The 70,757-nt window shown below is 52.1% G+C and overlaps 6 non-coding genes across 6 annotated transcripts; 4 read left to right on the top strand and 2 right to left on the bottom strand.

The window, feature by feature from the left end:
* Positions 1–769: 769 nt before the first annotated feature.
* TRNAD-GUC lies at positions 770–841 on the bottom strand. The gene has a single exon. It is a non-coding gene; the product is annotated as a tRNA-Asp (tRNA).
* A 14,473-nt stretch (positions 842–15,314) lies between these two features.
* Positions 15,315–15,508, top strand: LOC123354981. Its single transcript, XR_006574985.1, has one exon. It is a non-coding gene; the product is annotated as a U2 spliceosomal RNA (small nuclear RNA).
* Positions 15,509–24,232: 8,724 nt separating this feature from the next.
* On the top strand, positions 24,233–24,306 carry TRNAN-GUU. The gene has a single exon. It is a non-coding gene; the product is annotated as a tRNA-Asn (tRNA).
* An 11,384-nt stretch (positions 24,307–35,690) lies between these two features.
* TRNAQ-CUG lies at positions 35,691–35,762 on the bottom strand. Its single transcript has one exon. It is a non-coding gene; the product is annotated as a tRNA-Gln (tRNA).
* An 8,774-nt stretch (positions 35,763–44,536) lies between these two features.
* On the top strand, positions 44,537–44,610 carry TRNAT-UGU. Its single transcript has one exon. It is a non-coding gene; the product is annotated as a tRNA-Thr (tRNA).
* Positions 44,611–57,509: 12,899 nt separating this feature from the next.
* On the top strand, positions 57,510–57,649 carry LOC123355007. The gene has a single exon (XR_006575002.1). It is a non-coding gene; the product is annotated as a U4 spliceosomal RNA (small nuclear RNA).
* Positions 57,650–70,757: the final 13,108 nt, after the last annotated feature.

Here is a 70,757-nt window from a genome sequence, read left to right as displayed (position 1 = left end):
ACAGCCCTTTCCAGGAGGTAATGCGCTGCTTTTGGACCCTGGCGCCCAGCAAGAAGTCCTGGGACTCTTTTTCTGACCAATGGACCCCACTGACTTGCCTTTACCAAGCAGAAACTAAGGACCGGCTGATGGCTCTCTTTGCAAACGGACGCCATCAGACTGAGCCACGAGGTGTGCTGCAGGATAGCCCCTCCCCACCAAAAAGCAATGCTGTGACCCAGATTCAAACCGAGGCTGCTGCGGCCAGAGCGCAGAGTACTAACCACTGTACGATCATGGCCAGGTGCTGGGGGTGTAGGCAGCAACCCAGTAGAAAATGCTCAGCTCTGTGCTCTCGGGGCAGCCACCTACCTCGCCGGCATCACAGGTATTTCTCAAGTCTCCCCATAACAGTCACAGGTAAAATGCTGAGCAAAGGAAAAAAGACAGGAAGCCAATCCCATGCCTGTCCCTTTTTCTGTCTTCCTCCACCCCTGGACCAAGTCCCTCCCCGTTGGTCTGGGCCATTGTCCTCATGCCCCTGGCCAGCCTATTTCCCTTTGCCACTCTGAAACGTGCCCCCACGTAGAGGCCCCGAAGCTGGGCCCGGGGGCGGAAGGCCAGGGAGAGGCTTTGGCTAGGGCCAGAGTGTCCTTGCAACGTAATTGTCTCTCTGGAGGTGAAAGTCATCAGTTTGGGGTGCGAAGGGAAGTGGCCGTAGAAGGAGAATGGAAGGCATGTGGTGGGCAAGCCAGGGATTTCTTTGTTCCCCCCTTGAAAAGGGGTCATCCTCCCCATCGGGGAATCGAACCCCGGTCTCCCGCGTGACAGGCGGGGATACTCACCACTATACTAACGAGGAAAGGGGCATGGGTAGGGGCCCCAGCTCCCACAGACCAGCTATGGTCAGCGTACACCTACACCGTCGCATGGACCCCAGCAGGCAACAGCACCCCTGGCCCTCTTCTGCTTCCCAAAGGCTTTGGCCGCAGCAACAGCCCTGGGAAAAGCCCTGGCCCTCCTCACCTGCCCTTGCCCAGCACCACGCCTTTTCGGGCCTACACAGCTCCTCACACAACACCCGCCTGGGACCTTGCCCTCACCTACCAGCTCAGCAGCACCTTTTTTCCTCTCAAAACCTCCTCTTGACACCCTCCCCCTTCCACACTTCAGACTCACCTCATCACAAACTCACCCACGGCCCCTTTGGCTTCAGCAAGAAGTCCTGGGACTCTTTTTCTGATGGATGGACCCCACTGACTTGCCTTTACCAAGCAGAAACTAAGGACCGGCCGATGGCTCTCTTTGCAAACGGACGCCATCAGACTGAGCCACGAGGCGTGCTGCAGGATAGTCCCTCCCCACCAAAAATTAATGCCGTGACCCGGTGTGACGTTATTGATATAAATTGGGACCATATAGAACATGGGTTGCAACCAAGGTCCTGTAGTGGCACCAAATCTTAAGTAAAGGAGGTCATATAAGGTGTCTAAGACCAGGTTCTGGGTTGCTGGTTATGATTATGCTGTCTGTATGTCTGTGTATCATTTTGTAGTTGAAGTTATAAGTATTGGCTCTGTACTGTCTGTATTTTGTATTATTCTCTGCTTCTGGGAAATATCCCAGACAAGCTGGTGTTAGCCGTGCCTAGCTGGCTTGATGGCCCATTAAGGACCATCAGCTACACAATTGACCCATGGAGAGAAGGCAGACACGCCTTTTGACTCAGCAAAGTATGCAGAGACTTGTCCATGTGACTGCAGACTCCATTTTGCTGTAATTTTCCACAGTGAGGACAAAGAGATTCTTACACCTGGAAAAGTCTATATAAGGCTGATGCATCATCTCCATCTTGTCTTCAATCCTGCTTCTGACCTCTGGAGGGACTTTGCTACAAACTGAAGCTCTACACAAGGGACTGAATGACCCATCCCAGCGGGGGATGTATTCTAGAGACTTGATTTGAACCTGCAGTTTACTCCATCACTGCTGCAAGCCTGAACTAAGAACTTTGCCATTACTGTATGTAATTGATTCCATTTAACCAATTCTACCTCTCATCTCTACCTTTTTCCCTTTGTCAATAAACCTTTAGATTTTAGATTCTAAAGGATTGGCAACAGCATGATTTGTGGGTAAGATCTGATGTGTATATTGACCTGGGTCTGGGGCTTGGTCCTTTGGGATCGAGAGAACCTTTTTCTTTTATTGGGGTGTTGGTTTTCATAACCATTCATCCCCAGGACGAGTGCACTGGTGGTGATGCTGGAAGACTGGAGTGTCTAAGGAAATTGCTTGTGTGACTTGTGGTTAGCCAGTGGGATGAGACCAAAGTCCTTTTTGTCTGGCTGGTTTGGTTTGCCTTAGAGGTGGAAAAACCCCAGCCTAGGGCTGTGACTGCCCAGTTTAAGCAATTGGTCCTGATTTGGCACTCTCAGTTGTGTCCCGCCAGAATCAGTCCGCCACAGTGGCGTAGTTGTGCTTGGATCCACAGAACCAGGTCAATTAAGCTTTGGGTCAGAACCCCACGGTATCCAAATTTTAACTTTGGGATTGAGAGTTTGGTTGGTTAAAGGTCACTGACCACGAGACAGAAAGCATCAGGAAAAGCAAGGAAACTGGAAGCCTTGAGAGACAGCCTGCAGTTTGATTATGAGCAAGAACTGGCAGAAATTTGAATGGAGAAAGAGTCTGATGAGAGAAAGAAAGAAGTTGCTAAGAGAGAAGAAAAAGCTCGTAAGAGGCGTCTGGAGTTGCTGGCTGCTGAGGAGAAAACAGGAGACGGCTAGACTCCAACTCCAAGTCAAAAAAGCAATGGAAGAACAGCAGAGACTGTATCCTCTTGAAAGTCCAGTTTGTAACAATGTTGGTATGTTGTATAACTCTGAGCAGTTGTCTGGGGGTAACCAAATGTACCCCAACAATGCCACCTTTTATGTCAATGCTGTTATTGTGGGTTCAGTAGAGGGTGGCCCCATACATTGTGCCAGTGCTATGTATGGGAGTGGGAATGGAAAATTCATAGAGAGTGTAAAAGTCAATGGTAAAAGCTGTTCAGGGCAAACTATGGCTTCTAACATCACTCTTGTTAAAGCAGATCTGGTCAAAGAGGAAGATTATTTACCAAATCAGGGTGTGAATGTTGTGATCCTCTGTGAGTTTACTGTCCGTGTGCCTTTAGCCAGAATCCACCTTGAGAGGAATGGGGCTCAGCATGAAGTGATAGCTGGCGTCAGGAAGTTATTGCCTAAAGATCTTTTAATTGGGGAAAATGTTAACGCTTTGTTCAGTCCAGGTAGCCAGTCACAGGAGAGGAATAATCTTAAACCTGTGTCTATTGTGAGCAATGATTTGCCTGAGGTGGGTTGCTCCAAAGGTTTGTCTGTGCAAAAAAGCAGCGTGTCTGTGAGTGGAGTTTCTGAATGTCTGTCTGATGTCTCAGAAGGAAGTCTGGAGTTAGATCAAGAGCAGAAAGATCTCATTGGTGAGGAAAATGTTTCTCAGGAGCAGATTAAAGTAAATGGTCAGGTTAAAGCCCTAACTGAGGAAGGAAAGGGTAAATTTGTGATAGGTGATGGATTGGTGGCTAGTGCAGCTTGTAGAAGTGAACCTGAAATGGGTAACTGTGATTTGCTAAAAGTAGCTCAGTGTAGTGAAAAAAGCAGCAGCTTATCTGTTGGGAGTGGCAATGTGCCTAGTAGGGAAAGTTTGGAGGGGCCTAGGCAGCTTTGTGAGCTGACGGCTTTGTCTAATCAGCAGTTTGGGAAGACAGGGATAGTGGAAGAGGAGTGTCCCTATCCCTTACCTGTGTCCTGTGTGGAGAAATGTGACAGTGGAGGGAATGTGCCTATGTGGGTCAGGGGTATTGACTTGCCTATGAAGGGAGCTACCTCGGTCTCCAAGCAGTTGTCTGTGAACAGCCCTGTGTGCTGGGACAAGGGAAGTGAAATCCCAAGCTGTGTTTCTGGTGAAGTAGAATGTGTCTCTGGCTCTTCTGTGTCTGTGGAGCAGACAGAAGGTGCCTTTCAGCCTGTGATGGTTGACGGTGATTCAGTTGTCTCGGAGTTGGTTGTAAATACAGCTAAAGCCCAGGAAGGGAATGGTCCTGAGTTTGTGTCTGCTGGGGAGAATGGCACTGTGACTAGGTTGCATCCAGTTAGTGTCTTAGCAAAATCCCAGAGAACAGACAATTCTGGTGCTTGTAGTTTGCCAGTTGCTAATGTGTGGTTGGAAAAGGGTGTAGCAACTCTGTCTGATCAGGGTGATACCCTATCCAGGGCACAAGGAGAGCATGAAGGTGATTTAATGGTGTTACCTACTGACAGTTTGACAACTTGTAGCAAGAAGGAAAAGATTCCTGAACTTGTTCATGGCCAAGGAAAGGAGACTGCTTCTTACCTGTTATCTAGAAAGTCTGTAGGTGTGCCTAAAAGGGGATTGTGTAGAAATCCGCCTGTTGGGCCTGAAGTGATTCTGAGTTGAGTCCTGCCAGAATCGCTTCATCACAGGGAGGGTGACCCCTTTTCAAGGGAGGAACAAAGAAATCCCTGGCCTGCCCACCACATGCCTTCCATTCTCCTTCTACGGCCACTTCCCTTCGCACCCCGAACTGATGACTTTCTCCTCCAGAGAGACAATTACCTCGCAAGGACATGCTGGCCCTAGCCAAAGCCTCTCCCTGGCCTTCCGCCCCCGGGCCCAGCTTCGGGGCCTGCACGTGGGGGCACGTTTCAGAGCGGCAAAGGGAAATAGGCTGGCCAGGGGCATGAGGACAATGACCCAGACAAACGGGGAGGGACTTGGTCCAGGGGTGGAGGAAGACAGAAAAAGGGACAGGCATGGGATTGGCTTCCTCTATTTTTTCCTTTGCTCAGCATTTTACCTGTGACTGTAATGGGCAGACTTGAGAAATACCTGTGGCTGCTGGCGAGGTAGGTGGCCGCCCCGAGACCGCAGACCTGAGCATTTTGCGCTGGGCTGCTGCCTGCTTGCCCAGCACCTGGCCGTGATCGTATCGTTGTTAGTATTCTGCGCCGTGGCCGCAGCAACCTCGGTTCGAATCCGGGTCATGGCATTAATTTTTGCTGGGGAGGGACTATCCTGCAGCACGCCTCGTGGCTCAGTCTGATGGCGTCCGTTTGCAAAGAGAGCCGTCGGCCGGTCCTTAGTTTCTGCTTGGTAAAGGCAAGTCGGTGGGGTCCATCCGTCAGAAAAAGAGTCCCAGGACTTCTTGCTGGGCGCCAGGGTCCAAAAGCGGCGCATTCCCTCCTGGAAAGGGCTGTGTTTGGAATGTCCGTCCAGTGCGCGTTGAAGGGAAAGATCTGCGTGCCTGGGAAGCTGCGTCCCTCCAGAGGCGCTTGAGAAGCCAAAGGGGCCGTGGGTGAGTTTGTGATGAGGTGAGTCTGAAGTGTGGAAGGGGGAGGGTGTCAAGAGGAGGTTTTGAGAGGAAAAAAGGTGCTGCTGAGCTGGTAGGGGAGGGCAAGGTCCCAGGCGGGTGTTGTGTGAGGAGCTGTGTAGGCCCGAAAAGGCGTGGTGCTGGGTAAGGGCAGGTGAGGAGGGCCAGGGATTTTCCCAGGGCTGTTGCTGCGGCCAAAGCCTTTGGGAAGCAGAAGAGGGCCAGGGGTGCTGTTGCCTGCTGGGGTCCATGCGACGGTGTAGGTGTACGCTGACCATAGCTGGTCTGTGGGAGCTGGGGCCCCTTCCTGTGCCCCTTTCCTCATTAGTATAGTGGTGAGTATCCCCGCCTGTCACGCGGGAGACCGGGGTTCGATTCCCTGACGGGGAGGGTGACCCCTTTTCAAGGGGGGAACAAAGAAATCCCTGGCCTGCCCACCACATGCCTTCCATTCTCCTTCTACGGCCACTTCCCTTCGCACCCCAAACTGATGACTTTCTCCTCCAGAGAGACAATTACCTCGCAAGGACACGCTGGCCCTAGCCAAAGCCTCTCCCTGGCCTTCCGCCCCCGGGCCCAGCTTCGGGGCCTGCACGTGGGGGCACGATTCAGAGCGGCAAAGGGAAATAGGCTGGCCAGGGGCATGAGGACAATGGCCCAGACAAACGGGGAGGGACTTGGTCCAGGGGTGGAGGAAGACAGAAAAAGGGACAGGCATGGGATTGGCTTCCTCTATTTTTTCCTTTGCTCAGCATTTTACCTGTGACTGTAATGGGCAGACTTGAGAAATACCTGTGCCCGCCGGAGACGTAGGTGGCCGCCCCGAGACCGCAGACCTGAGCATTTTGCACTGGGCTGCTACCTGTTCACTCAGCGCCTGGCCGTGATCGTATAGTGGTTAGTACTCTGCGCCGTGGCCGCAGCAACCTCGGTTCGAATCTGGGTCATGGCACTAATTTTTGGTGTGGAGGGACTATCCTGCAGCACGCCTCGTGGCTCAGTCTGATGGCGTCCGTTTGCAAAGAGAGCCATCGGCCGGTCCTTAGTTTCTGCTTGGTAAAGGCAAGTCAGTGGGGTCCATCCGTCAGAAAAAGAGTCCCAGGACTTCTTGCTGGGCGCCAGGGTCCAAAAGCAGCGCATTCCCTCCTGGAAAGGGCTGTGTTTCGAATGTGCGTCCAGTGCACGTTGAATGGAAGGATCCGCGTGCCTGGGAAGCTGCGTCCCTCCAGAGGCGCTTGAGAAGCCAAAGGGAAATAGGCTGGCCAGGGGCATGAGCAGTGATTTCCCAACACCCCCCACAGTTTTGTGAACTAGTTACATGCCAAACCTGGTGGCTGAACTTCGCGACTTTGTCCTCACCCACAACTATTTCACATTCGGGGACAATATATATCTTCAAGTCAGCGGCACTGCTATGGGTACCCACATGGCCCCACAGTATGCCAACATTTTTATGGCTGACTTAAAACAACGCTTCCTTAGCTCTCGTCTCCTAATGCCCCTACTGTACTTGCACTACACTGAAGACATCTTCATCATCTGGACTCATGGAAAAGAAGCCCTTGAGGAATTCCACCATGATTTTAACAATAACCATCCCACCATCAACCTCAGCCTAGATCAATTCACTCAAGTGGTCCATTTCCTTGACAGTACTCTGCTGATAAGCTATGGTCACATAAACACAACCCTATACTGGAACCCCACTGACCGCTATACTTATCTACATGCCTCCAGCTTCCATCCAGGACACACCACATGATCCATTGTCTAAAGCCAAGCTCTAAGATACAACCGTATTTGCTCCAATCCCTCAGATAGAGATACAAGATCTCTATCAAGCATTCTTAAAACTACAATACCCACCTGCTGAAGTGAAAAAACAGGTTGACAGAGCCAGAAGAGTACCCAGAAGTCACCTACTACAAGACAGGCCCAACATAGAAAGTAACAGAACACCACTGGCCTTTACGTTCATCCCCCAATTAAAACCTCTCTAGCGAATCATCAAATTTCTACAACCTATCCTGAAAGATGATCCCTCACTCTCCCAGATCTTGGGAGACAGGCCAGTCCTTGCTTACAGACAACCCCCAAACCTGAAGCAAATCCTCACCAGCAACCACAGAACAACAACACTAACCCAGGAATCTATCCTTGCAACAAAGCCCGATGCCAACTCTGTCCACATATCTATTCAAGTGACACCATAATACGACCTAATCACATCAGCCATGCCATCAGGGGCTCGTTCACCTCCACATCTACCAATGTGATATATGCCATTATGTGCCAGCAATGCCCCTCTGCCATGTACATTGGCCAAACCAGACAGTCTCTGTGCAAAAATAAATGGGATGCAAATCAGACGTCAAGAATTATAACATTCAAACACCAGTAGGAGAGCACTTCAACCTCTGGCCGTTCAGTAACAGATTTAAAGGTGGCAATTTTGCAACAGAAAGCTTCAAAAACAGACTCCAACGAGAAACTGCTGAACTTGAATTAATATGCAAACTAGATACAATCAATTTAGGCTTAAATAGAGACTGGAAATGGCTGAGCCATTACACACATTGAATCTATTTCCCCATGTTAAGTATCCTCACACCTTCTTGTCAAACTACCTTAAATGGGTCATCCTGATTATCACTATGAAAGTTTTTTTTTCTCCTGCTGAGAATAGCTCATCTTAATTAATTAGCCTCTTAGAGTTGGTTGGGCAACGCCCACCTTTTCATGTTCTCTGTGTGTATGTATGTGTATGTATGTGTGCTTATACATATATCCTCACTATATGTTCTATTCTGTGCATCCGATGAAGCCATTTATCAACATTGAATTTCAACTGCCATTTTGTTGCCCAATCACCCAGTTTTGTGAGATCCCTTTGTAACTCTTCGCAGTCTGCCTGGGACTTAACTATCTTGAACAGTTTTGTATCATCTGCAAATTTTGTCACCTCACTGTTTACCCATTTTTCCAGATCATTTATGAGTATGTTGAACAGTAATGGTCCCAGTACTGACCCCTCTGGGATACCATCTCTCTCCATTCTGAAAACTGATAATTTATTCCTACCCTTTGTTTCCAAGATTTTAACCAGTTACTGATCCATGAGAGGACTTCCCTCTTATCCCATGATGGCTTACTTTTCAAAAGTCAATTTAAATTAAATACATTTTTTTTAAATTATATATATTTTTAGAAATCTAGACCTGTTATGTATAACTTGCATTATCCTTATGTTAAATTTGCATTATCCTAACAAAACATTTACTTTATTCACATCTCTTTTATATATCTCATTGGCCCTGACACCCCCCCTGTGAATTCAAACACCCCCCCCTAATTTCAATTCCTGGGGAAACTACTGGGCGCTGCCTCCTGCCTGGCGAAAAGCCGCAGCACCAGGGGGGTCACAGGGCGCGAGGGGCTTCCGCGCGCGGCTGTTTTCTGCCGGTCGCGGGGTGACGGTTCCTGCCCGTGGCAGCCGGGGGCTGCGGGGTCCCGATGGCAGCTGGAGGCTTTGGCATCCACCTGCGGCGGCTGGGAGCTTCGGGGCCATCTGCAATGGCCGGGGGCTGCGGCTTCTCCTCACCCCCCCGGTGACTGGGAACGCCAGGCTCTGCCTGCAGTGTCTGAGTGCTGGGGGCTGCCTCTCTTGCCTCGGGCGGCTGAGGGCTGCCTGGGGCGGCTGGGAGCTCCAGGGTCTTCGGCGCTGCAGGGTCTGTTAGCAATGACGTGGGGCTGCAGGGTCCTCACGCCATCAATGCCCGTTGGGAAATCCTGGGTCCATCCGCAGCAGCTGGGAGCTCTGGGCTCCACTCGTAGGAGCTGCAGGGTCCATACGCAGTGGGGTGGGGCTGTGGGGGCTCCCCGGCCACCCATGGCTGCTGGGAGCCCCAGGGTCTGCCTGTGGGAGCTGTGGGGAGATGAGGGGTTTGGGGTGGAGGAGGGGGCTGCAGGCTGCAGGGTGGGGCCGAGGGATTCAGAGTGCAGGAGGGGGCTGTGGGTTGAGGCAGGGGGTTGGGGTCCAGGATGGGGTGATGGCTCTGGGGTGGGGGCAGGGATGAGGGGTTCCAGGTGTGGGAGGAAGCTCTGGGCTGGGGCAGGAAGTTGAAGTGCAGAGGGGTGAGGGCTCTGGGATGCAAGAGGGGGCTCTGGGTTGGGGGGGTTCAGGGCTGGGGCAGGGGGTTGGGGTGCAGACTTACCTCGGGCGGCTCCTGGTCAGCGGTGCAGCAGGGGGGACCTACTGGCCACTTCCAGGGCACAGTGCGGTGCCCTAGGACACGTAGGGACCAGCCTGCCTGAGCCCCGCAGCACCGCTGACCGGACTTTATAACCCAGTCACCCCACTGGGAGCTCCAGGGTCCTCCTGTCACATGTGGTACCTGGGAGCTCTGGGATCCACCCATGGCAGCTGGGAGCTCTGGGGGCATCTCGCTGCTCTCAGTAGCTGGGAGCTGTGGGGTCCATCTGTGGTGGCATGGGCCTGTGGGGGCCCCTTCCGCCACTGGTGGCTGATAGCTGTGGATCTCTGACAGTCACGAATTCTGTGATTCTGTGACCCCCTTTATATAATCTTAGCCTTAATCGTTGTTGACTGTCTCTCTCAATCTAGTGGTCTGCTCTAGCGCGGATGGGACAGGGAAGACAGACGCTCACCCCCCAGCACAGATTTGGGCAGCAATGGCTCTTGGGCTATTTGCTGTGCATGCAGAGGACTTGTCCAGGCCGGTGGAGCAGCCCAGCCAGATGAGGAGCTGGAAGAAGAAGACCTGAGGAGCCTGGACAGCCCTTTTCTCCACAGCCACTGCCTGTCAGCAGGATTCCTCCTCCTCCTCAGTGAGACTAAATCTCCCCACCTAGACAGCCGGCCTGTCTGCTGCACCCCAGTCCCCCATGCCTGAGCCTCCCTGCCAAAGCCCTGCACCTGGCTCCATAGAATTAAGTCTCACATCTCACTGGGAACTCGACTTCTTGTGCCCAGAGAGTCTCAGCCCCCCTCAGTAGATGACCCAAGAAACACAGAATGGCTTGGAGAGGCTTTTCCATTATAACTGTGTATAACGGATAAGGCGTCTGACCTCGGATCAGGCAGTTGTGTTTGTGCAAATTTAACTTTGTGCTGAAAGTCCTGCTCCCTTCAGGGCTGTAACTTCTTGGCCGCTCAGGCCAATGTTCTGGCTTCAGCTAGAGCCCCAGGAAGAAGTTGGGGGTTGGGTGTCACAAAGGCTGGGGCATGAGCCCCACATACTTCCAGTCTCGCTGTTGCCATTCCTGACTTGCCAAAGAAAATGGGCGGCTGCCCGGGCTAGCGTGTAGAGCAGTTTCCCTCGTCAAAATTTGCACCTGTCCCTGTGCTTGAGGGGGTTTGCTAAATAGTGCCTTGGGAGCCTGGTTGTTTCTCTGCTTCTCGCCAGCTGGGGAAAAGCCTCTTGGGGAAAAATCTCCTTCCCCACTGCCAAAGTGAGCACCTGGAGTACGAACGGTCAGAGGCCCCACCGGGGGGGTTGGCCCTGCTTTCCTACCATCTTCTGATGTTGGCCACAGAGCATCAGCAGCTGGCCTGTGGGTGGCTTTTAGTGGGTGTTTGGCATGACAGGGAGCAGGCTGTCTGGTGTCTCTGTGGCTGTCTGCTGGCCACACATAGGCATGGTTCTCCCCTCCTCTTGCCCTGCCCTCGGTTGCTCTGTGGCTTTTAAACCTTCCTTTGGCGCTGTCAGCACCAGCCGCCTCTGCTCCAGGTGCCCAGAGCAGGAAAGGTGTGCTGGGCTCCAGCCTGGGACTCTGCCTCCCTCCTGCCTAGCCCTGACTATGAAGCCTGGCCCTGGCACTCCTTCCTTCAAGTGCCATGTGGGCAAGAGGAAGAGGGTGGCAGCTGCAGGTACAGGGACCAAAGTTGTGGACATCAGGTGAAGCAGCGAGAAACCACCATCCGGTCAACCCGCAGGAATATCTAGCCAGACTGTTAAGTTCTGGGACCCCAACCTATAGTGGCCAGTCCACTGAACAAGCTGGACCAAAGACCTATCTCCAGTGGGCATCAGTCAGGGCTGCTGAATTAATTTTGCTGGGTGTAAGTTAATTAGGGGAGTGGGATATAATTGGTTAGAGAATTCTGTTACGATTGGTTAGTCACATTTCAGTAAAATGATTGGTTAAGGTCTAGCTGAGAATATTACTATATAAACGGGTCAAACAGGAAGTGGAAGGAGAAATTGGAATCATGCTAATGGAGGGGGGATGGGAATAGGGAACAGAGACACAGACAAGGCTCTGCGGTGTCAGAGCTGGGAAGGGGGACACTGGGGAGCAGACTCTGTCGGTCTATAGAGATAAGCCCGACTGGTGTGAAGGGCTTCGGAATCTGCTTGCTTGGAAACTAACCCCAGTAAACATCCCTTTGTCTGCGCTTCCGACTTCTGGTCTTTTGCTGCTTGCTGTTTGCGTGACAAGAGCCAGGGAAGTGGGCAGGGGAAGGGAAAGCCCTTTAACAATGGCTCCTTGCTCCTCTCCCTCCAGGCTCAGGGGTCAAGGAGGGGCAGGACTCCAGGCTCTGCTTGAGGGATCCTGGCACAGGGGCTGGAGGGGAGAGAAAGGATGGTAGATTCTCACCTGTGCTCTGGAGAGGAGGTAATAAGTGAAGGGGCCATTATTGACTTCTCCCCTCCTCAGTGTCCCAGGGCTGGAATTCTACATTCCACAGGCCAAATGATGGGGTGATGCCACATGGTTAATGAAAACCAGTGCTCTAGGTGAGGCTTGAACTCACAACCTCAGCATAGCTTCTCTCAGCACTGCTCTATCAGTACTGTGTGCGAACCAATTGTACCACTGGAGCACCAGTTAATTAACATTTTCTGACAACCACCCCACCCCCAGCACCTGTTGTTCCTCCCTGTTCAGGCACCCCTGCGTCCCTGCACTTCGCACGGCTCTCCCTGATTTCAGCTGTTAGTGAGGGAGCCTCACTGCTAGCGCAGACTGGGCAGTTTCTTGCATGAGAGACACTGTCCCAAAGCAGGACTAATGCTTAGAGCTGGTTCTCAGTGATTTCAGATCTGTTGGTCTGCAGCAAGACTCTCCATTGAGTCTTAACCAGCTCTGCTATTACACAGGGAAGAACAAAAGGGTCAAATGGGGCCTGGAACCCGTAAGAAGAATCCACCCCACCGAGTACAACACTTGTTGCTACCTGCTCTCAGCTCCACTGAGAATGTCTTGGGGTCACTCCTTGCCTTTATCAGCCTAGGGGGTCTCAAAGAATGATAGCTAACAGGTGCTGCAGTGGTGCAATTGGTTAGCGCACAGTACTTATAGGGCAGTGCTGAGAGGAGCTATGCTGAGGTTGTGAGTTCAAGTCTCACCTAGAGCACTGGTTTTCATTAACCAAGTGGTGTCACTCCCTCATTTAGCCATGTAGAATTCTGAGGAGGGGAGGAGTCAAAAATGGCCCCTTCACTTATTACCTCCTCTCTAGAGCGCAGGTCAGAATCTACAATCCTTTCTTCCCCCCCCAGCCCCTGTGCCAGAATCCCTCAAGCAGAGCCTGGAATCCTGCCCCTGGCGTCTGTACTATTGACAAACACTAAGTGATAGGGACAAAACACTCAAATCCCGCCTGGTGCGGGGAGCCAGGTTTGCTCTTCAAATTCTGTCGTTGGTACATTTCCAGGCCTGGGAATGTCCCACAACAGCATTGAATGGGAAGCTGCCTGCAGAACAGTTACACTGCACAGAGCTCCTGTGGAGGAGGGGTGGGAATTAGTAACATTTTGAGGATTGTTTGGGAAATGAGACTTTGCTGACAAGGTTTGTCTCTGTTCATATTTCACCTTCAGGTGTTATGTTGAGGGATCTTTAGTATATTTTTGTGAGGTTAATAACTATCTCCTCAACTTTATTTACTCAACTTGAAAATTGGTGTCACTTGTGTAGCGCCCCTCTCCACCTGATTACCTCCTTTAATAGCAATCCACTTACATGTTCTGATGGACAGGTCTGGGTTCTTTTGGATCCCGCCACCCACTCAGTAGGGTGAATCTTTTTTCTTTTTTTGGTTATGAAATTAGTTGGCGGTGCCTCCACCCCCCTCGCTCCTTCCTGGCAGGGTCACCAGGGCAGCTTGGGCGGAAAATCCTAACTACAGAGGAATCCCCACTTATTTGCCAGATAGTTGGAGACTTCCAAGAGATAACACAACACATAAAAATATATTCAACACAACAATTATATTAAACAGGCAACAAATACAACATAATAGGGGAAACACTATGTTTAGGGTCACCGGTGCCCACACTTAAAATACCCGTCTGGATGCAACAAATGTAAAACTAGTGTCCTGTTGGTACGCGTACCTTGCCGGGGCCCTTGATGACCTATACAATTCTCTGCAGAGGTGTAGCAGTGTGGCTGACTGGGTTCAGTACAGCCCAGAAGACCCACAAGTGGGAGGAGGTGGTGAATTCCTCCACAGGTGTAATAAGCGATAGATTATAAAATCCTCAAACCCTCACTCCCTGGCTTGAGGACACAGTTCAGGGAGTAGAGGGTCCCCAAAACAAATTCCTTGACTAACTAACTAAAGACAAGGCACTCACGAACTCCACAAATGATCTTCAGGGTTGAGGATGACGCTGGACGATTCCAGAGGCTTCTGTCCGCTGGCAGGGATCCTCCTGAGGCAGGAATCAGCCCTGGACTAGCAGCGCTGACCATGTGGGGACTGGTCTCACCAGGGGAGCTGGAGGCGAACCCAGCCTGGCTGGGGAAATTTCTCAGCAAATGTAACAATTGGGAATCATCCATGGGGGAGGAAAACCCAGCTGGGGAATCTGGTGTCAGGTCCCTAGAGGCCAGTTTGCAGGGGGAACCCTGCTTGCAGGCCTGGGACTCACCAGCTCCCCACACAGCCAGTTTGGCCTTTGCCCTGGCTGGCTCCAGCCTCTCCTCAAAATGGCTTCTCCCTCTCCTCAACTCCCTGGGAGGGGCATCTCCACTCCCTATTGGTTGCTGGGCAGACTCTGAGTTTGCCTTGGCTCCTCCTCCCTGAGCTGCCAGCAGACAGAGCTCCAGGAATTTATGTAATCTCTTTGGGGGTTACACTGGGGGCCCTGACGGGCTCCTTATTTTCTGATTTCTTTCGGAAGCATTGAACTTGCCAGGGCACAGTCAGATTCTGGATGCTCACGTAAATGTAACACCTCAGGCTCAGCTTTAGTTCTGTTTCTCAGCTCTTTTGGAAAATCGATCTTTAGTCTGACATGTAGCATCCTTGCATTAGGAGATGGCTAATTAATAAGACCATAAACCTTGGCAATCAAATGGAACCTGAAGTCCACAGAAGACCCTGAAAGGCCCTTGGGGAGTGGAGTGCAAGTTGAGGAAGACTTCCCTGCACAGTTTCTCTCTCAATACTCGTTTTCCTGGATTGAGCGCAAAAGTCGGGAATCAGCTCAGGGTAGGGTTATACCATGTGTGTGCAGTGGTTAGACAAGAAACTGGACTGGTATGGAGCAAAACTATCTTATGTGTGCCTGATGACTGTACGTTTGAGAAGGAGCAGAAAAGAGCATTGGGGCTGCGGTATAGCGCTTGCATAGGCTTTCTTTGGCCTGTTTTGCTGTAAGAGTTAAAACAGTGAGAGATTGTTAGTCACAGGTCAGTGGGTGCGTTTATGCAAATTAGGAGCATATAGGGAAACCAGCAAGAGGAAGGAGGCTGAAAGACTTCTCTGTCTTTGAACAGAATTGTGTGTTAAGGGCTCTTGCTTTGAATTCTTCCAGTGGAGTCATTTTGGGGAAGTGATCATCGCTTCGAGTTACCTAGTTATCAAAGCCCCGTGAATGGTGTTTGGTGCGTGTCTGGGAGCTCCTCGTGCTGAAGTAGAAATCAGTGGGGGAAGAGTGGCTGCCTACCATCTGAGACTCTCAGCATTGCTTCTCTGCTGCTTGGAGCTAAGATCAAAAGCGTAGTGTCTATTCTTATCAGTTTAATATCTGATAGGTCCTTTACTTGAGGACTGTATATTAAATTGATTTTTGAAACAAGGGGATGGAATGGAGCTTGCTCTGTCCACCCCATGCATTGACCTGGTATTGCAGTGTTTCCAGGACCAGTGCCTCTCTTTCTGGGGAGAATTGTCTGGTTAAAAAGCAGAAAAAATTTCACTTTAAAGATGCTGATTTGAGAAGTTTTTTTTAAAGTAGATGAAAAATCAAGTCTCTTTATCACTTTGGTTTCTTCATAACAACATATTGTTAAAATTTCTTGGGACTGTTTTCTGAGTCTACAGATGTGAGTTTCTTTGTCTTGCTAGAGGATTGTTTTAAAAGCTGGGATTCTTCTGTTTCCTTTGAATCTTTTAAACAATATGAGGGATGAATGCTTTCGGGACTGAGGGTCTGTTTGGGAGATGGTTGGTTGGGGGGGTTTGTGTGTGTGTGTGGGGGGGACACAGATTGGTAATATTTGAGTCACATGTATATCAATAACTGGATGAGTTACATAGACTTCTCTCCACCCAGCCTACGTTCCATGTATCTTGACTGAGCCTGTCGCCCACCATCCCAGAGCAGAAGCCTGAAGCCTGAGCCCCACCGCACTCCCTCAATTACAGCCCAGGAGGCTGTGGCCACAATAAAAGCCCCTGGTGGCCACACTTGAGAAATGCTGGAGCCTCACAGTAAACAAATCCCAGCAGGTTTGTCACACCCTGTCCCCCACCCTGGGGATTTCCTGCCCTCTCCCACCCAGACCAACCTTCCTGGAAGTTCCCACCCCCTGTGTATTTACTGCCCTTTCTCCCCACCAAGGGAACTCCCTGATAATCCCTCCCTCAACTGGCTCCACTGCAGCCATTTCCCTTCCCCGGCCCGTGGAAGGACGGAATGAGCTGGAGCAAAACATGGATGTTGCGCTGCAGCCTGTTAGGGCAAAAAGGGCAATTGGGGACATGTCAGAACAGGAAATCATTTCACAGCACAATTCCCCCCAGGCTCCTGCGACTGTGGGGCTTGTTTCCGATCCTTAGTCCATTCATGTATCCGGGCAGAGTTCCTCTGGGCGGCATCCGCTGGCTCCCTTGACGTCTTCGAGGAGCAGTGGGGGCTGTCCGGGGTTCTCTGCTCAGTGTCCCCGTCAGGCTCCCTTCTTATGACTCTTTGACCGCACTCCTGTCCCTGTTCTTTTATTAGTTGTCTCCCGCAATTAGTGGGTTTCTGAGGCCCTGTGGAACCTCCCCTTAGGCTGGGGGGGGGGATGCGTTAGCATGGGGCGGGCTTTGGGTTTCCCGGAAACCCAATAGACACAGATATTCCAGCTTGTCCTGCATGTGACAGAAAAATTCAAATCTAGGGCTGTCAATTACTCGCAGTTAACTTACACAATTAACTTTAAAAAAATCATGATTAATCTGTTTTAATCACATCGTTAAACAATAGAATACCAATTTAAATTTATTTTTGTTTTTCTATATTTTCAATATATTGATTTTAATTACAACACAGAATACGAAGTGTACAGTGCTCACTATATATAGTTTTATTACAAATATTTACACTGTAAAATATAAAGTACTGCAGTGCAATCTCTTTATCATTAAAGTGCAACTTGCATATGTAGATTCTTTTTGTTGCATAAGTGGACTCAAAAAGAAAACAATGTAAAACTTTAGAGTCCAGTCAGTCCTACTTCTTGTTCAGCCAATCGCTAAGACAAACAAGTTTGTTTACATTTACTAGAATAATGCTGCCCATGTCTTATATACGTCACCTAAAAGTGAGAACAGGCTCTCTCATGGCACTTTTGTAGCCAGCGTTGCAAGGTATTAACGTGCCAGATATGCTAACATCCATATGCCTTCATACTTCAACCACCATTCCAGAGGACATGCTTCCATGCTGATAACGCTCGTTAAAAAAATAATGCGTTAATTAGTGACTGAAGACCTTGATGAAGAACTGTATGTCTCCTGCTCCATAGTTTTATCCGCATTCTGCGATATATTTCGTTTTATGGCAGTCTTGGGTGATGCCCCAGCACATGTTGTTCACTTTAAGAACACTTTCAATGCAAATTTGACAATACACAAAGAAAGTATAACGTGAGATTTCTAGAGATAGCTACAGCGCACGACCCAAGGTTTAAGAATCTGAAGAGCCTTCCAAAATCCAAGAGGGATGAGGTGTGAAACATGTTGCACAAGTCCTCAAAGAGCAACACTCTGATGCGAACAGTACAGAACCTGAACCACTAGACAGGAAAATCAATCTTCGGTTGGTGGCAGGGCCGGCTCCAGAGCTCAGCGGGGCAAGCAGCTGCCTGGGGCGGCCCTTTCCCGGGGGGGGCGGCAGGCTGGGCCGGCGGACCTGCCGCAGTCATGCCTGCGGGATGTCCACCGGAGCCCCGGGAGCAGCGGACCTGCCGCAGGCATGACTGCGGAGGGGACGCTCGGCCGGCGGCTCCGGTGGACCTCCCGCAGGCATGACTGCGGACGGTTCGCTGGTCCCGCGGCTCGGCTGGACCTCCCGCAGGCATGCCTGCGGCAGCTCAACCGGAGCCGCCGGACCAGTGAACCGCCCGCAGCTGCGGGAGGTCCAGCCGAGCCGCGCGACCAGCGGACCCTCCGCAGTCATGCCCGCGGGAGGTCCGCTGCTCCCGCGGCTCGGGGGCACCTCCCGGGCATGACTGCTTGGGGCGGCCAAATTTGTAGAGCCGCCCCTGGTTGGTGGCATCTGACTCAGATGAGGAATATGAATGTAGTTTGGCAGGGGCGGCTCTAGCCATTTCGCCACCCCAAGCATGGTGGCACGCCACGGGGGGCGCTCTGCCGGTCGCCTGTCCCGCAGCTCCAGTGGACTTCCCGCAGATGTGCCTGCGGATGCTCCACCCCAGCCGCGGGACCAGCGGACCCTCCGCAGGCACGCCTGCGGGAGGTCCACCAGAGCCGCCTGCCGCCCTCCCGGGACCAGTAGAGCGCCCCCCGCAGCATGCCGCCCCAAGCACGTGCTTGGCGTGCTGGGGTCTGGAGCCGCCCCTGGCCGTTATTGAGCAGTACCTGTCATCAGCATGGAAGCATGTCCCTGGCCTCTGATTGCTAGAAGCTGGGAGGGGAGAACAGGGGCTGGAGCTCTCCATGGCCGCCTGGTCTGGTCACTCCCTCTGAAGCCCATAGCCAGGGCCAGCCTTAGGGGTGGGTGCCACCAGGGAATTGCCCAGGGGCACCGTGGTCAAGGGCGGTGCTGTACGGTGGCAGAGAGGTGTGTGCTGCTGGTGTAAAGTCAGAAACTGCTCCCGGCTGGCAGGGGAGAGCTGCTTGGGGTGGTGCCCAGATTTCTCCCTGCTCCCTCCCGGCACAGGAACATGGGGGGAGGGAGGGGAAGAGAAGGGGGAGAGAGCGGTGATGAGCGGATACTGCTCCCCCCCAATGTTCCTCCGTGCCCCCCTAGGGTGCTGTGAGGGGGGAGCAAGGAGTGACATCAGGGCTCCCTGCATCCACGTCACCTTCCCCACCTGGGCTGCATAAGGGGAGGACAGAGAGCAACAGCCCAGCCCCCCCCCGCTCCGGGACCGCCCCTGGCCGCGAGCGGGATTCGAATCCCAACGGCCGCAGCGCGCGCCCGGGGGGCGGGGGGGACAGCGAAGCTTCGGGGCGAGGGAACTGGGGCCTCCCGCCACACGCCAAGTCTCTGTCCCGCGCTCTCTCCGCCAATCAGGGAGCGGGGAGTGGCGCGGCGAAGTGACGCGTTACGGCCCCTCCTCCAATAGAAGGTCGCGTGTAAGAGAGAGAGAGAGAGAGAGGGAACTACGCTTCCCAGTGTGCACCGGGAGGGGGCGCGTTGCCGTCACTTCCGCTCTGAGACGAGCCAGGAACTACAACTCCCAGCCTGCCCCGGGGCGCCTCCGTCCTCCCCAGCCCAGGTAAGGGCGGGTCCCTGGGTCAATCTGACACCTCCCCCCCGCCCCAACGCAACTCCTCATCCCCGCCCCGCCCCCAGAGAGCCCCGGCCCCGCCCCTCCCCCCGGTGCAGGGTCTGATGCTGCCCCGCGCAGGAACGTGCTGCGCCGCTTCGCCCCTCCCTCCCCCGCACAAAGCGGCTGGTCGGGGCGGGGGGTGAGAACCGGGGGGGAGGGCGAAGCTCCCGCCACCGAAACGCCCCCCCCAACCCCTGGTGGGGGTGGGTCCGTGCGGGTCGGGTCCGGGCCGGGTCTGGCTCTGTCCGGGGACTGGATCCCCGTGTCCGCCCCGCGGGGATGTTCCCGGCGCCCCTTGTTCACTGGGGCTGTAACCCCCCGCCCGGCTGGGTGTGAGCGGGTCTGGGTGTGTCCGACGGCCCCAGGCACCGGCTGCGTGTCACCCCCCGACTCCCGCTGCCCCCGACCCCTCCCCCGGGTGACCCCGGCTCTAAACACCCACTGCAGGGACAGTGACACCCCCAGACAGACCTGCCCCCGGCCTGAATGAGTCCTGCTCCTTCCCCCCAGCCCCCCCCCTCGCTGTGCCCGCCCCTTCCTCAAAGCCCTGCCCCCCCACGCTGTGCCCACCCCCCAAAGCCCTGCCCTCACGCTGCCCCTACCCCCCGAGGTCCCCCCTCACATCGCCTGTTCCCCCTAATCCCCGCCCCTTTCCCTGAAGTCCTGCCCCGCCCCTTCCTGCAAGGCACCACCCTCCCATTGCCCCTTTTCCCCAATACCCCACCCTCACTCTGCCCCTTCCCCCGACTCCCCACTCGCGCATTGCCCCCCCAATACACCCCTCCCCTGCACCCTTTCCCCAAGGACCCACCCCCACATGGCCCCTTCCCCCGAGTTCCCGCCCTTCAGCTTCCCTTTTGTCCTCACCCACAACTATTTCACATTTGGGGACAATACATATCTTCAAGTCAGCGGCACTGCTATGGGTACCCGCATGGCCCCTCAGTATGCCAACATCTTTATGGCTGACTTAGAACAACGCTTCCTTAACTCTCGTTCCCTAACGCCCCTACTCTACTTGCGCTACATTGATGACATCTTCATCATCTGGACTCATGGAAAAGAAGCCCTCGAGGAATTCCACCGTGATTTTAACAATTTCCATCCCACCATCAACCTCAGCCTAGACCAATCCACACAAGCGGTCCATTTCCTAGACACTACTGTGCTAATAAACGATGGTCACATAAATACCACCCTATACTGGAAACCCACTGACCGCTATACTTACTTACATGCCTCCAGCTTCCATCCCGGACACACCACACGATCCATTGTCTACAGCCAAGCTCTAAGATACAACCGTATTTGCTCCAATCCCTCAGACAGAGATAAACACCTACAAGATCTCTATCAAGCATTCTTAAACCTACAATACCCACCTGCTGAAGTGAAAAAACAGATTGACAGAGCCAGAAGAGTACCCAGAAGCCACCTACTACAGGACAGGCCTAAAAAAGAAAATAACAGAACACCACTAGCCATCACCTACAGCCCCCAACTAAAACCTCTCCAGCGCATCATCAAAGATTTACAACCTATCCTTAAAGATGATCCCTCACTCTCACAGATCTTGGGAGACAGGCCAGTCCTCGCTTATAGACAGCCTCCCAACCTGAAGCAAATACTCACCAGCAACCGCACACCATACAACATAAACACTAACCCAGGAACCTATCCTTGCAACAAAGCCCGATGCCAGCTCTGTCCACATATCCATTCAAGTGACACCATCATAGGACCTAATCACATCAGACACGCCATCAGGGGCTCGTACACCTGCACATCTACCAACGTGATATATGCCATCATGTGCCAGCAATGCCCCTCTGCCATGTACATTGGCCAAACCGGACAGTCTCTACACAAAAGAATAAATGGACACAAATCTGACATCAGGAATCATAACATTCAAAAACCAGTGGGAGAACACTTCAACCTCTCTAACCACTCAGTGACAGACTTGAAGGTGGCAATTTTGCAACAAAAAAACTTCAAAAACAGACTCCAAAGAGAAACTGCTGAACTTGAATTAATATGCAAACTAGATACTATTAACTGTGGCCTAAACAAAGACTGGGAATGGTTGGGTCATTACACCAATTGAATCTATTTCCCTATGTTAAGTTCTCCTCACACCTTCTATGGGCTATCTTAATTATCACTTCAAAAAGTATTTTTTCCTCCTGCTAACGATAGCTCATCTCAATTGATTAGACTCTGCCTGTTGGTATGCATACTTCCACCTTTTCATGTTCTCTGTATGTATAAATATTCCCTGTCTGTGTGTTCCATTCTATGCATCCGAAGAAGTGAGCTTTAGCTCACAAAAGCTCATGCTAAAATAAATTTGTTAGTCTTTAAGGTGCCACAAGTACTCCTGTTCTTTTTGGGGATACAGACTAACACGGCTGCTACTCTGAAACCTGTTAGAATAGAGATATTCAGGCTGCCTGTTCAGGCCTAGACTTTAAGAACTTAGGTGCATTTTTATCACTTAGCTAGTGACAGGGGTATAAAACAAAGACCCAAAATCCCAGTCTGCCTGTGTCTGGGCCTTCTCTCCCTAGGAGAGTCTGAGCCCTTGTTCGTAGGCTAAGGCCTTTGGCTAAGCAGCAGGGGCAGCCATAAGCTGGGAAGCGAACGGTCCCATCCTCACCTCCCAAACCCGTCACACTGAACTAAGGTGGGGTTGGGCTGTTAGGAAGACAATCCTGTCCTGATAGCGACCATCACCACCAGATAACGAAACAGATCTTAAGAGAGCATCCGGTCTGGCACGAAATCCCTTCTCAATGGTTGTGGTTGTGAAACCCTCATTTCTGTAGGGTTTATCTTTCTGGCCCCCACTTTTCTATTGTCAATCTGTCTGGTTCTCTAATTGTTTCTGGCTGCCGCCGAATTAAATTTGCTGGGTGTAAGTTAATTAGGGGAGTGGGATGTAATTGGTTAGAGATTTCTGTTACAATAGGTTAGAATTGGTTAGTTACAATGATTGGTTAAGGTCTAGCTGAGACTATAACTGTGTAAACTGGGGTCAGACAGGAAGTGGGCGGGGAAATTGGAATCATGCTAACGGGGGGGGGATGGGACTAGGGAACGGGGAACAGGGACAGAGGCCAGGCTCTGCGGTGTCAGAGCTGGGAAGGGGGATGTGGGGTAAACACTCTGCAGTGTCAGAGCTCATAGACTCATCGACTTTAAGGTCAGAAGGGACCATTATGATTGTCCAGTCCGACCTCCTGCACAACGCAGGCCACAGACTCTCACCCACCCACTCCTGTAACAAACCCCTGGCCTATGTCTGAGCTATCGAAGTCCTCAACTCGTTGTTTAAAAACTTCAAGGTCAGAGAATCCTCCAGCAAGTGACCCGTGCCCCATGCTGCAGAGGAAGGTGAAACCCCCACAGGGTCTCTGCCAACCTGCCCTGGAGGAAAATTCCTTCCCGACTCCAAATATGGCGACCAGCTAAACCCTGAGCATGTGGGCAGGACTCACCCGCCAGCACCCAGGACAGAATTGTCTGTAGGGATGTGGGGTAAATGCTCTGCAGTGTCAGAGCTGGGAAGGGGGACACTGGAGAACAGACTCTGTCGGTCTATAGAGATAAGCCCGACTGGTGTGAAGGGCTTCGGAATCTGCTTGCTTGGAAACTAACCCCAGTAAACATCCCTTTGTCTGCGCTTCCCACTTCTGGTCTTTTGCTGCTTGCTGTCTGCGTGACAAGAGCCAGGGAAGTGGGCGGGGGAAGGGAAAGCCCTCTAACAATGGCTCCTTGCTCCTCTCCCTCCAGGCTCAGGGGTCAAGGATGGGCAGGACTCCATGCTCTGCTTGACGGATCCTGGCACAGGGGCTGCAGGAGGGATGGGGGAAAGGATTTCAGGTTCTGACCTGTGCTCTGGAGAGGAGGTAATAAGTGAAGGGGGTGTTTTTGACTCTTCCCCTCCTCAGTGTCCCCATGGCTAGAATTCTACATTCCACAGGGCCAAATAACTGTGTGAAGCCATTTGGCTAATGAAAACCAGTGCTCCAGGTGAAGCTTGAACTCACAACCTCAGCATAGCTCCTCTCAGTACTGCCCTATAAGTACTGCGCACTAACCAATTGCACCACTGAAGCACCTATTAGTTGTGGTTCTCCAAAATCCCTAGGTTGATACAGGCAAGGAGTGACCCCAAAACATTCTCAGGGGAGCTGAGAGCAGGTAGCGACAAGTGTTGTACTCGGTGGGGTGGATTCTTCTTAAGGGTTCCGGGCACCATTTGACCCTTTTGTTCTTCTCTGTGTAATAACAGAGCTGATTAAGACTCAATGTAGAGTCTTGCTGCAGACCAACAGATCTGAAATCACTGATAACCAGCTCTAAGCATTAGTCCTGCTTTGGGACAGTGTCTCTCATGGAAGAAACTGCCCAGTCTGTGCTAGCAGTGAGGCTCCCTCACTAACAGCTGAAATCAGGGAGAGCTGTGTGAAGTGCAAGGCCCCAGAAGGGCCTGAACAGGGGGGAACAACACCCCAGGACATTAAAAAATGGGAGGGCTCTGCCTTGCCACTTTGTAATGACTGTAAGGGCGAGTGAGGGTGGGGAGGGGACGGAGAGCAGTGAGCGGGAGGAAGGATCTTGGGGGATGAGGCAGTGTAGGAGTGGGGCATTGGGGAGGGGGTGGTGAAGGGGCGTGGCCTCAAGTAGAAGGGGTGGGGCTACTGCTTGGGCTCTGGTGGCCACCACATTTAGGCAGCGCCATCCTGGCGGGGGGGCAAGTGGGGCAAAAAAACCCTCCATAGCAGTCCAGTTCCTTTGCTGTTGCTTGGCTAACCACTGCATGCATGTGCTATACCGTATGCCCTGAGCTGATTCCCGGCTTTTGGGCTCTGTGTCTCTGTGGCGCAATGGATCAGCGCGTTTGGCTGTTAACTGAAAGGATGGTGGTTTGAGCCCACCCAGGGATGAGGCTAAGCCTGTGCTACTTCCTTGCTTCCCTGAGGCCTTTGGGGGGAGCCTCAAAGGTCCCATTTTGCTGCCTCAGTGCTTTCAGCTGGTGGTCCAAAGAGCGGGCTGGATGCCATTCAGAAACCCATCTGCCAGCAGCCGTACCGGAGGCTCAGGCTTAATCCTCAAAGCCGAGCACAAAAACTTTCAGCCGGGAACATTTCGCTCCCTTCCCGCCTCCGCCCAAGCGGCAAGGGAGAAGCGGAGGAGACAGGCCGGCTCAAAGACACCTCCCTCCCACTTCCCTGTACGCTGTGCAAAGCTCTTGGCCTGCCTCATGCCTCGTCAGGAAAGCGCGGCCATGCGGCCCAAGCCTGAGTCACGTCCGCGGCCTGGCCCGCCCCGCCCCGGCTGACAGCACGCAGAGCCACGCGAGTCAATGGCAGGTCGAGTCGGGAGCCTCGGCTCTTTCCCCTGACAGCCACACACACAGCGCTGCCTAGCGCCCCCAGAGCCTCCCTCGTGCTCTCCCGCAGCAGCCGCCTGCCGGTGTGGGTGGGAAAAGGGGACCAGGAAGCACTGCAGCCTCATTCCGGGACAGGAGGCCCTCGCCACGCCCAGGCCTGCCTCTTGCCTTCAGCCCAGGCAGCCAGAGGTGCCGGGGAGCTCCCTGGCAGGCCGCTGCTTTGCCTCAGCCACCTCTTGCCTCATGGCCTAGGCTCTTGGGGCTCTGCTGGTCACCGGCTCGCTTGAAGGCCCAGAGGGAAAAGAAACAAGCGCTCGCATAGCGGAGGATGGTTTCGATCCATTGACCTCGGGGTTATGGGCCCAGCACGCTCCTGCTGCGCCACTCTGCTGTTTCGTCACACCCTCCCCCTGCCACCTAGCCGCCACTATCCGGATTAGTGCCTTACATGCCCTCGTTCTGGCAGGCAGATGCGCAGGCTGCTAGGCAGCTGCCCTGGTCACAGGATTTTACAGCTTCTACAGGGTAAAAAGGATTTATTTGGGGTTTGGACCCCATTGGGAGCTGGGTAGCTGAGTGCCGGAGACGGAAGCACTTCTTAAACTGTTTTCAGTTACGCTTTCAAGCTTTTGGGGGACGAGGTTCAGCCTTGGATCCGTGTCTGCAGCAGGCAAGCACCTCTGGCTCAATCGCCCCCCGCCGTATTAGCAGACTAAAACACGGAGCGAACGCACACGCCTTGCAAAGGAACAGGAGCCGGGATCTCAAACAAAAGTCAACATTTTATTAAGATGAGGTTCAAAGAAAAAAAAAGTGTACGGTACAGAGTTTCGGCGTAGAAGTTTCTGGTGCTCAGGGAACAACATACAGCTTACCCAAGGGGTGCGAAGTTCGGTTTAAAATGGGGTGGCGTAAGAAATACATAATCTGCAATAGCCCTGACTGGGGGTAAAAGGTTAACGTACAGACACTGAGTTAGGAGGGTATGTTGTCCATATGAGGGCTACGTTCGGGTGTGGAGTATAACGAGCGGTTATGACGATGAGGATGGATTGACCCGCGTTTGGTGAATTTAACGTTCGGTGTTTTGGAATCTTTGCCACAATCTAGTTGAAGCAGGGTCAGTAATAATGAAGTCTACCCTGCCATCTGTTGGTGATCTGTTGTCAAGGCCTTTTGGGGTGATGTCATTTGCATGGTTACACCCACCCCGGATTGCATGATGGGAGTGCTTGTCCAAACGGTCATTTCAGCTGCTGTGGGATCCCCAGTCTCTTTGTTATTGGGGCAGGAGTAATCCAGTGTATTTTCCTGTTGATTTTGGATCAAGGACAGAGTAACTGTACCTGGCATTTGAGGCCTGGGAGCGTCACCTTGGCCTGGAAAGTCCTCACCATTAAGGGGTATGGGTTCCTAACAGCAGACTGTGGTGGGAGGTGGAAATGGATGTTGGTTGGCCCCTTGCAGGTGCTGGTGATGTCCTTCCTGCTGTTTCTGGTGTGGAAAGACAGAGGTGGTTTTGAAACTCTTAAAATTGTTGTTAGTGCTGTAGTTGCTCACCCTAAGCTTATGCCCTTAGATCTCTTTCTAGGTGTATTTTGGTCCTGAGAGGTAAAAGGTGTGTTGTTAGGGAGTGAGGTAGGAAATGTTAATTGCAGAGGTGGTGCATGTGCTGCAAGAGTCATGTGCCCCCCACCCAACCCTGGTCCCAGAGTCCAGAATTTGCATAAACCCACCCACTGACCCGTGACTGCAGCAAAGAATCCTGTGGCACCTTATAGACTAACAGACGTTTTGCAGCATGAGCTTTCGTGGGTGAATACCCACTTCTTTGGATGCAAGCAGTGGAAATTTCCAGGGGCAGGTGTATATATAAGCAAGCAAGAAGCAAGCTAGAGGTGCCACAGGATTCTTTGCTGCTTCTACAGAAACAGACTAACACGGCTACCCCTCTGATACTTGACCTGTGACTAACAATCTCGCTCTGCTAACTCTTCCAGCAACACTTTTCTGCCAGGCTCTCATTCAGCACTATATTCCTATGAACTTCAGTTTTTAAGTACCATGAGAGACCAGCTACTTATATGTAACTACAATTTCTATTTATACATCAAAGATTTTAGGTGTAGGCTATATAGATTATTTGTAATGGGATAATAAGTAATTCTATTTTTAAACTAAAGAGAGAAGAAAACCATAAAATGTGCATTTAAGGACTTAAAAAAAATCCCAATCTCTCTTAAATTGCTATTGTTTGGAATCCATATCCCTTGTCTAACGATTTTTTTGTAAGTTTGGGTGCATCCTGAAATCAAGAACTGCTAAGTACCGTTCTACTGTCCTTGATTCATATCACCAGGATAACTACACTTTATTACTCCTGCCCTAATAAGAAAGAGTTTGGGGATCCCACAGCAGCTGAAATCACCATTTGGACAAGCACCCCCATCATGCAATGCGGGGTGGGTGTGACTATGCACATCAGCAACAAAAGGCCTTTACAACACATCACCCACAGATGGCAGGGTAGAGTTCATTCTGACCCTGCTTACATCCTCCCCCATCCAAGAATTGGTGGTCCTGATTAATCACACTCCCTGTTATACCAACTCATTGGTATTGAATGCTGAAGTTATGGCTAGCAGAAGTAGCCACCCATCTCTGCCCTGTAGCATCCAGCTTAGCTCTTGTTCACACATAAGTCAGTGGATTGTTCTCTGTTCATACCTGAAACTGAGCACCGGACAAGTAGTCTTGAAATTTCTCAGTGATTGCCCATTTCAAGGCCAAGAACTGCAGCTGGTGGATGGGATAGAGAGTTTTGCTATCAGACAGTCCTCAGCTGGCAAAGGCCACAGATTTACATTTACCTTCCACTTCCTGGTAGGAGAGTGCTCCCAGACCCTCCAAACTGGCATCAGCATTCAGGATACATGGTTTGTTTGGGTCAGCAAGGACTAGGACTGGCACATGAATCAGGCAAATAATGATTTCCCGTAAAGCCCTGTCACATCTCTCATCCCGCCATGTCCCCAATGGAGAGGAGAGGAGCCCCTCCCCTGTCCCAGGCCAGGCACACCAGATTTGTGGGGGGAGGTTTCCATGGCCCAGCCCAGGGGTGCTGGAGCTGCTGGGGAGAGAAGTTCCTCCCTCAGCCCAAGCCCACCAGAGCTGATGTTGCAGTGGGGGAGAGGTATCGCTCACCTGGTTTTTAGATGCTCTGATGAGAGGAAGCAGGAGGAAGATTTTTCTTCTCCTTGCATTTCAAACCCTTCACCCCACCCCAATCTCTTTCTGCTCTAGCCTGATTTCTCTTTCATGTCTCCAGGGCCGTCCTTAGCCATAGGCAGCCGCCTAGGGCACCACTAGGTCTGGGGGCACTGCTCTGCTGGGAGCCTGGACAGATGGGAAGCAGTGGAGCATGTAAGAGCAGGGCTGCTGGGTCCTAGAGAGAGCCGAATGCAGCACAGGCTGAGGGAGGGGATTGGCTGCTGGGGTCTCTGGGAAGAGGAGGGGGGAGGGGTTGGGGAAGGAGCTCACCTGTGAGTGTGACTCTTTCCCCCCGGCTGAGGTGAGGTGAGGCAGGCTCTGCAGCTCTGGAACCAGTATCCTCTGTTGTCCCCCATAACATCCATTCTTCTCCCGCCCTGCCCCATGGAGCACCCCCTCCTTTCTCCCTCCTCCCCAGGAGCATCCCTCTCTCTCCCCTCCCTCCCCTCCATCAGGGCTGGGTTGGGTGAGGTGCTGGGAGGTAGGTGGGGGGAGGAGGCTGGCTCCCTGCCTGCTGAGGAATGAAAGTGAAAGTAACTCACTTCCTTGGCAGTGAGCCAGGATTGGAATGTCACACAGGGCTGGGCTGGGGTTAGCCAGATGTGTGAAAACTCAGGACAGGGGTTGGGGTAGGGTGAGCAGATATCCCTATTTTATAGGGCCAGGCCCAATTTTGGGGTCTTTTTCTTATATAGGCCCCTTTTACCCCCCACCCCCACCCCCGTCCTGATTTTTCACACTTGCTGTCTGGTCACTCTGGGTGGGGGTAATTGGTGCATATATAAGACAAAGCCCCAAATGTCGGGAATGGCCCTATAAAATCAGGACATCTGGATCTGGTCACCCTAGCTGGGGAGCGCCTCTCCCCCGGGCTGGCAGCTGCCAGTGATCCATCTCATCCTGGGGGAGCTGCACAGGGCAGGATGAGCTGCTGTGGCTCCATGGGTGACCTGTCCCTGAGATCAGATGTTGTGCTAACTTCACCATGGTCCGTAAGGCTGGTGGTGGTGCCCATTGGCGTGTGATTGGACCTGAGGGTTTGCTGCTGCTGTTGCCACTCTGCACCCCAAGAGGTGGATTTTGGGGTCTACTGCAGCTGTTGGACCAGCAGGCTGGGGGGTGAGCCAAGCATGAAAGCAGTACTGAGTTGCCATTTAGATTGTCATTTAACAACTTTGTTTGCCAAAAATTCTTGCTAACAATCCTGAATCCAATTTCAATATTTTTTTAAATCAATATCTTAGCCAAAAACAGAAAATTAAGTTGTTGACAATTATTAATGACAGGTTTGGTTTGAGGCAGGGAGTGGGCCAGTTTTCATCAGAGAAACAAAAAATGTTGACTGACTTTCCAATAGCCTGTTACTCCAGATAAGAGCCCTCCAACAACTGTAATATGCTCATCTCCTTACTAGTGTATAGAGGAGGGGTCAGCAACCTACGGCACACGTGCCAAAGGTGGCAGGTGAGCTGATTTTTGGTGGTACGCAGCAGCAGGCTGAGCGGCTCAGCCCATCACTGCTCTGGTGTTCCGGCTGCTGCCCTATTGACAGCTGGGATACCAGATGCCGGCCCCACTCAGCAGCTGCTGCTGGCCTGGGGACCCCCAAGGAAGCCCAGGCTGGCAGCGGGCTGAGTAGGCCGCTGAACCACTCAACCTGCTGTCAGCCTGGGGTTCCATTCACTCAGCCGGCAGCGGGCTGAGTGGGCTGGTGGCGGGCTGAGCAGGGCCGGTGGGGGGTTGAGTGGCTCAGTCTGCTGCCAGTCTGGGGTGCCGGCAGCACTCAGCCTACTGCTACTCCGGGGTTCCGGCTGCCGGCCCCTTGCCAGTCAGGAGCCCAGCCGCCGGCCCCACTCTGCCTCCTGCCAGCCTGGGTGAGCAGAACCCCAGGCTGGTAGCGGGCTGAGGGGGGTTGGCGGCCGGGATCCTGGCTGGCAGGAGTTGGTGGTCAGAACCCCAGACCAGCAGCGGGCTGAGCAGGGCCTGGTATCCTTGTCTAGGGTTCCAGCTACCAGCCCCGCTCAGCCTGCACCCAGTCTGGGGTTTCATTTACTCAGCTGGCAGTGGCCTGAGCAGGACCTCAGATAATAACAATAGTTTATTTATATAATATAGACATAGAGAGAGACCTTCTACAAACATTAAAATGTGTTACTGGCACGAGAAACCTTAAATTACAGTGAACTTGGCACACCCCTTCTGAAAGGTTGCCGACCCCCAGTATAGACTGACCATATGTTGTACTAAGATTCTCCTGCTTTTTTTTTTCCTGTGAGTCAGTATAGCTTTTGCCAGCCCAGAAGTTGGGCAGCCAATGTTTTACGTTTCCACAATGTTTTCTCCAACTGTCATAAAGTAAATACATAGTTAATAGGAGTTAAAAAGGCCAGGGACACTTCCTTGTGAAGAATCTGTACAGCAGATCATGCTAGAGCTGTGAAAATGTCAGTTTTTGATGGAACTTTAGAGGCAGTGATTTATCATGTATTTTATCATGTGAATGTGCTGCTATTGCTAATGTCTTTCCAAACAAAATAAGGCACAATAGGACTTCTGTAACATTTCTGTACTACCTTAATCTAGATGAGATGATTCTGTGCTGACTTCATTTTGGTCACTTTGTGCTTTACATAGCAGTAAAACTAGGGTTATATTTTCCCACTGTTTGGAAACCCAGCTTATTAAACTGATTTTGCAGCCAAAAACGCCAGAAAGATTGCTTTTAATTAAAAACAAATCTTTGTTTCAATACCTCTTCATATAAATTTCCAATAAAATTTTGACAAATTAAAAAAATTATATTATTTGCATCATTCTGTCAAATCAGAATTTTTTCTATAGTGCTACTTCTTTAGTGCCAGTGCATCAGCATTACAGTGTGCTTCATTAAGTTAAACTGGTTTTAATACCGTGAATGTGGCAAGTTTTCCAACAGTGTAAGATTATATTTGTGTTGCTAAGAGCAGATCAGGCACAGGGGCACCAGTTTAATAATCTCGCGTAGGGCACCATAAATCCTAAGGACGGCCCTGCATGCCTCAATTCTCTTTTTCCTGGCCTTGTTCCAGAGCCCTCACAGCCCATTTCTCTACCCTAACGTTGAGCCCTCTACTGCACCCTGAACCTCTCATTCCAACCCCACCCCAAAGCCTGCACCCCCTAGCCAGTGCTCTCATCCCCCTGCACTCCAACTCTCTGTCCCATGTAGCCTGATTTAGGGTGTACTAATAATATTAATTTGGCAAATAGGATGAAAATTTAATTTATTAGCTTACATTTTATTTAATTTAATTGAGTTATAAAGTTACAGTTGCATTACTGCTATTCAAAAGATACATATGGCATTATATGCAACAAAGTTTTGGTTAATGTACTCACACCCTTCCTTGATAACCTGGTGGTAAGAGACACAGGACCAGCCTTGCAGTTCAGGTTTCTCAATTCTTGAGTGAAAGATGCAGTGCTTAGAAAAAGCTAATGTTACTTTGGGTTTACTTGAATAAGTTAAACTTAAAATCAAATCCTAATAAACAAAGAATAAAAACTTAGGGAAACCGAGCTTAGCAGAGTTACTTTGAAACTTAAAGTTTAAGAACAAGTACAGCCTACTGATAGTAGATAGAGAGAGAGTGGAGGAAGTAAGTCAGAATGATAGAGCAACGTGCTCTAACGAGGTGGGTTACCTCTTTTATAGGGCACAAGCGCCGGAAATCCTTCCTCCTATGCCCAAATTTCATTCCTTACCCACAAAACATTAGGGTATGCTTACTTCATAGGCTAGCATGTTTGTGCATGTTGATGACATGTACATATGCACATAAGTTCCCTTGTGGTGTACCTGTTAATTCTGTGGGTACAACACTTAAAAACTCCTTATGCCATTCTCCATTGTCGATTGGTCTAGGTAAAGGTCTTGGACAGGCGTGGGTACTTCTCTATTTAAGTAACAAGATAAAGGTCAATTTTCCTTTCTGAGTAAAAGGTCACACTATAGAGATGCTCACTTTGCCTTAGCTTAAGATACAGGATATGGCCTGTAGGTCCTCGTAAGTCATGTGCCCCAACCCCCTAATCATTTTTATTGCCCACCGCTGGACTCTCTCCAGTTTGTCACATCCCTTCTCATGTGGGTCCCAACCCCAAAAGTACTCACATTTCACCCCAATGGCCCCAAAATGTACATAGGGTGCTGCCATGGTCAAGTCACTCTTGAGCCTGCTGGCAGAGAACAAGGTGAAAATTAGCCAGAACGTTGCTCAGTCAATTCCCTCTGCTCCCAGCAGGTGGTATCGGAAAGCTCCAAGATGGCTCACTTCCCTTTCTCTCATCAGCTTCACGCCCCAGGGTTACAAATGCACAAACCAGTTGGGATTCTCCCCTGGGCTCAGGGTGTGGGGCTGCTCTGAGGAGATGGACTTGCACACTTGGGATATTAGTGCAAAGATACAATTTCACTTTTTCATAGAGAAATCTGAGGGCAATTTATATTTGGTAAAAATGTTATTTAGTGAAAGGAAAGCTGCAGTGACAGCCTGGTTACTGGGGTGCAAAACACATTCCTCCTGGGAGAAACAAGACGTTAGAATTAGAAATTTACATCATTTGTTCCAATGTTGGCACAGGTTTAATTTTGCTTCTGTGTAGGTTTGTTTCAGGCTGTGACTTTATTGGGTTGGTTTGTTTTTTTTAAGTTGGAATGGATCTTTTAATTGACATTTGCTGGATTCGAATGGCTGACATGCAACACCAGTTTTGACATTGTTCTGCATATTTTATACAGATTTGGCCAGTATTCAAGGATTCGATTCCTTTATAGGAGGTTTTAGTGGTCAGGCTTATTTATGTTATTTTATCATCCTGCTGTAGCACACCTTTTTGATGAAATTATTAATTTATGGTATTTGTTAGTTTTTATTTTTTAAAACAAAGTTTTTGTTAGTGTTTTGGTTTTAAATTAAGCATCGTTTTTGGTTTCAATTTTTTATTTTGGCTTTGGTTATTGATGGGATCTTTAAGAACTTTGGATTTAATACTAAAATTTGGACAGCTTTAGATTACTTAAAGTAAACCCTGTTTACTATTTTATTTTAATAAAGGTTGTATTGCTCTAAACCCTGGCCGGGGGGAGAGGAGATGAGCCTGGCCTTTAACTGAGAAGGAGCAGAGGCATGGGAGGCATGGCCCCGTGAAGGGTGGGGCCAGGTGATGGGGGCCACAGCCCCTCCAATTATTTTTGTCTAGCCCACCTCAGTCCCCCACCAAACGAGAAGAGTCTGATGCCACCTGCTGGTCACTGGGTGTCACTGCTGCTCCATGGGAAACATGCTCTGTGCATTACCCAGATTGGTGGGAAACACACTCTGTGCATTACCGTGACCAGTCCGTGGGTGTCACTGCTCCTAGAAGGCAGACACACGCTGTGCATTATGCCACCTGGCCACTGGGTGTCACTGCTGTATCAAGGGAAACACCTTCTGTGCATTATTCTGACTGCCCACTGGGTATCACTGCTGTGCCCAGGGAGACATAAGAACGGCCAGACTGGTTCAGAGTAGCAGCCGTGTTAGTCTGTATCCGCAAAAAGAACAGGAGTACCTATGTTAAGTTCTCCTCACACCTTCTATGGGCCATCTTAATTATCACTTCAAAAAGTTTTTTTCCTCCTGCTGATGATAGCTCATCTCAATTGATTAGACTTTTCCTGTTGGTATGCATACTTCCACCTTTTCATGTTCTCTGTATGTATAAATATCTCCTGTCTGTATGTTCCATTCTATGCATCCGAAGAAGTGAGCTGTAGCTCACGAAAGCTCATGCTAAAATAAATTTGTTAGTCTTTAAGGTGCCACAAGTACTCCTGTTCTTTTTGCAGACTGGTTCAGATGCAAAGTCCATCTAGCGCAGTATCCTCCTGTCTTCTGAGAGCAGCCAGTGCCAGGTGCCCCAGAGGGAATGAACAGAGCAGGGAATCATCAAGTGATCCAGTCATCCTCTGCCGCCCATTCCCAGCTTCTGGCAAACAGAGGCTACAGGCACCATCCCTGCCCACCCTGGCTAATAGCTCTTGATGGACCTGTACTCTGTTAATTTATCTAGTTCTTTTTTTGAACCCTGTTATAGTTTTGGCCTTCACAACATCCTCTGGCAAGGAGTTCCACAGGTTGACTATACAACTGCCCTGAGTTTACCCCCCCCCCCAGGTTGTATATGGAAAAGAGGATGAGGCAAAGGAGAGCCATGATGTGTCTGTCACTGGCTGGTGCCTCAGTTTCCTCTAGGCAGCAGTGCTGCAGGCACCTTTGGTCAGTTCCCATGCAACTGTGTCAGGGGAAGGGGGAGTAGAGGCTCATGCTCCCCAGCCCCACGCCCCTCCCCCAGCAGCTGGGGAATCCAGGCCAAATTTAACCCTGGTAGCTGGGCCGGGATTAGCCTGGGCCGGGGTAGGGCTGGGGAGGAATTGTAGGGGGGAGACAGATGCACCTGCTGTGAGGGGAGATCTTCCCATTCCCTGACAGGGGCTGAAGGGCAAAGTCAGGGAGGGGGGAAGGAGCCGGAGTTCAGCCCAGGGGAAGGCGCTGTCAGAGGGTTAAACCCCGGCACAGGCCGGGGCAGAGGGGTAACAGTTACCCCGGGGGGCTGAGACTCCAGTGTTTGCAAAAACAGGGTCGGGGGAGCAGAGGGGCTTTTCTATTTCCCCTCCCACAGGCAGCACCTCTCAGCATGGGCTTCCCAGGGCTGGGCTCTTAAAGGCACAGGTATCCCACTGGCTAGATACTGCAGCTCCTCTCTGATGTAACCTACTGAGGTGCTGCAGTAGGAGACTCAATTCAGTGAAACTGGGCATTCCCGATATGCCCCCCAGCCAGGGGGCTGTGCACCCCTCCCCCGAATTTCCCCAAACCCCCACCCCCCCCAGTGGTCAGGTAGTTACATGCAGCGCTGCCAATGTTGTCACTGGCTGCAAATCTGAATGGAAATTGCAACGTTAACACACACTTTAAAAGCAGCTCCAACGTATGAAAAATACTTGTACCTGAGAAAGTAAAATAGGTTTGAAAAGTCTGGACAAAGCCGGGTTTCCTCACCCAGCTGTTGTGTTTGCTGACAATGTCGCTGCATTGGCTTCGGCAATGTTGGCCAACCTCAGAATTTCAAATGATGATTTGGAAGCAAGGTGTGAATGACTCTCCCCTGACAGCTAGTGACGAGCCAGGGTTGGGGGAGGCTTTGGGACCAGACTGTATTTACATGAACTCACCTACTCTGCCGAGGTGTCCAGCAGACAGAGCTGTGCTGCCTCTGCTCTAGGTGGCCAGAGGAGGAGGAAAGGTGTGTGGGGCTCCAGCCTGGGAATCTTCTTCCCTCCTGCCAAGCCCTGACTATCAATCCCAGCCCTGGCCCTCCTTTCTTCAAGCGCCATGTGGGCCCCAGGAAAAGTGTGGCAGGAAGCACAAGGGCCAAACTCATGGGCATCAGGTGAAGCAGCAAGAATCCCAACCATCAGGGTAGCAAGTTCTAGAGCTCCAACCCATTGTGGCCATCCCAGCCAGAGACCTGGCTCTAGGAGGTGTGAGTCACCCAGCCGGAGGGAAAAGATTTGCTCTTGCACAGCTGGAGACAGGGAAGTTGAGCACTGGGAGCTCCAGGGCTTTACCACAAGCCAACACAAGGTCCCACTGAGATTTGAACTCAGAATGCAGGATTCAGAGTCCTGAGTGCTGCCCGTTACACCATGGGACCAGCTCATGCTGCCTTCTCTGCACATCAGTGACCCTCACGGGGCTGGCTCATGTAAGGGACTGTTGGCCCCTTAAAACTTAGTGGGGTTTTTGGTTGGCTACTTCCCAGTCCCAGTAGAAGGGGGAAGGGCCAATGGGAAATCAGGACCCTGAGACTGACAGTCCCCAGGGGCAATGGGGAGAGGCCAAAGCTCCAAGTTAGCCGGACTGACAGGCCAGGCAGTGTAATGAGGGAGTCACCAGGCCAGGGGGTCCCATCCTCCGTGGGAGCTGGAACTGCCTGGGCCAGAGTGGGGCAGAGCTAAGGAGAGAGCAGGAGCCCGAGAAGAGCCGGGGAGCAGAGCTGCACCAGCCAGGGAGAACCAGAGCTGATCTGTGCTGGGAGCTGAGCCGCAGCAGCACGAGCCGTAGAAGCTGCCCAGGGAGCAGATCTGTGCTGGGAGAAGAGCTGCAGCAAGCGGAGCCAGAGGAGCAGCCCAGGGAGCTGGAGGCAGAGCCGCAGCAGCACTGGGGCTGGAGGTGGGTGCAGTGAGCAGCGTGGGAGAGCGAGGGGGACCCTGGGCAGAAGGCCCAGTGCAAGGAGATGCCACCCGTCAAGAGATCTTGCAGGCCAGACCTTCAGGGGTCGGGGGGATTGTATCCTCTACATGGGGGCTGACACTGGGGACAAGGGGCCTGTTACCTAGAGCATGTGGCCACTGCCAAAGCAAGTGTCCAGGGCGTGGTGTCCCTGCAGCACAGCCAGGGCCTGGGAAGGAGGCCTGGGACATGTGAGGGAGAGACTGTGACCTGCCCTGACCCTCCAGAGACGCTGGTTGTGATGTCCCTGCACCACAGAACAGGGTGACGTGTTTTCCTTTCCCATCTTTCCTTGTGTTTTACATTGATTGCTGGGTAATAAATGGTGTTTGCTTGAAGCACATGCAATGAGGAGTGGCTCAGGGAAGTGCCCAGAGTGGGGACACTGTAGCCCTGTTCAAGTGAGCATGACAAGATTGGGGGTCATCAAACCCCCCCAGGATTCCTGGGCCCAGCCTTGTTGGCGTTACGAGGTCTCTACCACACACCTGAGTAGAAAGAGCATCCTTGGGGTCAGGCAGCCTCTGGGTAAGGGGGTGGGGACTCAGATCCTTTCTCTGGCCAATTGCACCAGGGTCATGTATAAACCAGAGAAGTTCCCCACAATAGCCAGACCTGAACCCCCTGTAAACTTGTTCTTTGTCCTCATTGCTTCTCTGTCTCTCTTCCCCTCATCTCTGCTGCTCCACTTCTGGGCTTTCTCAGCACCTGGCCCCACAGCACTTCCTGCCGGCCAGAGACTGCCTGTTCTAGGCCTGCTCCTGTGGATGTGGCCTCTCTCCTGATGCCTAAGGAAAGGAACCTTTCCAGGAAATGGCCACAGCTTCTGGGAATCCGCATGTGACTGTGAACAGCACCAGGAATCATTTGGCTCCTGACACACAAGGCAACTTAAAAGCTGAGTGTCCAGAAAGGGGCTTAAACCCTGGACCCTCAGATTAAGAGCCTGATGTGCTACCAGCTGAGCTACCTGGGCTTGTTGAGACCATCTTCACCGTTCAGCACAAGAGCGAGCAGGCAGGCAAAAGAGAGGCAAAAAAAGTCCCAGGAACCCCTCCTCTTTTTCTGCACAGCCACTGCCTGTCAGCAGGATTCCTCCTCCTCCTCCCCCCTCCTGTGCCTCAGTGCGACTACATCTCCACACCTAGACAGCCGGTCCGTCCGCTGCACCCCAATCCCCCAGGCCTGAGCCTCCCTGTCAAAACCCTTCACCTAGACCCATAGAATTAAGACTCACGTGTCACTGGGAACTCGACTTCTTGTGCCCAGAGAGTCTCGGCCCCCCTCAGCAGATGACCTGAGAAACACAATGTCCCCCTTTTCCAAAGAAGGGCTTGGAGGGTTTTTTCTCATGTTACCATGTGGCCTAATGGATAAGGCGTCTGAGTGTGGATCAGAAGATTGAGGGTTTAAGTCCTTTGGTGGTTGTGTTTCTGCAATTTTACCGTTGTGCTGAACGTCCTGCTCCTTGCAGGACTGGAACCTCTTCTTGGCCGCTCCAGCCAATGCTCTGGCTTCAGCTAGAGCCCTGGGAAGGATTTGGGGGGTGGGCGTCACAAAGGCTGGGACATGAGCCCCAGGTGCTTCCAGTCTAGGCTTTGCCCTTCCTGACTTGCCAAAGAAAGTGGGTGTTTGGCATGGCAGGGAGCAGCCTGGCTGGGAGTTTTTGTGCCTGTCTGAAGGCCACACATAGGCATGGTCCTGCCCTCCTCTAGCCCTGACCTCAGTTGCTCTGTGGCTTTTAAGCCTTCCCTTCTCAGCCGCCTCTGCTCTAGGTGCCCAGAGGAGGAGAGGTGTTGCTGGGTCACTTTTACAGATGCCCCTTCCCTGGTACTGCCCTTGCTCAGCTGCGTAGAGGAGCTTCCATCCCCAATCCCTGTCTGTCACTGCCCAGCAGCCCTCTGGCACCATTCCTGAGAGTCACCCTGCCTCGCTCTCTCCCTGCCATGTTGGGAAAGACAGCTCCCATCTCTCCTTGTTAAACGTCAGGTGGGCCAACTAGGGGCAGAAGCCCATTCTATGTTTTCCTACTGCAGAGCCCAAGCTCAGGGACTCACCTTGGGTGCAGACACTGCTGTGCTCCCAGAAAACAAGCCACCCCTGCACAAAGAGAGATGAAAGGGCCTGCCAAAGCCTGGGATTGAGCCAAGGACTTCTAGATCTTCAGTCTAACACTCTCCCAGCTGAAATACTTTGGCAGATACATGGTAGTATTTTGGCCTGTTGCTTCTCTGTCTGGGATGTTTTTGTCAGCAGTTGCACACAAAAAGAACAGGAAAACGAACGGCTGCTCCACACCCCCACCGGAGGAACCCGGCGCCCTTAGCTGTGGTGAGTAAGAAGTGGCTGTTGGCTGACAGGGCCTGTCCCCGAGGAGCTGGAACAGCAGCTGCCGCCTCCCCCTCGGCTCCAGGCTGTGGGAAATGCTCATTGCCTGGCTGCATGGGCGGCTGCTGCTCCGTGCTCTGGAGAGCGTCTGTATTGCTCTGTCAACCCCCCGTCTTCACTGAGCCAGTCTGGTAAGGTCCCAAGTGCCCCCTCCAGCCTGGCAGCTGAGAGTCTGTGCAGACATCGGCCCCCGTGCCAGCCCCACAGGCAGCAGCAGCGCCAGCCCCCCAGCACCACAGGGGCACTCAATGCACTTCCTGTGGGGAAATGGCTCCTTGGCATCCAGCTGCTAGAGTGAGAGCCAGGGGAGAGCAGTGTCTGGCTCACCGTGGGGGAGAGAAGAGACCTGGTGAGTGCAGATCTCCTCAGCCTCCCCCGCAAGGCTGGTCAGTTGTATTGTCACTGTGAGAGTCGGTGCTTCCCTTCAGGGCCGGCCCTAGAGCGATCCGGCGTCTGGGACGAATCCCCCCTTTCCTCCCCAGGCCCTGCCCCCACTCCACCCCTTCCCCCAAGCCCCCACCCCTGTCCCATCTCTTCCCGGCCTGCACCTTCCTGCCCCATTCCTCTCCCTCCCCCACCTCTTCCTCTCCCTGCTCCTCCCCCTCCCCCACCAGCCCCTCCTGCACCCCACTGAACAGCTGGTCACTGGCAGGTGGGAGGGGCTGAAGGGGAAGAGGAGGAGCTTGTCAGCAAGGCCTGTAGTGGGGGTGGGGGGGGGAGCTGGCTGCCAGTGGGCGCTGAGCACCTATTTTTTCTCTGTTGGTTCTGCAGCCCCAGAGCTCCCATGGAGTTAAGCCTGAGAAAGGAGAATTGACTTGTCTTAGGTCACACAGCCAGCCAGTGGCAGAGTTGGGAATAGGACCCAAGAGCCCTGATTTTCAAACTAACCATCAGACCTTGAATTTCACACATGGAATGACCTGATTAAAGTGCTCTCAGATGAGCTCCAGACCAACAACAGTGCACAGTAATTATTCAGCAAGTATTTGAGGAGAACTGCAATGTTAGAGAGAATCATGAACTGCTCAGAGACCATTAATGCAGAGAAGCAGCAAAATTTGTCAAACATATAACAGGTTATGACTTATTTCCTTGGGCTTAAAAGAGAACAACAAGGACCCGAGTCTCCTCCCTGTCAATAACCCCCTGCTCAGCCAATCAGGGTAGAGACAGAGGACGGGAGGCTGAGGGTTCTCACCAGAGAGCCCAAAGGATGGCCCAGGTCACTGATGGGGATCACTGCCCGAGCACTATTTCAGCCCCACATTTTGCGTGGACCTCCCACAGTGGGAGCTGCAGAGCACTCCCCTGCAACACACACACACACACACACACACACCCCTCCTGGTGTTGGGAGGAGAACAGGTGAAAGGACAAAAGAAGCAAGAGACAAAGAGAAAGGAGGAAGGGATGGATGGAGGAAAAGGTGAAACAAAAAGGACAAACCCTAATGACCCCAGTGGTTCTAAGGGACAAAATCCCAGGAGCGGAATAAAAGTCTGCCTCTTAAGCTAGTGTTTTCCATGCCTAGAATTCAACTGTCACCAGATGGACCAGACTGAACAGGTTTCAAACCTTGAGGAGGCTCTTACCTTCTAAACAGGGATGGTTGTTTTCTAGTAAAATCAGGAAAAGGGAAGGAGAAAACTCAAAAGAGGTTCCTCCTGGCGCTCACGTACGTGAACCCGAATACTCTCTCAGTCCTCAAAGAGAGACCTGGAGAAGGAGACTTGCTGAAGCAAAGCCACAGGGGTCTCTGAGGTTTCCCTGGCCCCTCACCCCTGTCCTGCCTGGCTGATGTCAGCATCTCTCTGTGAGGTCACCACCTCCCCACCACCTTTGACCAATAGTCTGAGGTCCTGCAAAAGGCCTTTGTGATGTCACTGCCACACCCCTCCCTTGCTGTGCTAATGTCCTGCCCCTGCCCAGGCACTTTGGAGGTTTGAGCTACTCCCTGTAGATCACCCCACTCAAGGAGCGTTCGTTCTAGGCAGCAAGCTGGCTAGACAGGAAAACATCGGACGCTGCTCCCAATGCTACACTCAGTTTTTCAGAAATTAGTCAACTTTATGGCCAGAAGAGACCATTAGAGCATCTAATCTGACCACTTGAAGATCACTTGAGCTGCAATCAAGCACTCTACCACTGAGCTATACCCCCACAATGACCTGAATAGGGAATCGTGATTTCCAAGACTTTGAAGGACAAACCCTGCTTCATCGAGCTCCTTTGCCATTCCCAGACCACAGGTGGTTTTAAAAATGGGGTTTGATTAAACTTCTTAAATGTGGTAAACACCACAGCTTGCGCACCCACCGATATAGCTTCTCCCACTGACATAGCTGCCACCTCTTGCAAAGTGGCTTAACTACACCCACAGGAAAACTCTCTCCCCTCAGCACAGAGCAGTGGTTCTCAAGCTGTGGGTCAGGACCCCAAAGTGGGATGTGACTCTGATTTAATGGGGTTGCCAGGGCTGGCATTAGACTTGTTGGGGCCTGGGGCTGAAGCCAAAAGTCTGAGCCCCACCACCCAGGGCTGAATCCCTCAAGCTCTGGTTTTGCCCTCCCCTAACTGGGGCAGGGCTCAGGCTTTATCTCCCCTGCCTCTGCTCAGTGTGGAGGGGTCTGGTCCCTCTTTCCATGGCCATGTAGTAAGTTTTTTTGGCAGAAGGGGGTTACAGTGAAAGGAAGTTTGAGAAACCCTGGCATAGAGCCTCTGAATATGTCTAGACTTGGCTCCCTGTGGCAGATCAGAGACGGAAAGTACAGCCATGGAGACACCACACACGAGCCTTGCCTAACAGGCAAGAATCAAACCTCCACAGAAAGACGCCCGTTGCTTTCTAACCCATCTCCCTAAGCCCTCAGCCACCACCACATAACAAAGGGGCTTTTCTACACGATGGTTCTGGTCTCACTGAAGGGTCATTTCCAGTTGTTTGCTCAGACCAGCATTAGGGAAAATGGTGCCCTGGGCAAAGCTTGTACTTTGGCACTTCCCCGTTGCCCCTGGATGATCCCCACTCCCCCTTTACTGCTAGCTCCTGCACTCCCAGCCCTTGCACCTCCTTCACCCCTAACTCCTGCCCCCTCCTGTGCCCCCTTTGCCCTTAACTCCCTGGGCCACCAGCCATTGCCCCTCTCCTGCAGCCCCTTCACATGGCTCCAGTGCTGGGGGCCCCGTGCTTGTTCTCCCTTTCCCTGGGCTTTGGCATCACTAGCCACTGATTAGCGAGTAGGGTTCAGTGGTTACCAAAATGTAGGGCATGACTCCTAGGGGGACACAGAGGAACATTCATGGGGGCACCTCAGGGCCTCAGCCAGCCCCCATGGAGGGAGCAGAACTCAGCCCCACTCTGCCCCAGCTCTTCCCCAACCCCACCCTCAGCCTGGGGCTCTGACTCCCAGCTCGGCCTCGACCCCCTTACCCCTATCTGCACCCCTCTTCCCAGCAAGCAACAGCCCCACTCCCAGCCTCGGTTCTTGACTGCAGCTTCCGAGGGGCCACAGCAATGGCTAAGAGGGCACAGTGTGAAATGTTTGGGGACCCCTGGTTTAGGGTGATGTTCTCAATCACTTCTACGAAGTCCAATAAAAGCTATTCCTCACCCACCCACCCCTCCATCAGGACGGACTAGGTATGTTCTGCTGCCCTTCACTCATGCAGGAAGGATAATAACCTTTCATTCCACTCAATCCTAAAGTGATTTGTAACCCGCCACCAGCCAAAACTGGTCATTTTGGGAAAGCGGCCCCATCATGCTGCATAGCTAGGCAGAGTAGGTGTCTATGGAAAAACGGTCTGTTCCTGAAGTCTTTCCCCCAGTTCCTCACTAGATGTGAGGGGGGAGCTCATTCAGCCCCTGCTTCCACTTAGTATTTAAAAACTCCTTATTGTCCCTATCTCTGCTGGCCTTAGATTTCTCCTCCTGTCCCTTTTCTAGCAACTCAGATGAGGTGGCTGAGTGGTTAAGATGATGGACTGCTAATCCATTGTGTTCTGCATGCATGGGTTTGAATCCTATCCTCATCGGATGCATTTAGTTTTCACCCCTCCTTTGTAGACAACCATCTCCCCCTTTGGTACAATGACAGATCAAACAATGTTGCTTCTTGCAAACAAAAACCTTCTCAGAAACTCCAACCTCCCTTGCTTTAAATAAAATGTCTAAATCGCAGATTTCTTAAAAAAAGAAATTCTCTAGTGCTGTATTTCTTACTTTTTATCTCAAAAGGGAACATCCTCAACATCTCCCCCAAACACCCTGGGACCTGCCCAAATTATTAAAATACCCTCAACCCGAGCAAGGCCAGAGCAGTGAACCAGAGCTAGTGTCTAGGCCAAGCTGTTCTGAAGGAGGCAACTCAAACATTTTCTCCCTGCTTCCCTTGGAAAAGTCTGACTGAGAAAACAAAATTCCCCAAACTGAAAATTTTCTGCCGAAAAACAATACTAGTCTGTTTGGGGACTTTGGTTTGCAAGTATTATTGTTATTATTCTCTTCTGATTTCTGAATCAGTTCAGTTCAGTCTTTGTCCTCCAGGTGTGTTTCCACCTGCTGAGTTGTGGGGGAGAGAGACCAAGTCATGATGTCTCTTCCCCTCTTTCATAGTTTCTTCCAACTTGCTAGGAAGCTCCTTTGCTACCATGTGAGTCAAGCAGTGTCCATTGTCGCTGTGCTATCTCGGAGAAGCCTGCATTGTACATGGTTCCTGGGATAGTCCTTGGGAGTGTGGATCCCTTCAATGGGCCAGCAGCGAGTCTGGCTCCTCCCTTGTCACACCTGAAAGGCTGGTGGGGGGCATTTCTCAACCTCATAACATATTTCATTAACACACACAGAGCAAAACTTCATAACTTCCCAACCAATGCAAGCACACACAATCCAACACGATATTAATTTTCAACAGATCAAGACTTTTGAAATGATACGTCACAAGGCAGACTTTGAACAAACCATGTCATCATTATATGAGAGTGGTGAATATGGGGCTTCCAGGTGCTGCTCTGAGCACAGCATGCCACACCTGGGCTTACATTGCAATGGAGACGTACCCTTAGAGTCCATCTCTCCTGGGATAAAGATGGCCCACACCTGACTCTCTGCCAATCCCCACTGGGCCCTGACAAGTGTTGTTCGTGTTTGTATTCTATGGAGCAGATGAAGTTTTGCTCCCAGGGTGTGTGTGTGATTCTTTGGACAGGTCTACACTACAAAATTAGGTTGGTGTAATTACATTACTTAGTCTGGCAATGCAGTTCTATCAAGCTAATCCCGGTATAGATAGTGGCTCAGCTGTCAGAACTTTCTGGAGCTATGAAAGGGGAGGGACCCAGCCTCTGTAGCAGGAATGCAGAGCAGGTGAGTTCACGGCAGGCATGGTGGGATACTGGTGGAGGCCAGTTATGGTGATATAATGACCAGCAGCATTTACACTGACATTTGTCACTTTAAGTTTGCTGCAAAAAGCACTAGGCCTCTCGTTGAGATGGTTTTATTTTGTCACCAAAACAGGGCAATGTTGTCGCCAGACGTGGTATTGCAGTGTGTGCACCAGCCAAAAACTGCTGACCGAGGGAGCGTTGTGTGTTTTTCTCACATCTGAGCAATATAATGACGCTGAAGTAACCTTGTAGTGCAGACCTGGCCAAAGATTCACACACACAAACACACACACAGCTTGCAAGGAAAACCTCACCTGCTCCTCTGCTTTGCAGAATCCAAACACAAGCAAAGCTTTTCAGGCCCCAGTGGGGATGGCAGAAAGTCATGTGTGGGCAGATAGTGTCTTTTTACCACATGCAGGCACCATGGCTTAGCTGGCTAAAGCACCTGTCTTGTAAACAGGAGATCCTGGGTTCAATTCCCAGTGGTGCCTTGTTGATTAACTCTTGGGCAACCTGGTATTGGCTACTGTGGGAGGACAAAACACAGAGCTCTTTGGTCCAGCCTACTATAGTTGTTTAAATTATACTCACAGGCACGTTTGGGTGTTAGGGGCTGATAGGTCAGTGGTCCAGTCCCCTCACTGATGACCCCTGTCTCCCTCTGGGACAGGGGCAGATCTGGGCTCTCACACTGAATGGCTCATTGTGGCTGCCAGAACCTGTGGGCAGCTCATTTAGTTTACACCGAGGGTTGAGTCCTGCTTTGTGCACCGTGTATGAGAATGAAAATCCTAAACCGCCCTTTGAAATAACGAAAGCAGCAGGACGTGTTATTGTCCCTGCCCCAAAGAAGACAGACCAATGGAGAAATGCCGTTGAGTCCAGGGTAATACTCCACTGCCATTTTACCTTTTTTGCTTGCTAAACTTCCTCCCAACCTTGAGGGCTCCCAGAGCCCAGTATTGAGCCTGAGCCGAGATGTCTACACTGCAAATTTACCACCCCACGGCCCTAGCCTGGGAGCCTGCACTAGCACGGGACAGCGCTGGGTGTTTCATTGCAGTGTGGACATAGCCTAGCATTATGTCTACACTGCCATTAACACACCCAAGTCACTATTCTCAAACCCTGGGTCAGTTGATTCAGGCTTGTGAGGCTTGTGCTGCAGGGTTATAAATCCCAAGCGTAGACACTTGGGCTTCAGCCCAGCCTCCGAGACCCCACGAGGGGTGAGGGTCTCCAAGCCTGGGCTCCAGTTTGAGCCCAGATGTCTACGCTGTAGTTTTTAGCTCCACAACCTGAGCCCCAGGAGCCCAAATCAGACCATCCAGGCCAGCGGGATTTTGTCACAGTATAGATGCCCTCTCAGGATATGTCTACACTGCAATGTAAGCCCAGCATTAGCAGAAGTTATGTCAGCAGCCCCAACACATAAACATAAACCAGGAGGGAAAGACCCACCCCCAGATAAGCTGGGCAGTGTCCCTCTCCCTACGGTTCGTAAGTCCAGCAACCAAAAGTCCTTTAACATGAGCCATCCCCTCTCTGCACCCCACTCACAGCTGTTGTCCTTAGTCAGTGCAAGCCTAGAGGTGCCTCTGTAGAGTTCACTTGCCATCCTGGGTGGAAAAGGGGGAAAATAAGAAGGCACCGTATGTCCCCTGCCTAGCAAGTGCTATTGAATTGAGGGTGAGTCCCTCAATCGGGGTCTGCCAAGCACAGTTGTGCTGCCCTCGATTCACACAACAAGGATAACAACCCTTTATTTCTCCTGCCCCTATAACATGGAGACTGGGAATCCAACACCAGCCAAAAGTGATCATTTCGGCAAGCAACCCAACCTATTTCCAACATACTGTAAAATCCACATGCAGACTCATACACGAAACCTTGCAAGAAAATCTTCCTGAGGGAGCCTGAAGCACCTGCTGCTGGAGGGAAGGAGGGAGCTGTTGGTTGGGATTGAGGAGCAGCGTGAGGAGGGGGGCCTGTGGGTTGGGAGTGAGGAGCAGTGAGCATAGGAGGGACTGAGGGTTGGGACTGAGGGGCACTGGGAAAAGAGGGGACATGGATTTAGGCTGAAGAGCATCCTCGTTTGGGGATCCAGCAGGAAAGGGGAAGGCAGCAGGTGATTCTAATTCCTTAGGGACATTCTGTGTGTTTGTGTGTGCAGGGGAGGAACATGCTATATGCCCAGAGGCCTTTATTCCTCCAGGCTGCAAGGACACAGCGGCTGTCAGGAAGTTGCCCCTTCAAACCCACACACAAAAAGGCCCTTCTGAAGAAAGGGAAAATCCTGCAGAGAAAAAGTAACATCAAAAAGAACTCCAGCAATACACCTTAAGATCTTAGTGAGTAGTTTATCACCTAAACAGGGACTTTAACCCTGGACCCTCAGATTAAAAGACTGATAGGCTGCCAACTGAGCTAGCCAGGCTCACATAAGAAAAGAGCAAGTTGGTGCAGAGGAGAAACTAGTCAAGAAAACAAGAGCGGGAAACAATAGGGGAAACCTGCTGCTCTCTCTGGCCTGGTCAGGGGGTTCTGCCAATCGGGTGTCCGCACTCAGTTCAGCATGAATATGGGGATCCCGGGGAAGCTTGGGGTCCCCAGGTTGCCTAAGGAGGGGAGAACCGGCCAAGGTCGGAAACGGAGCAGGTCAAAACTACCGTGCCGATCAGTAGTGGGATCGCACCTGTGAATAGCCCCTGCAGCGTAGCCTGGGCAAGACAGTGAGACACGATCTCTTTTTATACACACACCCTCTGCAGAGCCTGGATGGGGGGATGGGAGCACCCACACGCTGGGGATTCTGACTTGGGGGGAGGGACGCCCCCCTGCCACACGGATCTTGAAAAGGAGAACAGCGACACCCACACACCACAGAGCCTGGATGGGGGCAGGGGAACCACACACGGGAGCTAGTTCATGGGGTGGGGGACACCCCCATATGCTCCATTGCACCATTCTTAATGTGAAGAACGGGGGCATCCACACAACACGGATCCTTAACGAGCTGGGGGACACCCACACACTCCACTATTAACCAGGAGGGACAGGGGCACCAGACACCCCCAGTAGCGTGGAGAACACCCACATCCACCGGATCCCTCATGGGGGGTAAGACAGAGGGGATTGTAACGGGGCCCAGAGCACCCACGCACCAGGGATTGTTAAGGGTTGAAGGGACAGAGACACCCACACACACTGAGATCACGGCCTTGGAGGAACGCAAACCCTCCACAGAAGGACCTGGTCTGTTCTATGATGGCAGCCCAGCCTGGGTGAGTCAAAGTCTCTTTTTATACAGGCACGCCCCAGAGATCCTGACTAGGGGAGAGAGACACCAACCCACCAGAGATCCTTAATGGTCTAGGGTGCACCCACACACCAGGGATTCTTATGGGTGGGAGGAATGGAGACAGCCAGACACACTGAGATCACTTCCTCCCAGGAGCCTGGGCCAGACAGGGAGACACAGTCCCCCTTTACAGATCTGCCAGACAACCTTCCTCCCACTCCCTCCACACAATGTTCTTATCTGGAGGTGAAGCCAGGGAAACCACATGGAGGATTCTTATCTGGGGAACTGGGGGGACCCACTTACCACCAGAGATTGTTAAGGGCAGGAGGAACAGGGACTCCCACCTCTGCAGCATGGGGGTGGGTCGCCTGCTGGGATCATCTGGGCATATTTCACCTCGTCAGCTCCCTGCCATTGCCTTGGGGGCCCCTTGTTCGCTGCCTCTGGCACCCAGTTTAGCCTCCTTCCTGAGGGCTGAAACGCTTTGATCTATCTAAGGTCTGTGGGATCAGTACGTGTCATGGTGTAATTCTGTGTTATTTGGGGGTCAGACAAGCTGAGATAATGGCCCCTTCTGCCCTTAAACGCCATGAAAACATTTCCCTGGTTTCTCCTTGCGCCTGACAGACACCACGGTGAGGGGCCCAATGGAAGGTCCTGGACACAGCGCTCTGGCTCTTACGTTACTTGGGGACGTCAGCGCTTTCCTAGCAAAGCTGCTGCTAAAGCGCTGCATTTTTGGAACATTTCGGCTCCGATTCAGAGATCTGCCTGCGGGGTGTGAACCTGCCACGAGGAGCGGGAAACGCAACCAGCAACGGGAGGCGTTGGCTGAGCTCCAGGCTGCCCCCATGTGGCCAACGCTTAGAACTGAGCCGCGGAGTTTAAAGCTGGCACTGGGAGGGACCTGAACACACGGGGCATGAAGGCTCCTATGTGTAACGCTTGTTGGGTGGGCAGCTGAGCGTAGCTGATTGCCGGAGTTCAGGGCTGCACCCAGGGGTGCTGAGCAGGTGCCTGTGCTCAGGTTGGCCTCACTATGATGGTTTCTGGGAAGTTTGGGGTCACCAGTCTCCCTAAAGAGAGGGGAGCAAGGCCAGAAAAGGAGGCTTTCAAAACTCTGGTACCAATTGGGCAGTGGGACTGCCCCTGTGAAGAGCCGCTGCAGCCCCGCAAGGGAGAGAAGGTCTCTCTTTATGCAGCCCCCACCCCACTCACCCATTCCTCAGGACGAGGGTTGTGCTCAAAGATCTGTGCCCCGTGTTTTCACCTCCATGTGAAGCGCACAGTGCAAATAACCCTCAGCGCCTCAGCTCAGTTCCAGGCTCCACTTCCACCCGCTCAGGCAAGATGGTGCAGAGGAGCCCCTGGGTGGCTGTGGGCCTGGGGAGGATGGCTTTTGATTTTTCGGCCTGACTGCTACGGGCAGCAAGGCCAAAAGTCAGATGGCCGGCTCTCCCGTCCACCACGCTCATCAGGAGCCCTTAGTTGACCGGCTCGGAGAATGTGGGCAGCGTCCCCCACTACCTCTCGCATGCAAAGCGAGCGCTCTGCCGCTTGAGCTAATTCCCCGCAGCTGGCCTGACTCTCAGGCACCGGGCAAAAAAAGGCAAGGGCTCTGTGGCCTTAAGCAGAACACAGCCTGAAATGGGGGGCAGGGGGGCGTGCTACCCAGAGTTGGGGAAGGGGGTCCGAGTCCCAGCCACGCTCCTCGGCACAAACACCAACGCTCCCTCCCTGGAGTGTGTCTGGGCTGAGAGTTAGCCCCTGAAACAAGCACCAAACTTCAGAAGACAACGCAGGGATAGATCACTTGACGATGGCCTGCTCTGGCCATTGCCTCTGAAGCGCCTGGCATCGGTTACTGTCAGAAGACGGGATAGTGGCCTAGCTGGACCATCGGTCTCACCCAGGAGGGCCGTTCTTATCTTCACCACTTTCCTCTAACCCAAGCAAAGCCAGGAGCAGGCCCAGCTCAGCAACTCTAGCAGACTCCCTGGCCCCTGGCCCAGCATACAGCAAAACGACCCTGCCTCCGCCAGGATAGACAGCCACCGACTCCCTCTTCCAGACCAACGCAGCCCTTCCCCGCTTTGGCTGTCTCCAAGCTGTCTGAGTGCTCTGCTCTGCTCCACGGCTGCCATGCTGCCTGAGATCAGGAGGCTGCGAGGTCTCACGGTCTCAGCTGAGCTGTTATCGTGTGCCACCCCGCCCATCTCCTCATTCCCTTCATGGACCCCTGGGATGTGAGTAATTCTGTATTTGAGTGGCTCTCCCTCCCGTCCAATGAGCTTGGCGTAGACTAGCCCCATTTCTGCCCCAGCTCCTTTCCCATCCTGCACCATTCCTCTCCCGCCCCCACCTCTTTCAGTCTCTGCTCTTCCTCCTCCCCGCCCAGCGCCTCCTGCACCCCACTGAACAGCTGATCACTGGCAGGTGGGAGGTGCTGAAGGGGAAGAGGAGGAGCTTGTCAGCAAGGCCTGTAGGGGGTCGGGGGGAGCTGGCTGCCAGTGGGCGCTGAGCACCTATTTTTTCTCTGTTGGTCCTGTAGCCCCGTAGCTCCCATGGAGTCGCTGACTCAGCTCCTTTCACACTCTAGAGAGAGGAGCAGAACCAGGGCTATGGCTGATCTATGGGGCACCAGGTGAGTGGCAGAGGCTTCAGGGGCTGAGAGTTTGCCTGACCCCTCAGGGACACAGTGTGAGGGGGTGCCCCAGGGATCTCTATGAAAGGAGCAGAACAGGATTTCCTTGGGGTGGGAAGAGAATTGAGAGTGTCTCAGGGGGTTGTACAGAGGTGTTGCCCGGGTGAGGGACTGGCTAAAACACAGGCCTCACTGTGAGCAGGATTTGAACCTGCACAGGGGAACCTTATTGGATTTCAACTCCAATGTCTTAACCACTCGGCCATCACCGCTGTAAGCCCAAAACTGCCCCCATGCCACAGAAACTGGTAAAGAATCACAATGCCCAGGCGTGAAGTCATCTGAACTACAGAATTCCCACCGCAAACCTGCCTCCCAAAGCACAGGGGGGATTTGGGGTTTGTTCTCTTTGCTTAGCCATGTGCAGTCGCACAGAGAGCGCGTTGAAAAGTCTCCCCTCCCACAGAGTGGGAACGGGAAATGATTCTCAACTTGAAACCTGATGTAGGGAGACCAGACATCCTGATTTTATCGGGACTGTCCCGATATTTGCTTGTTTGTCCCACGTCCCGACCGATGTTTGGTCGGGACACTGGATAAACAAACAATTTTGCCCTCTGCTCCGGCACACAGGCAGAGCCCGGAGGGACACTCGCCCCCCCGACTCCGCCCCCTCCTTCCCCTAATGGATCCCTCCCCAAATCCCCGCCCTGGCCCTGCCCTCAGCCCCACCCCCTCACTGCCCCATTGGATCCCTTCCCAAATCCTCTCCCTGGCCCTGCCTCTTCCCCAAGCAGGCGGCATCCTCCTCCCTCCCAGGTCTGCACACGGGCCATGGCCATGGCTGGGAGCGCAGCATGGAGGCTGCTCCAGCCCTGGAGCCTGCGGGGCAGCGCAGTGGGGCTGGGGGCAGTGCGGAGCGGGCAGGACCCATGTGGGCACGGGGTGGAGACACACGTGGGGCAGACACGCTCCTGCCAGGAGGGCCCGGGCCCGGCTTCCTGGTTCGCCCCTTGCCCAGGAGCTGCAGGAGGGACCTGGAGCGCGGCTCAGCTGCAGAGCTCGGAGCCCAGGCTGGGCCCAGGAGCGAGGGGATGGGGGAGCTGGGGGTGTATCGGGGGTCGGAGCCGAGAGTTGGGTGGAGACGGGGCTGTGCCACTGCTGCCTGGGGGGGGGGGGAGCCTCCGGCTTTTTTTTTTTTTGGCTCCGTCCCCACGTCCCGATATTTCATCTTTGACATCTGGTCACCCCAGCCTGGTGTGAATGAGGATGTCTGGACCAAGGGGCCAGGGACTGGCCTTTGCTAGAGAAACCACTGTCACGTTTGAGCCAATTAGGACAAGGCAGCAAATAAGAACAACCTCAGGTCTCAGTAACGGCTGCAGGTAGCAAAGTCCTACAGGGAGCAGTTTCTGGCACTACACCTGCACAGCTCTGCTCCCCGGCTCTTCTCGGGCTCCTGCTCTCTCCTTAGCTCCGCCCCACTCTGGCCCAGGCAGTTCCAGCTCCCACGGAGGATGGGACCCCCTGGCCTGGTGACTCCCTCATTACACTGCCTGGCCTGTCAGTGCGGCTAACTTGGAGCTTTGGCCTCTCCCCATTGCCCCTGTGGACTGCCAGTCTCAGGGTCCTGATTTCCCATTGGCCCGTCCCCCTTCTATTGGTGCTGGGAACTAGCCAACCAACCCCCTCCCCACACACACACACTAAGTTGTAGTAAAGGGCCAAGAGCCCCCTTACACGAGCCAGCCCCATGAGGGTCACCGATGTGCAGAGACGGCAGCATGAGCTGGTCCCATGGTGTAACGGGCAGCACTCAGAACTCTGAATCCTGCAATCTGAGTTCAAATCTCAGTGGGACCTTGTGCTGGCTTGTGGTAAAGCCCTGGAGATCACAGTGCTCAACTTCCCTGTCTCCAGCTGTGCAAAAGCCAATATCCCCCCTCCTGCTGGGTGACTCACACCTCCTAGATCCAGGTCTCTGGCTGGGGTGGACACAATGGTTGGGGCTGTAGAACTTGCCATGCTGATGGTTGGGATTGTTGCTGCTTCACCTGATGCCCACAAGTTTGGCCCTGGTGTTTCCTGCCACACTTTCCCTGGGGCCCACATGGCACTTGAAGAAAGGAGCCCCAGGGCTGGGATTGATAGTCAGGGCTTGGCAGGAGGGAGGAAGAGCCCCACACACCTTCCCTCCTCCTCTGGGAACCTAGAGCAGAGGCGGCCCAGCTCTGTCTGCTGGACACCTTGGCAGAGTAGGTGAGTTCATGTAAATACAGTCTGGTCCCAAAGCCTCCCCCAACCCTGGCTCGTCACTAGCTGTCAGGGGAGAGTCATTCACACCTTGCTTCCAAATCATCATTTGCAATTCTAAGGTTGGCCTCATTGCCGAAGCCAATGCACCAACATTGTCAGCAAACACAACAGCTGGGTGAGGAAACCCGGCTTTGTCCAGACTTTCCAAACCTATTTTACTTTCTTAGGTACAAGTATTTTTCATACGTTGGATCTGCTTTTAAAGTGTGTGTTAACGTTGCAATTTCCATTCAAATTTGCAACCAGTGACAACATTGGCAGCGCTGCATGTAACTACCTGACCACTGGGGGGGGGGTGTTGGGGAAATTTGGGGGAGGGGTGCACAGCCCCCTGGCTGGGGGGCGTATAGGGAACGCCCGGTTTCACTGAACTGAGTCTCCTACTGCAGCACCTCAGTAGGTTACATCAGAGAGGAGCTGCAGTGTCTAGGCAGTGGGATTGCTGTGCCTTTAAGAGCCCAGCCCTGGGAAGCCCATGCTGAGAGGTGCTGCCTGTGGGAGGGGAAATAGAAAAGCCCCTCTGCTCCCCCCACCCTGTTTTTGCAAACACTGGAGTCTCAGCCCCCCGGGGTAACTGTTACCCCTCTGCCCCTGCCTGTGCCGGGGTGTAACCCTCTGGCAGCGCCTCCCCCTGGGCTTAACTCTGGCTCCTTCCCCCCTCCCTGACTTTGCCCTTCAGCCCCTCTCCTAGCTCTGCCTCCAGCTGCTTGACCCCCCGACCAGTCAATTTCCAACCCCTGCTCAGACCCTGGCCACCCCCTCCTCTGATTTGCCCCCCTTTGCCCCTCTTTAATCCCTGTAAAAAGTAGGGGGGGGGCTGGGTCCCATTCTCTGGGGGGGGGGCTGGGCGCCTGGCCCCTGCGTGCCCAATGCTCAAAGCGCCCCCCACGATCTTGCGGATGTTTGCCGATTGCTGCAGGGTCACCTGCAGGGAGAGAGACACGCGGTTAGGAGGTGATGCAGCCAAGGATGCCTCACCCAACACTGAGATGCAGCCACCTCTGGGGTGGGTTGCACAAGTCAGCAAATGAATTTGGAACAGGAAATGCACTGAAAGGACCGAGGCAGCTGCAGGAGGTGGAGAAAACAAGAAGAAACAGGAGCCCTGGATCCCAGCCCTGCCCCTCCCTCACTCTACCCACTAACCCTCCTCCACTCCCAGAGTTGGGGGGAGAACCCAAGAGTCCTGGTCCCCAGCCTTCCCACCCCCATATTCCATCCAACAGCTGCCCCCCCAATTGCAGGGCAGTGCCACGGGGCACACCAGGGCCTGCCTGTTTGCACAGGACGGGCGACGCCAGTGCCCCAGGGTGGGGAGAGACGATGCTAAGGGAGAAGCAGGCAGCAGACACCCCCATGACAGAGAAAGAAGTGCTAGGGGGCGCCGTGCTGCAAGGAGTGAGGGGGGTTGGCAGGGAATGGGAGGATCTCCCCTCACAGCAGGTGCATCTGTCTCCCCCGCAATTCCTCCCCAGCCCTACCTTGGCCCAGGCTAATCCCAGCCCAGCTACCAGGGTTAAATTTGGCCTGGATTCCCCAGCTGCTGGGGGAGGGGCGTGGGACTAGGGAGCATGAGCCTCTACTTCCCCTTCCCCCGACACAGCTGCATGGGAACTGACCAAAGGAGCCTGCAGCACTGCTGCCTAGAGGAAACTGAGGCACCAGCCAGTGACAGACACATCATGGCTCTCCTCAGCCTCATCCTCTTTTCCATATACAACCCGGGGTGGGTGGGGGGAAACTCAGGGCAGTTGCATAGTTAACCTGTGGAACTCCTTGCCAGAGGATGTTGTGAAGGCCAAGAGTATAACAGGGTTCAAAAGAGAACTAGATAAATGAACAGAGGACAAGTCCATCTCGGGCTATTAGCCAGGGTGGGCAGGGATGGTGCCTGTAGCCTCTGTTTGCCAGAAGCTGGGAATGGGCGGCAGGGGATGGATCACTTGATGATTCCCTGCTCTGCTCATTCCCTCTGGGGCCCCTGGCACTGGCCGCGGTCAGAAGACAGGAGGATACTGGGCGAGATGGACTTTGCGTCTGACCCAGTCTGGCCGTTCTTATGTCTCCCTTGGAGCAGCAGTGACACCCAGGGTACGTCTACACTACGGGACTATTCCGAATTTGCATAAACCGGTTTTGTAAAACAGATTTTATAAAATCGAGTGCGCGCGGCCACACTAAACACATTAATTCGGTGGTGTGCGTCCATGGTCCGAGGCTAGCGTCGATTTCTGGAGCGTTGCACTGTGGGTAGCTATTCCCTAGCTATCCCATAGTTCCCGCAGCCTCCCCCACCCCTTGGAACTTCCGGGTTGAGATCCCAGTGCCTGATGGGGCAAAAATCATTGTCGCGGGTGGTTCTGGGTAAATGTCGTCAGTCACTCCTTCGTCTGGGAAAGCAACGGCAGACAAGCATTTCACGCCTTTTTCCCCTGGATTGCCCTGGCAGATGCCATAGCATGGCAATCATGGAGCTTTTTTTGCCGTTTGTGACTCTCACCGTATGTGTACTAGATGCCGCTCACAGAGGCGATTCAGCAGCGCTACACAGAAGCATGCTTTTGCTTTTGCATGACAGCAGAGATGGTTACTAGCCATATTGCACCATCCAAACCCTTCCATAAATTGGAACTGAGGATGATCATGGCTACCAGTCCTTTTGTACCATTTGCTGCTAGTGCCCCTGGTCAATCAGCCAGGGGCGCAAAAGCCAAGAGTGGTTACTAGCCATATTGTACCTTCCATCGTTTTGTACCATTGGCTGCTGTCATAAGTGCCCCTGGCCGATCAGCCAGGGGCGCAAAAGCAAAAATTGGGAATGACTCCCTGAGTCAATCCCTCCTTTTTGGTATAAAAAAATAGAATCAGTGCTGCCTAATATAGGCAAGTGTGCTAGAGAACCACCTGCTCTGTGTCAGAGCCTGCAGAAATTATTATCTGTATGCTATTCACAGGGGGTGCTCCTGTAACAACCCCACCTGTTGATTCCGTTCTTCCCCCAGCCTTTCTTGGCTACCGTAGCATTGTCCCCCCACTTGTGTGATGAATTAATAAAGAATGCAGGAATAAGACACACTGACTTGTTAGTGAGAAATGAGTGGAAGGCAGCCTCCAGCTGCTATGATAGTCCAGACAGGACATTAAGCAGTGTGTAGGAGAGAAGCCCAGCATCCCACTGCTAGTCCAGGGGCAACTGAATCTTTTCTTTACACATGAAGGGTGGGGGCTGATGGAGCTCAGCCCCCTGTTGCTATGATGAGGATGGTTACCAGCCATATTGCACCATCCATCCACCAGAAAAAATTAGGGCTAATAGGCTGATGACGAGGATGGTTACCAGTCCTTTTGTACCATCAGCTGAGGCTGATGATGAGGATGGATTTCCATCATTTTGTACCATCAGCCGCCCATGACGGGGGGGGGGGGGAGCAAGGATGTTGGTGTTGAGTGCTGCACTATCGCGTCTATCTGCAGCATTCAGTAAAGATAGGGTGACATGTAAAAGAGTCAGAGGATTGTTTTACCTTTCGCTTCTGGGGGTGGGTGGGGGGTGGGTGAGTAGATTGCCAAGCTATGCCCTGACCCGCGGGCACTGTGTTTGACCCTAGAAGCATTTGGAGCTCAGCCAAGAATGCAAATAATTTTAGGAGGCTGCAGGAACTGTGGGATAGCTTCAGTCCTCCAGTCCATGCGCATCCATTTGATTCTTTGGCTTTCCGTTACGCTTGTCACGCTGCAGTGCGCTGAGTCCCTGCTATGGCGTCTGTCTGGAGATTTTTAAAAAAGGATTCTGAATTTCATCTTCTGTAACGGAGCGCTGATAGAACGGATAGAACGGATTTGCCTGCCCTTACAGCGATCACATCCGCATGGTCCATGCGGGAGCTCTTTTTTTTATTTTGATTTCGGACTGCATCGCCACCCGTGCTGATCGGAGCTCCACGCTGGGCAAACAGGAAATATTCAAAAGTTCGCGGGGCTTTTCCTGTTTACCTGGCCAGTGCATCCGAGTTGAGAATGCTGTCCAGAGCGGTCAGTGGTGCACTGTGGGATAGCTCCCGGAGGCCAATACCGTCGATTGCGGCCACACTAACCCTATTCCGATATGTTAATACCGATATTAGCGCTACTCCTCTCGTTGGGCAGGAGTACAGAAACCGATTTAAAGAGCCATTAAAATCGATATAAGGTGCCTCCTAGTGTGGACGGTTGTGGCGTTAAATCGGTTTTAGGCTCCTAAAACCGATTTAAACGCCTAGTGTAGACCAGGCCCCAGTGACCAGCAGGGGTGGCATCAGACTCTTCTCGTTTGGTGGGGGACTGAGATGGGCTAGACAAAAAAAATTGGGGGGCAGGCTCCATCCTTTATGGGAGCAATACAACCTTTATTAAAATAAAATAGTAAACAGGGTTTACTTTAATAATCTAAATCTGTCCAAATTTTAATACTATGAGCTCAGATCAAGTGTGAGTAGTCTCTTGGTCTATCCAAGGACGTGATCAAGTGTCTTGATGTTTTTGGTCTTTTGGCCTCGAGATGAAAACCTTGTCTGAGTCTTTGGAACCTTGAGATAAAAATATTATTTAAATCCAAAGTTCTTAAAGATCCCATCAACAACAAAAACCTAAATGAAAAATTGAAACCAAAAACAATGCTTAATTTAAAACCCAAACATTAAGAAAAACTTTGTTTTTAAAAATAAAAACTAACAAATGCCATAAATTAATAATTTCAACATTTTATCCAAAAGGTGTGCTACAGCAGGATGAGAAAATAACATAAAATAAATAAGCCTGACCACTAAAACATCCCATAAAGGAATCACATCCTTGAATACTGGCCAAATCTGTATAAAATATGCAGAACTATGTCAAAAGTGGTGTTGCAGGTCAGCCATTCGAATCCAGAAAATGTCAATTAAAAGCTCCATTCCAATTAAAAAAAACAAAACAACCCAATAAACCAAAACAGTCACAGCCTGAAACAAACCTACACAGAAGCAAAATTAAACCTGTGCCAACATTGGAACAAACTATGTAAATTTCTAATTCTAACTTCTTGTTTCTCACAGGAGGAAAGTGTTTTGCATCTCAGTAACCAGGCTGTCACTACAGCTTTCCTTTCACTAAATAAGATGTGGCAGTATCATAGCCAATGAGGTTAATCCGAGGCGTGATTATTGCTAGTTGAAAACTTTTCCCAATGCCCTCAGTTTTCTCTATGAGAAATTGAAATTGTATCTTTGCACTAATATCCCAAATGTGCAAGTCCATCCCCTCAGAGCAGCCCCACACCCTGAGCCCAGGGGAGAATCTCAACTGGTTTGTGCATTTGTAACCCTGGGGCTTGAAACTGATGAGAGAAAGGGAAGTGAGTGATCTTGGAGGTTTCCGATACCACCTGTTGGGAGCAGAGGGAATTGACTGAACAACGTCCTGGCTAATTTTCACCTTGTTCTCTGCCAGCAGGCTCCACTGGAGAGCTCGGGAGTGACTTGACCATGGCAGCACCCTATGTACATTTTGGAGCCATTGGGGTGAAATGTGAGTACTTTTGGGGTTGGGACCCACATGAGAAGGGATGTGCACAAACTGGAGAGAGTCCAGCAGAGGGCAATAAAAATGATTAGGGGACTGGGGCACATGACTTAAGAGGACCTACAGGCCATATCCTGTATGTTAAGCTAAGGTAAAGTTAGCATCTCTATAGTGTGACCTTTTACTCAGAAAGGAAAATTGACCTTTAGCTTGTTACTTAAAGAGAGAAGTACCCACGCCTGTCTAAGACCTTTACCTAGACCAATCGACAATGGAGAATGGCATAAGGGGTTTTTCAGTGTTGTACCCACAGAATTAACACATACACCACAAGGGAACTTATGTGCATATGTACATGTCATCAACACGCACAAACATACTAGCCTATGAAGTAAGCGTACCCTAATGTTTTGTGGGTAAGGAATGAAATTTGGGCATAGGAGGAAGGATTTCCGGCACTTGTGCCCTATAAAAGAGGTAACCCACCTCGCTAGAGCACGTCGCTCTATCATTCTGACTTACTTCCTCCACTCTCTCTCTATCTACTATCAGTAGGCTGTACTTGTTCTTAAACTTTAAGTTTCAAAGTAACTCGGCTAAGCTCGATTTCCCTAAGTTTTTATTCTTTGTTTATTAGGATTTGATTTTAAGTTTAACTTATTCAAGTAAACATTAGCTTTTTCTAAGCACTGCATCTTTCACTCAAGAATTGAGAAACCTGAACTGCAAGGCTGGTTCTGTGTCTCTTACCACCAGGTTATCAAGGAAGGGTGTGAGTATATTAACCAAAACTTTGTTGCATATAATGCCATATGTATCTTTTGAATAGCAGTAATGCAACTGTAACTTTATAACTCAATTAAATTAAATAAAATGTAAGCTAATAAATTAAATTTTCATCATATTTTCCAAATTAATATTATTAGTACACCCTAAATCAGGCTACATGGGACAGAGAGTTGGAGTGCAGGGGGATGAGAGCACTGGCTAGGGGGTGCAGGCTTTGGGGTGGGGTTGGAATGAGAGGTTCAGGGTGCAGTAGAGGGCTCAACGTTAGGGCAGAGAATTGGGCTGTGAGGGCTCTGGAACAAGGCCAGGAAAAAGAGAATTGAGGCATGCAGGGCCGTCCTTAGGATTTATGGTGCCCTAGGTGAGATTATTAAACTGGTGCCCCTGTGCCTGATCTGCTCTTAGCAACACAAATATAAGCATACAGTATTGAAAAACTTGCCACATTCACGTTATTAAAACCAGTTTAACTTAATGAAGCACAGTGTAATGCTGATGCACTGGCACTAAAGAAGTAGCACTATAGAAAAAATTCTGATTTGACAGAATGATGCAAATAGTATAATTTTTTTAATTTTGTCAAAATTTTATTGGAAATTTATATGAAGAGGTATTGAAACAAAGATTTGTTTTTAATTAAAAGCAATCTTTCTGGCTTTTTTGGCTGCAAAATCAGTTTAATAAGCTGGGTCTCCAAACAGTGGGAAAATATAACCCTAGTTTTACTGCTAGGTAAAGGACAAAGTGACCAAAATGAAGTCAGCACAGAATCATCTCATCTAGATTAAGGTAGCACAGAAATGTTACAGAAGTCCTATTGTGCCTTATTTTTGTTTGGAAAGACATTAGCAATAGCAGCACATTCACATGATAAAATACATGATAAATCACTGCCTCTAAAGTTCCATCAAAAACTGACATTTTCACAGCTCTAGCATGATCTGCTGTACAGATTCTTCACAAGGAAGTGTCCCTGGCCTTTTTAACTCATATTAACTATGTAATTACTTTATGAAAGTTGGAGAAAACATTGTGAAAACGTAAAACATTGGCTGCCCAACTTCTGGGCTGGCAAAAGCTATACTGACTCACAGGATAAAAAAAAAAGCAGGAGAATCTTAGTACAACATATGGTCAGTCTATACCAGGGGTCGGCAACCTTTCAGAAGTGGTGTGCCAAGTTCACTGTAATTTAAGGTTTCTCGTGCCAGTAATACATTTTAACGTTTGTAGAAGGTCTCTCTCTATCTCTATATTATATAAATAAACTATTGTTATTATCTGAGGTCCTGGCCACTGGTCCTGCTCAGGCCACTGCCAGCTGAGTAAATGAAACCCCAGACCGGCAGCGGGCTGAGCGGGGCTGGTGGCTGGAACCCTAGACAAGTATCCCAGGCCCTGCTCAGCCCCCTGCTGGTCTGGGGTTCTGACCACCAACTCCTGCCAGCCAGGATCCCGGCCGCCAACCCCCCTCAGCCCGCTACCAGCCTGGGATTCTGCAGAGTGGCAACAGCAGCAGCAAACCCTCAGGTCCAATCACACGCCAATGGGCACCACCAGCCTTACGGACCATGGTGAAGTTAGCACAGCATCTGAGCTCAGGGACAGGTCACCTATGGAGCCACAGCAGCTCATCCTGCCCAGTGCAGCTCCCCCAGGATGAGATGGATCACTGTGTGACATTCCAATCCTGGCTCACTGCCAGGAAGTGAGTTACTTTCACTTTCATTCCTCAGCAGGCAGCCAGCCAGCCTCCTCCCCCCACGTACCCCCCAGCACCTCACCCAGCCCAGCCCTGACGGAGGAGAGGGAGGAGAGAGAGAGGGATGCTCCTGGGGAGGAGGGAGAAAGGAGGGGGTGCTCCATGGGGCAGGGGCGGGAGAAGAATGGATGTTATGGGGGACAACAGAGGATACTGGTTCCAGAGCCGCAGAGCCTGCCTCACCTCACCTCAGCCGGGGGGAGAGTCACACTCACAGGTGAGCTCCTTCCCCAACCTCTATCCCCTCCCCCTCCCCGAGACCCCAGCACACAATCCCCTCCCTCAGACTGTGCTGCATTCGGCTCTCTCTAGGACCCAGCAGCCCTGCTCTTACATGCTCCACTGCTTCCCATCTGTCCAGACTCCCAGCAGAGCAGTGCCCCCAGACCTAGTGGTGCCCTAGGCGGCTGCCTATGGCAAAGGACGGCCCTGGAGACATGAAAGAGAGATCAGGCTAGAGGAGAAAGTGGTTGGGGGGGGTGAAGAGTTTGAAATGGAAGAAGAAGAAAAATCTTCTACCTGCTCCCTCTCATCCAAGCATCTAAAAACCAGGTGAGAGACACCTCTCCCCCACTGCAACATCAGTGGTGGGCTTGAGCTGAGGAAAGAACTTCTCTGCCCAGCAGCTCCAGCACACCTGGGCTGGGCCATGGACATCTCCCCCCAAAGATCTGGTGTGCCTGGCCTGGGACAGGGGAGGGGCTCCTCACCTCTCCATTGGGGACATGGCGGGATGAGAGATGTGACAGGGCTTTATGGGAAATCATTATTTGCCTGATTCATGTGCCAGTCCTAGTCCCTGCTGACCCAACAAACTGTTTATCCTGCATGCTGATGCCAGTTTGGAGGGTCTAGGAGCAGTCTCCTACCAGGAAGTGGAAGGCAAATGTAAATCTGTGGCCTTTGCCAGCTGAGGACTGTCCGATAGCGAAACTCACTATCCCATCCACCAGCTGCAGTTCTTGGCCTTGAAATGGGCCATCACTGAGAAATTTCGAGACTACTTGTCCGGAGCTCAGTTTCAGGTATGGACAGAGAACAATCAACTGACATGTGTGTTAACAAGGGCTAAGCTGGATGCTACAGGGCAGAGATGGGTGGCTACTTTTGCAAGCCATAACTTCAGCATTCAATACCAGTGAGCTGGTATAAGGAGTGTGATTTATCAGGATCACCAATTCTTGGCTGGAGGAGGATGTAAGCAGGGTCAGAATGAACTCTACCCTGCCATCTGTTGGTGATGTGTTGTAAAGGCCTTTTGTTGCTGATGTGCATGGTCACACCCACCCCGCATTGCATGATGGGGGTGATTGTCCAAATGGTGATTTTGGCTGCTGTGGGATCCCCAAACTCTTTCTTAATAGGGCAGTGGGTGGGTTTATGCAAATACTGGACTCTTGGATGGGAGCAGGGAAGGGGCACACGACTTCTGTGGCACATGCACCACCTCTGCAACTAACGTTTGCTACCTCACTCCCTAACAACACTCCTTTTACCTCTCAGGACCAAAATACACCGTGAAAGAGATCTAACGACATAAGCTTAGGGTGAGAAACTGCAGCACTAATAACAATTTTAAGAGATTCAAAACCACCTCTGCCTTTCCACACCAGGGACAGCAGAAAGGACATACAAACATCCATTTCTACCTCCCTCCAAGGGCTGCCGTTAGGAACCCATACCCCTTAATGGTGAGTACTTTTCAGACGAGGGTGACGCTCTCAGGCCTCAAATGCCAGGTAACTACACATGATCTGAGCTCAAAGTTGATCCAAAATCTACAGGAAAATACACTGGATTACTCCTGCCCCAATAACAAAGAGACTGGGGATCCCGCAGCAGCTGAAATGAACATTTGGACAAGCACTCCCATCATACAATCCGGGGTGGGTGTAACCATGCAAATGACATCAGCCCCAAAAGGCCTTGACAACACATCACCAACAGATGGCAGGGCAGACTTCATACTGACCCTGCTTCAACTAGATTGTGGCAAAGATTCCAAAACACCGAACCTTAAAACCTACCTAACGCGGGTCAATCCATCCTCATCGTCGTAACGGGTCGTTATACTCCACACCCGAACATAGCCCTCATATGGACAACATACCCTCCTAACTCAGTGTCTGTACGTTAACCTTTTACCCCCAGTCCGGGCTATTGCAGATTATGTATTACTTACGCCACCCCATTTTAAACCGAATTTCGCACCCCTTGGGTAAGCTGTATGTTGTTCCCCGAGCACCAGAAACTTCTACGCCGAAACTCTGTACCGTACACTTTTTTTTTCTTTGAACCTCATCTTAATAAAATGTTGACTTTTGTTTGAGATCCTGGATCCTGTTCCATTGCAAGGCGTGTGAGTTCGCTCCACGTTTTAGTCTGCTAATACGGCGGGGGGCGATTGAGCCAGAGGTGCTTGCCTGCTGCAGACACGGATCCAAGGCTGAACCTCTTCCCCCACAAGCTTGAAAGCGTAACTGAAAACAGTTTAAGAAGTGCTCCCGTCTCTGGCACTCAGCTACCCAGCTCCCAATGGGGTCCAAACCCCAAATAAATCCTTTTTACCCTGTAGAAGCTAGCTGTAAAATCCTGTGACCAGGGCAGCTGCCTAGCAGCCTGCGCATCTGTCTGCCAGAGCGAGAGCGTGTAAGGCACTAATCTGGATAGTGGCGGCTAGGTGGCAGGGGGAGGGTGTGAAGAAGCAGCAGAGTGGCGCAGCGGGAGCGTGCTGGGCCCATAACCCAGGGGTCAAGGGGTCGAAATCATCCTCTGCTCTGCGTGAGCTTATTTCTTTTCCCTCTGGGCCTTCAAGCGAGCCGGTGACCAGCAGAGCACCGAGAGCCTAGGCCATGAGGCAAGAGGTGGCTGAGGCGAAGCGGCGTCCTGCCAGGGAGCTCCCTGGCACCTCTTGCTGCCTGGGCTGAAGGCAAGAGGCAGGCCTGGGCGTGGCGAGGGCCTCCTGTCCTGGAATGAGGCTGCAGTGCTCCCTGGTCCCCTAATGCTTAGAGCTGCCTATCAGTGATTTCAGATCTGTTGGTCTGCAGCAAGACTCTACATTGAGTATTAATCAGCTCTGTTATTACACAGAGAAGAACAAAAGGGTCAAATGGTTCCTGAAACCCTTAAGAAGAATCCACCCCACCGAGTACAACACTTATCGCTACCTGCTCTCAGCTCCACTGAGAATGTTTTGGGGTCACTCCTTGCCTGTATCAACCTAGGGATTTTGGAGAATCACAGTTAACAGGTGCTACAGTGGTGCAATTGGTTAGCGCGCTGTACTTATAGGGCAGTGCTGAGAGGAGCTATGCTCAGGTTGTGAGTTCAAGCCTCACCTGGAGCACTGGTTTTCATTAGCCAAATGGCTTCACCCAGTTATTTGGCCCTGTGGAAGGTAGAATTCTAGCCCTGGGGACCCTGAGGCAGGGGAAGAGTCAAAAACACCCCCTTTACCTATTACCTCTTCTCTAGAGCACAAGTCAGAACCTGCAATCCTTTCTGCTCCCCGCCCCCTCCTGCAGCCCCTGTGCCAGGATCTGTCAAGCAGAGCCTGGAGTCCTGCCCATCCTTGACCCCTGAGCCTGGAGGGAGAGGAGCAAGGAGCCATTGTTAGAGGGCTTTCCCTTCCCCCGCCCACTTCTCTGGCTCTTGTCACGCAGACAGCAAGCAGCAAAAGACCAGAAGTCAGAAGCGCAGACAAAGGGATGGTTACTGGCTTTAGTTTCCAAGCAAGCAGATTTCAAAGCCCTTCACACCAGTCGGGCTTATCTCTATACACCCACAGAGTCTGTTCCCCAGTGTCCCCCTTCCCAGCTCTGACACCGCAGAGCGTTTACCCCACATCCCTACAGACAATTCTTCCCTGGGTGCTGGCGGGTGAGTCCTGCCCACATGCTCAGGGTTTAGCTGATCCCCATATTTGGTGTTGGCAAGGAATTTTCCTCCAGGGCAGATTGGCAGAGACCCTGGGGCGGGGGCGGGTTCACCTTCGTCTGCAGCGTGGGGCACGGGTCACTTGCTGGAGGATTCTCTGCACCTTGAAGTCTTTAAACAACGAGTTGAGGACTTCGATAGCTCAGACATAGGCCAGGGGTTTGTTACAGGAGTGGGTGGGTGAGAGTCTGTGGCCTGCGTTGTGCAGGAGGTCGGACTGGATGATCATAATGGTCCCTTCTGACCTTAAAGTCGATGAGTCTATGAGCTCTGACACTGCAGCGTGTTTACCCCACGTCCCCCTTCCCAGCTCTGACACTGCAGAGCCTGGCCTGTGTCCCTGTTCCCCGTTCCCTATTCCCATCCCCCCGTTAGCATGATTCCAATTTCCTCTTCCACTTCCTGTCTGACCCCAGTTTACACAGTAATATTCTCAGCTAGATCTTAACCAATTCTAACCTATTGTAACAGAATTCTCTAACCAATTACTTCCCACTCCCCTAATTAACTTACACCCAGCAAAATTAATTTGGCAACAGACAGAAACAATTAGAGGACCAGACAGATTGACAATAGAAAAGTGGGGGCCAGAAAGATAAACCCTACAGAAATGAGGGTTTCACAACCACAACCATTGAGAAGGGATTTCTTGCCAGACCGGATGCTCCCTTAAGATCTGTTTCTTTATCTGGTGGTGATGGGCACTATCGGGACAGGATCGTCTTCCTAACAGCCCAACCCCACCTTAGTTCAGTGTGACGGGTTTGGGAGGTGAGGATGGGACCGTTCGCTTCCCAGCTTATGGCTGCCCCTGCTGCTTAGCCAAAGGCCTTCGCCTACGAACAAGGCTCAGACTCTCCTAGGGAGAGAAGGCCCAGACACAGGCAGACTGGGATTTTGGGTCTTTGTGTTATACCCCTGTCACTAGCTAAGTGATAAAAATACACCTAAGTTCTTAAAGTCTAGGCCTGTACAGGCAGTCTGAATCTCTGTATTCTAACAGCCATCGGCCCCTGTGGGAAAATGATCTATTCAGGGTTGTCCCTAGACATTTTGGTGCCCTACACAGCACCCCCGTCCCCCAGCCCGAGCTGGCAGAGCGGAGCAGGCTGGGGCCAGGTCACTCCACTTCCTGCCGCCCGGTAATTGCAGGGCAGGCCCGACCCCACACTCACGGGGCATCGGGAAGTGGAGTGATCCGGCCCCAGCCTGCTGCACTCTGCTCCCAGCCTTGGAAGTTGGAGGGTGGGGGGAAAACACCCCCCAGCACTCACCAGTGGCGCGGATGGGAGCTGGTGGAGCAGAGCAGGCTGGGGACAGGTCGTTCCACTTCCCACCGCCCGGTGAGTGCCGGGTGCGCCTAATCCCTCCTGCCGTCCACCGGGGTGTAGCTCAGGGGAAGGGGCGGAGTGGGGGGGATGGGGTGGAGCAGAGGTGGGAAGAGGGGGGTGGGGGGAGACCAGGGGTGGGGGCTGTGGGGAAGAGGCGGAGCAGGGGCAGGGGCAGGGGCAGCTTTCCTGGCTGGCTCAGCCAGCCGGGGGATTGAGTTCGCCGCTGGAGAAGTATGCAGCTGCGTAGGGCACCAGGAAATTTGGGGCAATTTGGTGCCTCCACATCCCTTAACAAGGCAGTGTCCCTGTAGTGTGGGCTGTCTTCATAGGTCCTTTCTCAATCTTTCTCACCCTCTTGTCTTGAGTCTCCTGTGTCTCTGCTTTCTAAGCACAGATTAACTCTGGCTGTTCAGAGGAGGGGAGGACCATGCCTATGTGTGGCCAGCAGACAGCGACAAAGACCCCTAGCCAGCCTGCTCCCTGCCATGCCAAACACCCACTGAAGGCCACCCACAGACCAGCATGTGGGGCAGCTGCTGATGCTTTGTGGCCAACATCAGAAGACGGTAGGAAAGCAGGGCCAGCCCCCCTGGTGGGGCCTCTTACTGTTCCCACTCCAGGTGCTCACTTTGGCAGTGGGGCAGGAGATTTTACCCCAAGAGGCTTTTCCCCAGCTGGCGAGAAGCAGAGAAACACCCAGGCTCCAAAGGTGCTATGTAGCAACCCCCCTCAAGCACAGGGACAGGCGCACACTTGGAAGAGGGAAACTGCTCCACACGCTAGCCCGGGCAGCCGCCCATTTTCTTTGGCAAGTCAGGAATGGCAAAGGCGAGACTGGAAGCACCTGGGGCTCATGCCCCAGCCTTTGGGACACCCAATCCCCAACTCCTTCCCGGGGCTCTAGCTGAAGCCAGAGCATTGGCCTGAGCAGCCAAGAAGAGGTTCCAGCCCTGAAGGGAGCAGGACTTTCAGCACAACGGTAAAACTGCGCAAGCACAACCACAAAGGGACTCGAACCCTCAATCGCCTGATCCGAAGTCAGACGCCTTATCCGTTAGGCCACGTGATCACACAGAAAAAGGCCCTCCAGGCACTTTTTTGGAAAAGGCCGAAACTGACGCATCCGACAAAGTGGGTATTCACCCACAAAAGCTCATGCTCCAATACGTCTGTCAGTCTATAAGGTGCCACACGACTCTTTGCTGCTTTTGCAGACACTGTGTTTCTCAGGTCAGCTACTGAGGGGGCTGAGACTCTCTGGGCACAAGAAGTCGAGTTCCCAGCGACACGTGAGACTTAATTATCTGGAGCCAGGTGCAGGGCTTTGGCAGGGAGGCTCAGGCATGGGGAATTGGGGTGCAGCGGACGGACCGGCTGTCTAGGTGCGGAGATTTATTCTCACTGAGGAGGAGGAGGAATCCTGCTGACAGGCAGTGTCCAGGGCCGGTGCAACCACTAGGTGAACTAGTCGGCCACCCAGGGTGCCAAGTGGTTGGGGGCACCAAAAAGCACACTCAGGGGGGGCAGTGGAGTGGAGGTGAGCTGGGGCAGGGGTCTGGGGGTGGGGCGGAGAGGGAGGGCTGCCTGCAGCAATAACAGGGGGCGGGTGTGTGTGTGCAGGTGAACCGCTCCCTGTCCCAGCTCACCTCTGCTCCGTCTTCTCCCCTGAGCACGCCGCCCCCGCTCTGATTCTCCTCCCCTCCCAGGCTTGCCGCACTAAACAGCTGATTGGCACCACAAGCCTGGGAGGTGGGAGAAGTTGAGCGGCGCCGGCGTGCTCAGGGGAGAAGGCAGAGCAGAGGTGAGGTTGGGTGGGGAGCTGCTGCAGCGGGGGCTGCCCGGCTCTTCCTCATGGCCCCCACCCCTGCACTCACTGCATGGTAAGTGGAGTGACCCAGCCCCAGCCTGGTCCACTGCCCTGGCTCCCAGCCACGCCGCCAGCAAGTGCTGTGGGGCAGTTCCCCCCACCCAAGTTTGTGAGCCAGGGGAGCAGAGCAGGCTGGGGCCCCAGGCCTCCATGGGGGGAAGCAGAGGGGGGCTGGCCCCAGGCCACCGTGGGACATGGGGGGGCTGGCTACTTCCTGCGGGAAGTGGAGTGACCCGGCCCCAGCCTGCTCTGCTCCCCTGGCTCCCAGGCTTGTGTTGGTATTGGCTGGATTTGTGCGGGTGTTTGTGTATGTTTGCAATTGTGTGTATGTGGCTGGATTCATGCATGTGTTTGTGTATGTTTGCAATTGTGTGTGCATGTGCATGCTCTGCTGCCCTCTGCCGGCACGACAACCATTTCTCCGTATGTCACAGCCCCCGTACCGTCAACCCCAATGGTGATTTCCCCATCTTACAAAGGCTGGCTGGCCTGACCTGTCTCCCCTCTGCGGAGTGTGGTGGGGCTGCAGCTCACCCCCTGTGGGGCAGGAGTGCTAAGGTGCGGGGTGCTGGGCTCCAATGCACCTGGAGAGCAGCTCAGGTGAGGCAGAGCAGGGCATGTGGTGTCCATTCTGCGTTGCCTGGTGCGAGGCCATTGCACAATCCCCAGCCACGCTGCACAGCGCACCCTGAGAGGGAGTGGGGCTAGGGTCTACGGGGCTGGTTCTCTCCCTCCCCCAATATCTCCCTGCCCCAGGCTGTGACGGGCTAGCTAGTCTGTAAGTCCCAGGGGTCTCTTTGTTCCCATTTTAAAGATAGGACCTGTCTTGTTCATGGATGGGAGGATTTTTTTTTCCAGGGATCTCAGACGAGAACTGGGGCACAACACCTGGTTTGTTAAGGCCACAAAAATGGAGGCAGGAACCTCTTCTCTCCTGCTGGCAAAGAACCCCAGGTACCTAAAAGACAGGGACTCACATACCTGAATGGGCTTTAAAAAGGCAGTGGTTAAAAAGTTTGGCCCCGACCATTTCTTGTTTCCGCAGACTACACATTTTAGCAAACTTTAGAATTCCTTGGTGCTAAACTCTGTGAAACTCCCCTTTCTCCTTCACAGAGGGTTTTAACGCCCCTTATCTCACTCAGGCTCAAAACTGCCCAGAGTTCAAGAATTATCCCTGTTCCCATTGGGCAGATGGGGAGGAGCTTGAGGTACAGAGAAGGGAAGTGACCTACCCAGCAAGATGGTGGCAGAGCCAGAAAGAGAAGCCACCGGCCCTGACTCCTGTTCTAACAGACAAACACGCCCCCCCGCAAGGCAGGGATAGAGCCCAGGAATCGAGATGGTGGGGAAATTTCATTGAAACCGTTTCTGTCAGAAAAGCCCATTCAGACTAAACCAGTTTGTTTCTCAAAATCATAACAAGTGGGATGAAAGTTCTTTGCAAAAATATGTTGTTGCAAAACAAAAGCATCTCCTGTTTGTCACAGTGTGTTAAATTGTCTCCTCGCACACAAAGAAGAGACACTTAGATCTTGAAAATTAGATAAGATGCTTCACTCTGAGCTATGTAGTTGCTGCTCTTAACAATTTCAAAATAAAAGAATACAAATCAAATAGACTATTTCAGCTATTCTATTATGTGTTAATCTGCTCTGAGTAAACGTGATAGGACACCTCATATTATGCACTACTCCTAGTGACACTCTCCAATGGAGCCCCATCCTCTACCCACCGTGAGGTAGGCAGGGGCGGATCATTATTATCCCTACTTGAAAGAGGGAGAAGCAAAGGCTGAGAAAGGAGAATTGACTTGTCTTAGGTCATACGGCCAGTCAGTGCAGAGTTGGGAATAGGACCCAAGAGCCCTGATTTTCAAACTAACCATCGGATCTTGAATTTCACACACTGAATGACCTGAATAAAGTGCTCTCAGATGAGTTCCACACCAACAACAGTGCACAGTAATTATTCAGCAAGTATTTGAGGAGAACTGCAATTTTAGAGAGAATCATGAACTGTTCAGAGACCATTAATGCAGAAAGCAGCAAAATTTGTCAAACATATGACTGGTTCTGACTTATTTACTTGGTTTTAAAAGAGAAGAACAAGGACCTGAGTCTCCTCCCTGTCAATAACCCCCTGCTCAGCGAATCAGGGTAGAGACAGAGAACGGGAGGCTGAGGGTTCTCACCAGAGAGCCCAAAGGATGGCCCAGGTCACTGATGGGGATCACTGCCCGAGCACTATTTCAGCCCCACATTTTTGGGTGGACCACCCACAGTGGGAGCTGCAGAGCACTCCCCTGCAACACACACACACACACACACACACACACACCTCCTGGTGTTGGGAGGGGAACAGGAGAAAGGACAAAAGAAGCAAGAGACAAAGAGAAAGGAGGAAGGGATTGATGGAGGAAAAGGTGAAACAAAAAGGACAAACCCTAATGTCCCCAGTGATTCTAAGGGACAAAATCCCAGGTGCAGAATAAAATTCGGCCCCCTTAAGCTCGTGTTTTCCATGCGTAGAATTCAACTATCACCAGATGGATCAGACTGAACAGGTTTCAAACCTCGAGGTGGCTCTTACCTTCTAAACAGGGACAGCTGTTTTCTAGTAAAATCAGGAAAAAGGAAGGAGAAAACTCAAAAGAGGTTCCTCCTGGCGCTCACGTACCTGAACCCAAATACTCTCTCAGTCCTCAAAGAGAGACCTGGAGAAGGAGACTTGCTGAAGCAAAGCCACAGGGGTCTCTGAGGCTTCCCTGGCCCCCCGCTCCTGTCCTGCCTGGCTGATGTCAGCATCTCTCTGTGATGTCACCACCTCCCCACCACCTTTGACCAATAGTCTGATGTCCTGTAAAAGGCCTTTGTGATGTCACTGCCACACCCCTCCCTTGCTGTGCTAATGTCCTGCCCCTGGCCAGGCACTTTGGAGGTTTGAGCTACTCCCTGTGGATCACCCCACTCAAGGAGCGTTCGTTCTAGGAAGCAAGCCAGCTAGACAGGAAAACATCAGACGCTGCTCCCAATGCTACACTCAGTTTTTCAGAAATTAGTCGACTTTATGGCCAGAGGAGACCATTAGAGCATCTAATCTGACCCCCTGCATATCACAGGCCTCCTGTATGACACAATAACTACTTTTA

Source organism: Mauremys mutica, chromosome 22, assembly GCF_020497125.1.
Source record: "Mauremys mutica isolate MM-2020 ecotype Southern chromosome 22, ASM2049712v1, whole genome shotgun sequence".
In the NCBI taxonomy this organism is placed as follows: domain Eukaryota; kingdom Metazoa; phylum Chordata; order Testudines; family Geoemydidae; genus Mauremys; species Mauremys mutica.
This window is presented reverse-complemented; position numbering and strand designations above follow the sequence as displayed.